The sequence below is a fragment of the Zootoca vivipara genome, chromosome 5 (assembly GCF_963506605.1).
Source record: "Zootoca vivipara chromosome 5, rZooViv1.1, whole genome shotgun sequence".
Classification (NCBI taxonomy): domain Eukaryota; kingdom Metazoa; phylum Chordata; class Lepidosauria; order Squamata; family Lacertidae; genus Zootoca; species Zootoca vivipara.
In genome coordinates, this window is record NC_083280.1 from 22,900,138 (window position 1) to 22,972,226 (window position 72,089).

At 43.1% G+C, this 72,089-nt stretch overlaps 1 long non-coding RNA gene across 1 annotated transcript; it reads left to right on the forward strand.

The window, feature by feature from the left end:
* Window positions 1-16,247: 16,247 nt before the first annotated feature.
* Window positions 16,248-25,572, forward strand: LOC118093930 (uncharacterized). The gene is made up of 3 exons (XR_004693707.2): window positions 16,248-16,393; window positions 19,888-19,998; window positions 24,813-25,572. It is a non-coding gene; the product is annotated as an uncharacterized LOC118093930 (long non-coding RNA).
* Window positions 25,573-72,089: the final 46,517 nt, after the last annotated feature.

The following is a 72,089-nucleotide window of genomic DNA, read 5'->3' on the forward strand; positions in this document are numbered from 1 at the left end:
GGTCTCTCTCTCTCTCTCTCTCTCTCTCTCTCTCTCTCTCTCTCTCTCTCTCTCTGTGTGTGTGTGTGTGTGTGTGTGTGTGTGTGTGTGTGATGATAGGTGATTACCAAATCAACGCAGGGTCAACCTCACCATTAGGAAGAGTTCCTTATATTCCAATTGTGAACACTTTATGTTTAAAAGCAAGTTTTTGGTCCTCATGATTTGCAAAACGACATTTAAAAGCATAACTGTTTCCTCAAAGACTGTCTTGCAGTGTAACCCAATACATATCTACTCAGAGGTAAGCTCCGCCAAGCTCAATGGAGCTTCATACAGGTAAACAGATATAGGAATGCATTTTGATTTGAACCCCTATGGTTTACAAAGAGATGTTTCTAAACATTTGAGATGCCAAGGTTGGCATTAACATAACTGAAGATACTTGGCCAGCAATGTTTGTGGGGGTGGGGACCTCTTTTTCATAATACAGCAGCTAAGTGGTACATGGCTCTTAGAATATAAAAAGAATATAAAGGTCAATTTTGTACCTTTTTGGTCTAACTTTATTTCATTTGTAAGCAAGGACAGACATGAATCAATGAATATGACTGATGAATGAATATACAGTGGAACCTCGGTTTATGAACACCTCGGTTTATGAATTTTCGGTTTATGAACGCCGCAGACCCATCTGGAACAGATTAATTCACTTTCCATTACTTTTAATGGGAAAGTTCGCTTCAGTTTATGAACGCTTCAGTTTATGAACAGACTTCCGGAACCAATTACACCCATGTTTCAGATTATGAACGCTTCAGTTTAAGTACTTCGCGGACCCGTCTGGAACGGATTAATCCACTTTCCATTACTTTCAATGGGAAAGTTCGCTTCAGTTTATGAACGGTTACTCCGCGGACCGTCTGGAACGGATTAATCCACTTTCCATTACTTTCAATGGGAAAGTTCGCTTCAGTTTATGAATGCTTCAGTTTATGAACAGACTTCCGGAACCAATTGTGTTCATAAACCGAGGTACCACTGTAGTGAATATAGTGACTCGGAGTATTTTAATACTTTAATTCAGGCATGTCCAAAGTCCATTTTGGGGGCCTAATCCTGCCCACCGGCTGGTTTAATCTGGCCCCTGTGGCAGTTTATTTCCTGGTGTAAAATCCTAAAAAACCTCAATAACTTCAATACTATAACAACTTTCATTGGCCCTTTGGTCGGCCCCCACAGCCCTTCACTTCATAAAATCTGGCCCTCTAAGAAAAAAGTTTGGACACCACTGCTTTAATTCATGGGTAGGCAAACTAAGGCCGAGGGGCCGGATCTGGCCCAATCACCTTCTAAATCCGGCCCGTGGATGGTCCAGGAATCAGTGTGTTTTTACCTGAGTAGAATGTATGCTTTTATTTAAAATGCATCTCTGGGTTATTTGTGGGGCATAGGAATTCATTCATTCCCCCCTCCCAAAAAATATATAGTCCCCCCCCCAGGGTCTGAGGAACAGTGGACCTGCCCCCTGCTGAAAAAGTTTGCTGACCCCTGCTAATTCCTTTCCTTTGGTATAATAGAGTTCATGTTTTGCAATGTTGTCTTGTTTAAATAGTTCTAGTCGCTACCTTCCATGCATTCACATACCTGTGGTTTATTTAGTTTGGTTTTTATTTGATGTCTGTATTTGTTCAACAGTGATGTATAATTGTATATGGACTATATCTATTGTTTGATAAAATTGCATTTTGCAGAATCCGGTTTAACCTTTATCTGACTAGTAATAAAGTTAAAATTAAGATTAATAAAATTAATATTCAGATAAAGGTTAAACCGGATTCTTAATAAAAATAAGAAGTAGACGAAATTAATGATCTACGCAGAATTGGACAAGATGACAAGAAGAATTTGAAACCGACAGGACCAGAAGTTCTTGAAAGATTGGACTAAATTTGAAAAATATTTGAAAGACAATTGTAAACATCAAATCATGCTAGTAGGCCTGCAGGAAGTTTTGTAAGGAGAATTATATGAAATATTACATAGAAAAATTAGGAGATTAATAATTGGTTATGTTAATTAAAAGTAATAGTGAATTAAGGAATACGAGAAGAAATTATGAAGATTGAAAATCTCTAGACGCTGTTGATGGAAGTCCAAAATATTGTATAAGATATGAATGTGAAATGATGTGTTTAAAAATATGCAACAAACCAATAAAAATATTTTAAAGAAGAAGAAGAAGAGGAGGAGGGGGAGAAGGAGGAGGAAGTAGAGATGAAAAGATGGAGAGAAGACACGTTCCCTGCCAGAGAAGAATGGCAAACCAAGCTGATGGACTATGCCAAAGCAGATGGAAATATGGGCAGGATTTTGATTTAGTTTAACAATTTGTAGTTTAACAATTACCATGGATAATATGGACTGATATAAAAGTTAGAGTATGGAAGAATATGCAGTTCCAAATGTTGAAAATGGGACCCCAAGGAGGGGGTGGGGGAAGTCCATATCTATATGGATAGATATTTGGATTTTTATAACTTTGTATTTGTAAAACCAAATAAAAAATATTTCTAAAAAATAAAAAATAAGAAAGGCTCTTGACCATTTGCAACAGGCTGAAAATTCCAGTGCTTTAACCAGATTAAAGCAGCTGCATGGCAGGACAGATAAGAACATAGGTAGCTGCCTTATCTTGAGTCAGACCATGGCTCCATCTAGCTCCCTACGGTTTATACTGACTGGCTGTTGCCCTCCCAGGATTTCTCCCAAGCTCAACCGGAGGAGATGGAGACTGAACCTGGGACCCCTCTGCACGCAAAGCGGATGCTCTGCCACTGGTCAAAACTATTAATGTATTAATTTTTCACTCTCCTTCCTTGGAGGCTTTTAAGAAGAGGTTGGCTGGCCACCTGTCATCGTTGCTTTAGTTAAGATTCCCGCATTGCAGGGGGTTGGACTAGATGACCCTCGGGGTCCCATCCAACTCTACAATTCTATGATTCCGTTTAAAGCACTCAGCAAATCAGCAAATAAGCCTTCTCCCTTCAGTTCACGGTTGGTTCCTAGCATGATCTTCCATCGGGAACAGGCTTCCAACCTCTGATTCACAAATGTGTGTGTATTCTTAGCAGCAAGCAGCAGGAAAAATCTTGAAGTAGACGTGAGGTTAATTGGGGGAATGCAATTAATGTTCATGTCTTTTAAAATGTAAAAGAGCAGCTGCAGAGATCCAAGCAGAAGCAGAGCTGCAGGGAATGTGAAGGGAACGTTTCCCTCCCACTCAACCACCTGGTCATGGTCCTGACAAAAATCAGGTCTCCTTGCCTATTCTATTATTATTATTATTATTATTATTATTATTATTATTATTATTATTATCATCATCATCTTCATCATCATCAAATTTGTTTACTGCCCTTCATCTGAAGATTATAAGGTGGTTCACAACATAAAAATACAAAATGAGAACACAAAACGAATAATAAAAACAAAAACAAACACATACCAATAACTCCCTTCCCACAATAATAATACTATTATAATATTTTATTATTTATATGCCTCCCAAATGGACATAGAATGTTAATCAACCAAAGCCTGGTTATAGAGAAATGTTTTCAACCGGTGCCTAAATATATGTAATGAAGGTACCAGGCGAGCCTTTCTGGGGAGAGCATTCCACAAATGGGGAACCACAACTGGCAAGGCCTGTTCTTGTGTTGCCATCCTCTGGACCTCTGGAGGAAAGCCTCAGATGATTATTGCAGCATCTGGGTTAGTTCATATGGGGAGAAGCAGTCCTTGAAGCATTGCAGTCCTGAGCCATTTAAGGCTTTACATGTCAAAACCAGCACTTTGAATGGAGCCCAGAAACTAATTGGCAGCCAGTGCTGGAATCCCTGCTTAATAAGTGTGGAACCTTATTTATTTAAGGGACGCGGGTGGTGCTGTGGGTTAAACCACAGAGCCTAGGGCTTGGCAGTCAGAAGGACGGTGGTTCAAATCCCCGTGACAGGATGAGCTCCCTTTGCTCAGTCCCTGCCATAGCTGTCAAGTTCTCCTTTTTTTAAAAGGAAATTCCCTTATGCTGAATAGGCTTCCTTGAAAAAAAGGGGGAAACTTGACAGCTATGGTTCCTGCTCCTGCCAACCTAGCAGTTCAAAAGCATGTCAAAGTGCAAGTAGATAAATAGGTACCGCTACAGTGGGAAGGTAAACAGTGTTTCCGTGTGCTGCTCTGGTTCGCCAGAAGCGGCTTAGTCATGCTGGCCACATGACCCGGAAGCTGTACGCCGGCTCCCTCGGCCAGTAAAGCTGCAACCCCAGAGTCATCCGCAACTGGACCTAACGGTCAGGGGTCCCTTTACCTTTACCTTTGTTGTTGTTTAGTCGTTTAGTCGTGTCCGACTCTTCGTGACCCCATGGACCATAGCACGCCAGGCACTCCTGTCTTGCACTGCCTCCCGCAGTTTGGTCAAACTCATGTTCGTAGCTTCGAGAACACTGTCCAACCATCTTGTCCTCTGTCGTCCCCTTCTCCTAGTGCCCTCAATCTTTCCCAACATCAGGGTCTTTTCCAAGGATTCTTCTCTTCTCATGAGGTGGCCAAAGTATTGGAGCCTCAGCTTCACGATCTGTCCTTCCAGGGAGCACTCAGGGCTGATTTCCTTAAGAATGGATAGGTTTGATCTTCTTGCAGTCCATGGGACTCTCAAGAGTCTCCTCCAGCACCTTTACCTTTACCCCACCATTTTCCTCCAGAGAGCTCAAAGTAGCATACATGGCTGTCCGTCTCTTTAGTTAATCCCTACAACAAACCTATGGGGGTAGGTTAGGTTGAGAGGCAGTGACTGGCCCAAGGTCACTCATTGAGCTTTATGGCCAAGTGTGGATTCGAAGAACCCTGGTCTTTAGGGTCTTAGTCCAACCAACAACTAAAGCACAAGAGCAGAGAGGCCAATAGGATCTGGAGAACACGAGGTTGGATACCCTTGCTATGTGCAAACACATGGCTAATTGCACGGTTGTCAGGACCTGGGACCTGGGTACAATCCCATTCACCCAGCTCCATTCATTCATTGAGCATTCATTGATCTTCAAATGAAAGATAGTATCTATATTTAATAAATAGTAACTATAGTAATAGTAAAAACATCATTATCAACAACCACAATAGATGCACCTATGTAGTAAATGCACTATCACCGAATGTTGCAATTGTTATGTGGCATTTAATAGAGTAGCTTACTGTAGCTAATCTTAGACCATTGTTAAACGTACAAGCCTCCCCACAAAAGAGCTCATCTCCTTGACAATAAAGACAACATTTAATTGTAAGGTTGGAACCTTACTAGTTATTAGAAAGCCTTTGAACAGGGCTTCGCACTTCACATCCCCAAGTCTTAAAAGGCTACACTCTTCTTAAACTGAAGGGTTAAAATGTTTCCCGCTGATATGGCTTAGAGCTCATGTTACAGCTTAATTGTATAATATGTAATAGGATTAAATATCATAAGCTAAGCTTTAGGTTAAGTAGCAAAATGTAATTGGAAAACAATAGGAAATAATAGGCCATGAAACTCAGCAGAGGAGACTCTTGCATCACAAGCATAAAGGGGTGTGTGTGTGTGTGTGTGTGTGTGTGTGTGTGTGTGTGTGTGTGTGTGTAATGAGGGCTCACATAAACATCTGTCTGAAAGAGACCAAACACCAATGGCTGCAGAGACACAGAAAAGCACAGCATTGTCAGATTGTTTATAGCAGGCAGAGGGCCTTCTCGGTAGTGGCACCCACCCTGTGGAATGCCCTCCCACTAGAGGTCAAAGAGAACAACAATTACCAGACCTTTAGAAGGCATCTCAAGGCAGCCCTGTTTAGGGAAGCTTTTAATGTCTGATGGATTTCTGTATTTTAGTGTTTTGTTGGAAGCCGCCCAGAGTGGCTGGGGGAACCCGGCCAGATGGGCGGGGTATAAATAATAAATTATTATTGTTATTATAGCAAGAAGTTCCTTGTTCCCCTACAGGTGTTAATGCAATCATCTCAGCAATATCGGGTAAATCCCCCCCTCCTCCTCCTCCTCCTCCATCTCCTCTTCCTTTTTTCTTCTTTCTCCCCCTTTTCTCCCTTTCCTTTGTTGTTTTACTCATCAAAATGACTCAAAGCAACTTACAAACAAATGCCTGTTTATGGACTTGTATCAAGATAATATCAATCTGAAATTTAGCCATTCTGCACAGATGATTCATTTCATTTGAGTATAATGTTCTTTCCTAGAAAATTGGATCATCTCTGCATCTCCAATAGCAATCATAGTTTCTCTTGGCTTACAACATCTAGTGCTCTTATTCCTTGTGTAATCAGGGAGTTATCACCAACCCACTACTGGAAAAGGTTAAAATTCTTCTCATTTATCATCCATTTAAGCTCTACTTCTCACTGGCTGTAATTTTTGCATCTTACTGCGATTCAACGCCCACCAAAAATTTTCTCCTTTATATACCCACCAACTAAGATTTTACTTTATGCTCCTGACAAAGAGGATTTAAGTCTATGAAAGCTTCGTGTAGGCAGGCTGATAACCAGCTGATCATTTTAATCCTTTTATACTGCTTTTATGGTGTTTTATATTTTCTTGTCATTGCTAGTGTACACAACCATGTTATGTTGTAAGGATATGAAGTAAAAAGGTAAGGTAAAGGACCCCTGGAAGGTTACGTCCAGTCACAGACAACTATGGGGTTGCGGCGCTCATCTCGCTTCAGGTCGAGGGAGCCGGCGTTTGTCCACAGACAGCTTTCCGGGTCATGTGGCCACCATGACTAAACCACTTCTGGCGCAACAGAACACCATGACGGAAACCAGAGTGCACAGAAACACCATTTACCTTCCCACCGCAACGGTACCTAGTTATTTACCTGCATTGGCATGCTTTTGAACTGCTAGGTTTACAGGAACTGGGACAAAGCAATGGGAGCTCACCCCATCACAGGGATTCAAACCGCCATCCTTCTGATTGGCAAGCCCAAGAGGCTCAGTGGTTTAGACCACAGCGCCACCTGCATCGCCTTGTAAGGATACAGAGACACAGCAGTAAAATAGTTTTTTAATCAAATAAAATCTTGCCAATCAATCAATCAATCAATCATTTTATTTGTTAGCCACCTTTCTAAAGTTTAAACCATACAACAAACTCAGTTGTTCTGAAACTTCAAAGAAATAGGCAGGGGGGCACTTTTAAAAGCTATCTTTATGAAGAAATGAATAAATAAAATTGTCAGGAGGCATCTGGGGCTGCGTAAAATAAAGATGGAGGCTTAGTGTGGATTCTGGGCCACACGTTGTTCATCTGCATCCCAACAAACTCTATCGGGAGACATCAACTTAATCGTAGAGAATATTATTCAACTGTGTGCCCGATCTAGGAATCAAGATGGGGAAGAAATTGCATTAAGTTCACATTTAAAGGCAAACCTTCCCAATTTGTGTCATATTAGGAGAAACTACTTTGCAAAAAAATGTGCATATTAGAGGATATTGCAACCAGACGTATATATTCAGAGAGATTTCTCACTTAATTTTTGATATATTTTCAGCAGGACTTTCAGATATAAATCAGGAACCGATGTGGATACACGGAGAACTAAATTTTAATACTGGGAAAACGAGAAGCTGAAATTGACAGGTTGTGCATCCCTAAAAAACAAATGGTCAGTCAGGTGGTATAAGTGTATTAAGTCTAAGATCTCAGTCAATACAAATATTGTGATATATAGTGGTACCTCTGGTTAAGAACTTAATTCATTCCAAAATAGGAGAGACTTTAAAGAAACGGAAGTCGGTCTCTCCCTAATGGAAAATTGGGAGGCGCTTTAAATAAACCTAAGCCGAACGACGAAAAAGTATTTGGGACTGTGGACCCGAGAGGAAAAAAGATCTTTTCGAACCATCTCAGCTCCCGAGTCCGGCACCCCTTGAGGTACAGCATTATTAAGGGGAAGAGCCCTTTGACACCTGTCAAAAGCTGTCAAACTGTTAAAAGACCGGGTGGATTTATTGCATTGCTGTGAACAGTAAAAATTTGATTGAAAACGTGGTAGAACTATTTAAATTGGAATTAAGAATGGATTTGTGATTGAGTTAAAGAACAAAGGAAAAGAACAGCCAAAATGGAGTCGATCGTCTGAGGAAGGAATTTTCCAGCACCCTTTGTTCCCTACCTCCTGTTTGTCTGCGGTTAAGAGAAGTATGAAAACAAAGTACTCTCGAGCCTTCCAGGAGGCTGTGCTGAACTATCTACAAACATGGGAGGACATTTACAAGGAACGGCAACATCCCAATTTACCATCAGTTGAAGTTGAAGTCCAAGTTCAGGATTTAGAGGATAATTTGGATTTGGAGACTACCGAGTTTGAGACTGTGTGTGAGGAGAAACAACTTGATGAAAGTATTAAAGAGGACTTGGACTATAACAAATATGTTGGGGATGAAGCAAAGCATGGATTTCAAAAGGAAGAAAAACTAGCAGAGCAAGAAATTGAGAAGCAAAGGAACTTAAAGATCAATGGAATTGAAGATCCTGGAGGGGTTAAAATGTGGGGTGGTGTTTTTGAGGGATGGGAAGGACAGGGACAGGGGGGGGGGGCAAAGGCCTGGAGATGGATTTGGGAAAGAATGGGTGTGGGGTGAAAATTTTAGTTAAAAGGTTTTGTCTTGGCTTTTGAAAGACGGTTTTCGAAATCTTGGCTTGTTAACGGAAATGCTGATCCAATTGGGGGGAAAGACTTAGGGAGAGGAGATGGAGTGTAAAAAAGAAAGAAAAAAAGCTGTGTTTTCCTGAGGGAGTTATAAGAATGGTCTAGGAAAGAATTTTTAGGTTGATGCAAATTTTTGTAAGTTAAGATAGGTGTTTAGGCAGAAAGCTGCCTACTCTCCTCTCCTTACTCTGAGACACTCAGTGGCAGGGGGTGCTCAGAGGGGTGAGGAGGGGATTTAATGGAACCTTGGAAATGCTGTGCCCTACAGGTTCCTCTTGTGGCAGGAGGGGGCCTGTGGGAGGGCAGCATGGAAAAGGAGGAGGATTGAGTTAATATTATAAGAAAAGGATTTTAATTTGGAATAGAAAACCCGCCATAAGCAATTAGAATTTGTTAGGAAAACCAGGAGGAAGAGTATCGAGGAAGTCACAATTACAATGTTAAGATAATAAGAATTGGGGAGTTAAAACTCTTCCCTATTGTTGTTATGTTTATATTTGTTTATGCATGTTTATGAAAGAGCTGGGGGAAACCAATCCTCAGAGCTCCTCCATTCCTGTCCTTTCAGTGGCAGGGGGGGGATGTGGGGGGAGGAGGGAGGGGGGAGGCCAAACCCAACTTATAAAGGACCCCTTTGATTCTTAAAGCTCACGGGTATCACTGGTGGCAGAGGTGGACCGGTGGGTGGAGGGAAAACGAAGGGACAGTTTTATACTGTATGTTTGTTTTGTTTGTTTTGTTTGTATAAAATCAATAAAAATTATTATATAAAAAAAGAAAAGAACTTAATTCATTCCGGAGGTCCGTTCTTAACCTGAAACTGTTCTTATCCTGAGACACCACTTTAGCTAATGGGGGCTCTTGCTGCCACTGCGCCACTGGAGCACGATTTCTGTTCTCATCCTGAAGCAAAGTTCTTAACCTGAGGTACTATTTCTGGGTTAGTGGAGTCTGTAACCTGAAGCGTTTGTAACCCGAGGTACCCCTGTATAGTCTGGTTTTCTTGGATTCACTGCAATCCTGAGTCATGCACGGAACCAGAGAGTGGAGACTTAAAGGGAGGAGAGGATCCACAATATTCCCTTTTACACACATGGAGTGGTTATAATCAGGGCCGGCCCCACACATTTTGGTGCCTGATGTTTATTAGAAATTGGGGCATTTGGTTCACAGCAGCTGTGTCTCCCACTCTAAGGGAAGAGGAAGATGCAGTGACAATAACGCGGTGCAAACACACTGGCAGAGCCAATATGTTGCTATGGCCCCAACCTCACTACCACCTCAGTACAGAGACGGAGCTAGCTGCTCTGGCACCCGGAGCGGCACACATGCTGTGCTCCCGGGGACGGGACAAGTGTCCCGGGGGCACCACCCAGGGGGGTGGCGCAGCGATGTCACCCCCCTCAGGGATGACACCCTGGGCGGACCGGACCCACCGCACCCCCTTCCTCTGCCAGTGTCTCAGTAAGTCACAGCAACAGTGACCAGAGGTCAGGTGAATAGTCCTTCCCTCCACCAACCATTCCTGCCAAAAAGAAGCCCCAAAGAGCATATGAGAAAACATGGAGAAAGAAGAAAACATGTCAGATGGAGTTGGGGTGAAGAACGTCTAAGCTTTCCTATTTGAACTATGTCAACAGATGGTTGTAATCCATGTTCCCAGAGGGCTGGGTGGGTGGAAATATAGCAAAACATATCGCAATCGCAACCTGTTACGCCACTTCATTCCAAGGCAGGTTTACAACATAGATGGCTTGATATATATTCCTGGCTTGATTGTGTGGCAGATCATTTACAATGGGCCCTGCTTTTCAGCATATATGTGCCATCTCTCATTTTGTGACTGCAACATGTTTTCTTGCTGCCTTCTGCAACGATACAAGAAGGCTCTGCAAAAAGTCAGTACAGGGAGCGAGGGGGCGGACATCTGGAAGCATCGCTCATCTCTGCAAGAGTTCCTGCCATTCCCTCCGGTGAGATGCACGTGCCAATTTTTATGTATACAAATGTTAAACTTTCCAATTTCCTAACGTTTAAGCCAAGTTTTAAAATAGCTAAGCAGAAAATAGGAAGAGGGGGTAGAGGTGTGTGGGGGATTGCACACAGCTTCTGGCCAAGAGAAATCTTATTTTAGGTTGCAACTGAGCCCCCCCCCCCAAAAAAATGAAGATTGCTTGTAATGTATGTGCAGGTAGAGAAAGAGAGAGCTGTCCTCAATTCCATGTGTTCGTGCCGATTTTAGAAAGCACACATACAAGCAGGAACGACTTACTTGTCTCATGTGACAGAAGAGGATTAATGGATCCAGAAGGACTTGCGAAGGCCTGTTCTGCCACCTGTGCTCATTCTGTTTGTGTATAAATAAAGTAAAAAAAATGGCATAATGCTTGCAAAGAAGCATCTTTATAAAACAAAAGAAGCCTGGGAAAGTGCTGCAATCCCTGGGAACTTCTCACCACCCATGAGTGGAGAGTGAGCATAACAATGTCTACACCGTTGGAGTCAGTATGCCTCTGAATACCTGTTTCTGGGAATCCCAGGTGGGCAGACTCCTGTTATGCTCATGTCCTTGCAGGCTTCCAAGAGGCATCTGGTTATCTCCTTTGAGAACAGGATGCTAGACTAGATGGGCCATTGGCCTGATCCAGCAGGCTCTTCTTACATCCCTGTGTGGCATGTGCAGTTGAGCGAGGTGGAAATGAAGATGAGCTTGCTGGATCAACTCCGTGACCCATCTAGTTCAGCATCCCTGCTCCTCACAGTGGCTGACTAGAAGCAGGCTAGAAGCAGGACATGAGCACAACAGCCCTGCCTCTGATGGTGGAGATGGAACCTACGTAGCTATTGTGGCTAGCAGCCATTGATAGACTTGTCCTCCCTTAATTATTGTTAGAACAGTGGTGGGGTTTTAACTTGGGTGGGTATGGGTGCTATTTTATTTGGAGGGTGGGGTTGTTTAAAATTGTGAAAAGAGGTTAATTTGGATTTTTGGATTTGCTTAGGAGCTTTTATTAGGCAATGTATTGTTTATGAGTGTCTATACCAGGCATCCCCAAACTTCGGCCCTCCAGATGTTTTGGACTACAATTCCCATCATCCCCGACCACTGGGCCTGTTAGCTAGGGATCATGGGAGCTGTAGGCCAAAACATCTGGAGGGCCACAGTTTGGGGATGCCTGGTCTAAACATTAGTATTGTTAATTGTTTTGATTATTTTTTATGTTTTGATTATTTTGATTATGTGTTTTATGCTTCATATGTTGTAACCGTGTGTTGTGAACTGCCCTGAGACCTACAGGCAGAGGACGGTATAAAAGTTTTAATAAAATAATATCACCATCTAATTCTCTTTTAAAGCCATCAGGAGGGTTCTGGGGCAGTCAGAATCTCCTTTCTTGTAATCTGAATCCATTGGTTCAGGTCCCACCCTCTGTAGCAGCAGAAAGCAAGCTTGATCCCTCTTCCACGTGACAGTCCTTAGGCGATCTGAAGATGATTTGAAGAATTAGAATATTAAGAGGATCTACTGCTAGTATATTCTGTGATTCTCCAAGTGAATGACAAGCTTAAACATAGCAGTATAAACTAATGAGTAAATTAAGATTTTGTTATTCTATTTTTGTAACATCAGAAGTGACATTTTGAAGGCATTTAAATGGCAGCAACAGTGTGTTCTGACTATAGAGCCCATTAGCTAAACCAAGAATGGCACCTCTTGGCAATCCACAGTGGCACCCCAAACAATAATCACACAATTAAAAGCTGATGAAGAAATCAAACTGTTTAGTGACAGTGCTTTTCAATGGGGGAGGCAGATACTTTTGACTGTATCACAGATTTCAACCCACCTGTTCTACTCAGAAATGCAGCTAATAAGAAAACTAGTTCGTGAACTGAAACACAGCTATCCTTCAAAATCCACACTTTCCTGAATTTTCTGATGCAGTTCTCCAACCAAATAATATGTAATAGATGCCTATATTGGGGAAAATGCATATTGTTGCATGCCATCCCAATTGCAGAGCAGAGAGATGTTCCAGGGGTTCCAAATGCTTACCCAAGATTTGGGTAAAGAGACTGTGGTGTCATAATATATAGTTTATTTACACATATATACAATCTGAGCCTACAATGGAGGGGCTCACAGCATTAACACCTCTGTAAGTTTTGCTTCTCCCATAATCACAACCTTGGCTTCAATCAGAAGTCAAGCTTGGCTCTTCCCTCTCAGGCTTCTGGCTGCTCCTAGGCCAGCTCTCTCACCCCACTAGCTATTGTCCTTCTCACTACCAGCTGGGTGAGGGAGGGAGGGGAGGGAGGGGAGGGGAGGGGGCCGGTGTGGTGTAGTGGTTAAGAGCGGTAGACTCGTAATCTGGGGAACCGGGCTTGTGTCTCCGCTCCTCCACATGCCACTGCTGGGTGACCTTGGGCTAGTCACACTTCTTTGAAGTCTCTCAGCCTCACCCACCTCACAGGGTGTTTGTTGTGGGGGAGGAAGGGAAAGGAGAATGTTAGCCACTTTGAGACTCCTTCGGGTAGTGATAAAGCGGGATATCAAATCCAAACTCCTCCTCCTCTTCTTTTCTTTCTTTCTTTCTTTCTTTCTTTCTTTCTTTCTTTCTTTCTTTCTTTCTTTCTTTCTTTCTTTCTTCTTCTTCTTCTTCTTCTTCTTCTTCTTCTTCTTCTTCTTCTTCTTCTTCTTCTTCTTCTATTTGTCCTCTGGCATGCAACAGCTTCCCTAAGAGGCATTACGGTCCTTGCCTGGCTAATTTAACAATGGGCTCCTCCATTATATTTTAACTCTTACTGGATCCCGGAATTAGAAGGGACTTGGACCTCATACACCCTAACCTCCCCACGAAACTCACAACAATTTATAAGGGAAAAGAATAGTGGAATCGCCATCCTGATATGATGGTATTTACAGGAGGCCCTCAGCTGTAGAGCACAGCAATCAGTCGGGTGAGAATGTAAGGGGTGAGATTATCTTTCAGTTATCCTGGTCAGTGCCGGATTTACATATAAACTAAAGAAGCTATAGCTTAGGGGCCCACTCTCTTGGGGGGCCCAAAAAAATCAAAGGAAAAAAACTGGTTGTACATTTCTAAAATATAAGATAAAAACAAATAAAATAAAACCTACATACAGCAACAGTGTTTTGTGTTGTGTATTAGGGCCTCATCAAACCTAAATCTGGCCCTGATCCTGGTGCCAAGCTGTTTGGGGCTCTATACACCAAAAATAGCACCTTGAACCTAGTCCAGTATTTCACTCTCAAAGTCTTATGCGACCAAGTACCTCAAGCTTTTGGATTGCGTCCATCTACATTCTCTCTCCAAAGCCTAACCTTGGGCTAACAAAGCTACAAGGTTTCCCTTTCATGAACTTGCAGCGTTCAAACAAAAATTATAAGTGACTCTCACCGATGGAACTATGCAGAGGGAAAGGAATAAGAGGGAAAGTTAAGAGTGGAATGCATGGCATCTCAAATAGATGCATCTGTCACATGATGTTTGCCCAGAGTGACTGACACGAGGCTCTCATCAAGGGTCAGCAGGGGATGGCCAGGCATCTGGTGACAGTCCACATTCGAGCAGGGGGCCCACCGAAAAGAGACTCCTGGACCTGCTTCTCCTCTTCACAATTGCAACTTGTCTGCTTGCTCACCAGCCTCTCTCCGGCCTTGACAACAATGGGGTTCAGAAGGAGGGGAGGTGTGGGTGCAAATTAGTCAGCTGTACAAAGATAAAAATTACATTAGTTCCGCTACCTCCTTTTGCCTCCGGCCCTTGGAATGGTATCCGGAAGGAAACGTAGCGGGCTGAAAAAGTTTTCCTGCTTCTTCTCTACTAGCAGATCTCCTAGAGCCAGTGTGATATAGTGGTTAAGAGCGTTAGACTCGTAATCTGGGGAATTGGGTTCGCATCTCCGCTCCTCCACATGCAGCTGCTGGGTGACCTTGGGCTAGTCACACTTCTTTTGAAGTCTCTCAGCCCCACTCACCTCACAGAGTGTTTGTTGTGGGGGAAGAAGGGAAAGGAGAATGTTAGCCGCTTTGAGACTTCTTAGGGTAGTGATAAAGCGGGATATCAAATCCAAACTCCTCCTCCTCCTCCTCCTCCTCCTCCTCCTCCTTCTCCATCATCCTTGCAAGGTACATTGCTCTGATGGTGTTATTATTGGGGTACAATTTGTGTGTGTTCAAAGGAGCCACTGAGATTTTTCTAAGAACTGTATAGGAGCAGAAAACCACTTCCTGGCACCAATCACTAGGCCTATGTTTTAGGTGGATTTTTACATACTTTAGCTGGATTTTATTTTATTTTTTTTACATATTATAGATATTTTAAAACGTGTTTGTTGGTTGTCCTGTCATGTCCTGTGTCTGTGTGATATTCCTTCCCCTCAGTCACACTTCCCAAAGAACATGCCACCAACTGAGGCAAAGAAATGTGTTTTGTCGCTTTTAAAGGTTGATGCGTTTGAGTAAAACTATTGCATGAAGATGTATTATCTCAGCGGAGCAGAAGGCTGCCTTCTAGTCAGCTTTCCAGGCAGCAAATTGCATGCAATAAATTTTACACGGCAGTGTACTGTACTCCATAATGGAATAAAATAAAATAAAAATACAATCACTTTCACTTTCACTGTTTCATTTTACAACAGAGTTTAGCTTCATTTTATGCACATGAGTTAGCTTATATGGAAAAAAAAGGTTCCATATTTCATGCTGTGGCTCTCTGCTTACCCTTTACAGCTGTTTAAAAGGAGAGGTGTGTCTGCAGCACTGTTTAGTTTATCATCAAAATCCTGAGTGGATACATCCAGTGATGAACAATCAAGTGATGCGCATGCACACATATGAGCCAGCCCATGCTCTAATGCAGGGGTGGTCAACTTTTCTACAACCAGTAACCCATCCCTCACCATGAATCTCGAAGCTGTCCTCTTTCCTGAAGGGCAGCCATAAGTCTGACCCAAATCCCACAGACCATCTCCCCATCCAAGAGATCAGAGTCTATAAAATACATTCCACCCTGCTATAAACACTCCCAGGCTCTGGATACTGCAGGGTAATGCAGACTTCTACAATTAGGTCTGCAACTGACTGGAAGTCTGGCCACAGCTTTGAATCAATGACGCATCACTAGTGAAAGCTGTGCTTTTGTCATTCAGCACAAAAGTCTGGCAGCCACCTGTGTGCCCAGGGATGGCATGAGCTTCCAGGGTGAAAGCCCAAAATTTGAGTGCATGTCCTTTGTGGATTAGAATTTCAGCAGAGATGCCACTATCCCTGGAGATGACTGTTATAATATACATACATTTACTGACTCACACTTACATGCATGAAAGGGTTAACTGGAGCCCTGAGTGCAAGTAACCAATGAGTACGCAGCAGGCTCTCCCCCCCCCCCCCGCCTCTGCTTCCTGGAACAAGCAAGGAGCTGCACCATGACTCCCAGCTGAAAGAGAAACCAAATGAACTGAATCTCCTGAAAAGGATATTTTTACAACCTGCATCTTTGCTAAGCCAAAGATTGCATGATCATTTTTGTAAGGAAACCAAGTTCTTTTCTTTTTAAGTGGTTTGGAGCCATTTTTCTTTGTTTTACTGCTAACATATGGAGACTTCTTTGCTGTAACTTCAGAAACACTGTGAGTAAAATCTTATTTGCAAAGCTAAATGTCTGTGATTTATTCTAGCCTAAGTATTTCTGTAGGACGCGGGTGGCACTGTGGTCTACACCACAGAGCCTAGGGCTTGCCAATCTAAAGATTGGTGGTTCGAATCCCCGTGATGAAGTGAGCTCCCATTGCTCAGTCCCTGCTCCTGCCAACCTAGCAGTTCGAAAGCATGTCAAAGTGCAAGTAGATAAATAGGTACCGCTCTGACGGGAAGTTAAACAGCATTTCCGTGTGCTGCTCTGGTTCGCCAGAAGTGCCTTAGTCATGCTGGCCACATGAGCTGGAAGCTGTCTGCAAACAAATGCCAGCTTCCTCGGCTTATAGAGCGAGATGAGTGCCGCAACCTCAGAGTTGTCCGCGACTGGACCTAACGGTCAGGGGTACCTTTACCTTTAAGTATTTCTGTGGGGAACGTTTGATTAAAGGCAGATGAGGGTAGATGTATATTTAACCAAGTTTAAACATGCTTGGAGCAATCACCATTGTGTTAAGAAATCACAATGGGAGAGTAAGAATCTCTCTCCCAAACCTATCTCTCCAACAGCTTAGTAAGAGCTTCTCCTGCAGTTTGGTGCCTATTATGTGACCAGCATGGCAGTGAAGTTGATTGCATAAAGCAAGTCAAGACCTAGTTGCTTTATTAGTTGATTAACATTAAATAGGTTTTAAAAGACCAGCTAAGTTGGTACTTCAGAAGTCTGTTTCATTCCCAAGAAGGACTGAGGCTAAATGGTAAAAATGATGAGGCTATATGAACACAGTCCCTGTCAAAGCATTTAATTGCAGTTTTCAGAGAACAAGCTCTGCTATTTGAACTAGTAACATTCACAACACAGAGATAAGATATTAACTTCCCCACTAGGCAAACCTATGACAATCTGAGACATTTGCCAACCCAAGTATTCATATGAAGATTGTGTTTGGAAGTCAATAACCCCGTATTTCATCTCTTTGTGCTTTAATGGACATGTTTCACTCCACTGTGAAAGCATATGCACAATATATGCCACAAAAAATGGATGGAAATGACAAATAGGTGAGCTGCATAATGGGCTAAGGAGACAAATGTGTCAATATGACACGCAATGAATAAACATGTGCCAAAGACAAGACATACCCATGTTTTATTGCAATACTCAGTGCTATTATTTACACATTTTGTGTTTGGGACACTGTCTTAGGGAAACACTAACAAAGTGTTTTAACATTAGCCTTCTGTAAAACTACAGTGGTGTAGAGTAAAGATTTAGCTCTCAAAAAACCAGTGCAATGCAACAATGAAAGAGAGTTGTCAAAAGAAATTCACCGCAAAAACAGAGAATAGCAAACTGAAACTGACACATTTTCCCCCGAGGATGCAGAAAAGGGCCTGAGTATTTCCTCCCGAAGCAAAATTTATTCAAGGAAAGAGCAGCAGTGTAGACAACTTGGAGGTTAGAAACGACAACTTCTAAACTTTATCTGCCAGCCAGTTAAAACGGTCACCGTTGTGGGTTTCAGATAAATCAAATGCACAAATGAGGAAGCAATCACTTAAGAGACATGGGGTCTTCTAGTCTTCTGCAATCTTTCAGGTGGGATTCCATCACATCCTGGCAAATTCCAGTTGCACAATTCCAGTTGATTGGGAGGGCTTGCGCAAAAAACTCCCTTCCCCCCAAAATTAGACGCCTTACAATAAGAAAAGTGACACAAAAATGCACTGGAAAGTGTGGTTTGTTTGTTTTTCCATAATAGAGGATTCTGTGATATGGTCCAGGACACACATAGTTTGAGGTGGTCACTGGCTGGCCATCATAGCTGCCAAGTTATCCCTTTTTTACAGGGATTTTCCCTTATGCTGAATAGGCTTCCTCGCGAGAAAAGGGAAAACTTGGCAGCTATGCTGGCCATGCCCAGTAGAGATCAGTATCACCCAATGTAGCACACACCATGTGTTTTCATTTTTCAGGGAATCATGGAGCTGGTGGGAGGCCTTGTTAATGCCATTGAGCCCAACCTCCTGCTTGATGCAGGAAATTCGCATCTACAACATATCTAGCTGATGGCTGTTCATCCTTTGTTTGACACCTTTTGGTGTCATAAGATCATAAGAAAAGCCTACTAGATCATGTCAATGACCAGTCTAGTCCAGAATCATGTTCTCACAGTGGCAAACCAGATGCCCATCAGAAATCCACAAAGCAGAACCTAAACACAATAGCTCTCTCCCAACTTGTGATTCCCAGCAACTAGTTTTCAGAAGGATATCGCCGCTGACGGGAAAGGTAGAATAGACATCATGAATAGTAACCATTGATGGCCTTATCCTCCAGAAATTTGTGAAATCCTCTTTTGAAGCTATACAAGTTGCTGGCCATTACTACATCTTGTGGAAGAAAATTATGTAGTTTAGGCACTGTAGATACCTCTACACCAGTGTGGCATAGTGGTTAAGAGTGGTAGTAATCTGGTGAACCGGGTTCACGTCTCCGCTCCTCCACATGCAGCTGCTGGGTGACCTTGGGCTAGACACACTTCTTTGAAGTCTCTCAGCCCCACTCACCTCACAGAGTGTTTGTTGTGGGGGAGGAAGGGAAAGGAGAATGTTAGCCACTTTGAGACTCCTTCGGGTAGTGATAAAGCAGGATATCAAATCCAAACTCCTCCTCCTCCTTCTCCTCCTCTCCTTTTTTCTAAACCTGGGTTTCCCAAATTTGGGTCTCCAGCTGTTTTGGACTACAGTTTCCATCATCCCTGACCACTGGTCCTGCTAGCTAGGGATGATGGGAGTTGTAGTCCAAAAACCATTGAAGACCCAAGTTTGGGAAACCCTGCCTTAAACTTTAAAGCTCCAACTGTTGTAACCTTTTCCTGTTAGAAGAGTTTCTCCACCCCCTTGATCATTTTGGAGATTCAAACCACGAGGTGATTTATAAACATCTCAGTCCACATAATGCCCCTTTTCTTCAAGGACTCCCTGATATTGCCCTGAAAATGGACCCCCAAACTGAAATCTCAGGGTAAAGCCTGAGACTTGGCAATGCAGATCACGAGTCCTTGGTTATGTGGCTGGAACATGAACCTTGTTGCTATGCTTTTATTCTATCAAAACAGTGACATCACCACATTTTAAATAGGCTGACAACTCAGGCAGCTTGGCAGCAGTCTGTGAATGAGCCTGTACATCAAAGGGGGTTCCGAACATCCTATTTGAGGAAGGAAGTTTGGCTTTAACTGGGAAGCAATGACAATACCTACTGGTTTTCCTCACACACTGTGGCAGAAAGCATGCAAGCAAGAGCACAACCCTTTTGTTTTGTGTGCATATTAAGAGTTTAAATATTCTGCACAGTATTGGTTGATTTTGATAGCCTTTGCTTATGAGTACACTTACTTGAGAATCATGTGCTTTTGATCTGCAAACTCTTGATTCGCAATAACCCTGCAATGACCTTCCTGTCACTCATTTCTCCCTTTCACAGGATTTCCTTTAATTTCTGCAGGATGTTCAGTGCTAATGGAGGAAGATTGCCACATTTCCCTCTGACTGCACAACACCACAAGCAACTTAAAATAGTGCTGAGGCTTCCGTGGTATGGCTTTCAAATGTTGTGGGTGGCATTTTTTCATGAGCTGCATGTATTTCAGTTACTCAGATATCCCTCCCTCCTATTTCAAATGAAAAGAAAAGTATCAAAGTATACTCGCTTCATCATACTCAAGAACGTCATCTAATGGCAGTTCTTTTATGTATGACTCTCTTTTTATATTCATTTTTAAAGAAAATGTACCGCTTTGTTCTTACCATTGTTGTTTGAGGCTTGCTGTTGTTTTTCTTTGAAGTTGCAGCTCTAAAATACTTAATAAAAAGATAAGGCAATATCATCGCTAGTCATGAGATAGGAATGCAAGAAGGCAGCAATCTCCATTGTGATCTGTATTTGTCACAATCAGAGGCGTTTCCATTCTACTGCAGTTCAGCTTTTGTCAAAAATAACGTTATTCTTCTTGTCCACTATGGTTGAATTCAACATAATTAATTACATACTTAATGATAAAAAATTTCCTTCAGTAGCACCATAAAAACAACTAAGTTTTTATTTTGGTATGAGCTTTCGTGTGCATGCACACTTCTTCAGATACACTTGAAACAGAAGTCAGACCCTTATGTATATACAGAGGGCGGTGGTGGTGGGGGGAATGGGTGATGGGCTGATGGGAGTGGTAAACCTGTAGATGGCTGTTAACGACTGCTGATGACTGCAATTGGTCCTGCGGGGGGAAAGCAAGGGCTGAGGCACTAAAGAAAGCTTGATCATGCATAATGAGATAAGAATCCAATGTCTTTGTTCATCCCAGGTGGTTCCATGGTTTTAAGCTTGGTAATGAGTTCCAATTCAGCAACTTCTCTTTCCAGTCTGTTCCTGAAATTTTTCTGTAATAAAACAGCTGCTTTGAGATCTTGTATAGAATGTCCTGGGAGATTGAAGTGTTCTCCTACTGGTTTCTCTGTCTTGTGGTTCCTGATGTCAGATTTATGTCCATTTATCCTTTGGCGTAGGGTTCGTCCTGTTTGTCCAATATAGAGAGCTGAAGGGCACTGTTGGCGTTTCAAGTGTATCTGAAGAAGTGTGCATGCACATGAAAGCTCATACCAAAATAAAAACTTAGTTGGTCTTTAAGGTGCTACTGAAGGAATTTTTTTATTTTGCTTCGACTCAGACCAACACGGCTACCTACCTGATACTTAATGATGTCATTAATGATGTAATTCCATATAATTCATTTAAATGCAAAGGAAACATCCAAAAAATGCCCGTGCCCGTGGGTGTGTGTGTGTGTCATTAGTTACTTATCATTTGTGGACTAAAAATCAACAATAGAAAATACCGATTGCCTGATTTCTATTCCTCACCATAGAACACGTGAACTGCAGCAATTTTCACTCCCGTGTCTGCTTAGAGTAGAATTCTCTGCCATCTCTACTCACAGCAAACCCCTTGAAATCAATGGACTTAAACAAGAAGAGGACTTCTCAGAGCAACCGGGCATCTGCCAGAGATTGAACTTGGGATCTTCTGCATGCCAGGCATCTTGCTCTACCACTGATGCCAAATCTAAACCTGGAAGAAAAGTGAGGGAAACATCTTAGGATGGAAACAGCTAAATCCACTGCTAGCAGTGCATCTTTAAATATTGACTAGCTCCCACCCACCCCCTTCCAGTACTAATTTAAAAGGAGGTCATTTAAATTTTTTATGCAGGTGACATTTAACACCTGCAACATTGAAGCTGTTGTATGTTCCTTCCTTTTATTAAAATTTATCTCAGCTCTACTTCACCGAGCTCAGTGTAGCAAGTATGGAATTCCCAGGTGGTGCCCATTTCAGGGACTGGCCATGCACACATATCTGCTTAAGCTATATAGAAGCACACCAGGTGTCTCCAGACACACTAGAAGATGCAGGAAACCTGAGTTATAGCATGCAGATTTTACCTATTGGTGGATTTGTCTGAGGCAGGCAGGTAAGCTGACGCACAGGTCTTCATTTAATCAGAAGCAATTCGTCTAGGACTGTAGGGTATTGCATGCTCAGAACAACAAGGTAGCAGAAATGCCTTAAGGAAGGTCATACAAATTTGTAATAGGTCGTGCATTACTGTAATTTGGCTGTTTGATCTCTGGCAGCTCTGAAAAGACAATCTGTCAGTGGGACAGGATTGCCGTTAAATAAAATGATGATCATTTATGTTTTTTAATCTTGTTTATATGTTAGGTCTAAATTAGACGTGACATTAAATGTGCGACTGAATCAATGTGTCTTTTTTCTAAATTGCAGCTGTCAAGGGAGGGCAATCAGGACAGTGGAGGTTAGCCACAGTCTCTGTGGAAAATCATCTCACTTTGGGAAAGGAGAGTCTGTTGCTACGGTACTAATGGCAACTCACCTTTTACACTGCTAAGAGTAGCTTGAGGAACTCTGATTTTCATCAGGACTTGGGTAGAGCAGGGATTAAACTCTCCTCTCTTCATGCCATGGTCCCTTATTGCTGTCACTAGAAGAACAAAGAACAGAGACATTGGGTGAGAGTCAGCTGAGGACTACTTACAGAAGACCCATCGAAGTCAATGGGCTTAAGTAATTATTTCTACTATTGTTTGCAATAAACAAAATGGACTCCTAACTCCTCTTGTCTCTGAGTTTTATTGGCCTAACTCAGAAGATAAGCCATTTTTGGCTTGTAACAATACCTGCCATCACCAATGTTGCTGGGAGAAAGAGGGGAAGATGCAAGATGGCAGTGAGGCCAGTGCGGAGCAAATGCACCCGTGTAACTCATTGGGTGTTCCCTCCAGTGTGTTTGCACTGTGTCAGGCTTGCTCCGTCTACCTAGCTGCCATGCTGCCAGTGACAACTACTGCGGCCTACTTGGAGTGCAACTAACATTGCATGTTGTTGTTTAGTCATTTAGTCATGTCTGACTCTTCATGACCCCATGGACCAGAGCACACCAGGCACTCCTGTCTTCCACTGCCTCCCGCAGTTTGGTCAAACTCATGTTTGTAGCTTCAAGAACACTGTCCAACCATCTTGTCCTCTGTCGTCCCCTTCTCCTTGTGCCCTCCATCTTTCCCAGCATCAGGGTCTTTTCCAGGGAGTCTTCTCTTCTCATAAGGTGGCCAAAGTATTGGAGCCTCAGCTTCAGGATCTGTCCTTCCAGTGAGCACTCGGGGCTGATTTCCTTCAGAATGGATAGGTCTGATCTTCTTGCAGTCCATGGGACTCTCAAGAGTCTCCTCCAGCACCATTAAAAGCAACAAAGCATTCAGCAACACATCTGATTTCCCCTCTCGTTTGATTCCTTCTGTAAGAGCCTGCACACTTGCTAGGTCTAACAAGTGTTTTATTGTGTCCTGCCTGTGTTGAAAGTGTGCTTTCTTGAGACAAGAGAAAAGTTCTTGACGGTGGCTGTATTCAGATGATCACATAGCTTGCCTTTGTAAGGTTTGTTTGGCTTAGCCATTTTCCACTGAGGTGGTGAAAAGGTTCCTATTCCGACAAGCCTAGTTGTAGATTTTACGGTGGCTGAACCCATGGCAGGGAATTAATATTACTCCATTAATGAGTGAAAGTCTAAGATGGGAAATAGAAAAGCAGATGAGGAGTTTTGTTTAATTTTTTTGAAAACCATTTTAAGTGAGTTTGCACAATTTTCTGACCTTCTGTCTTCTGCAGACCTCAAAGGGGGAAGCAAATGAGTGGTGAGGATGTGTTCCAAAACACTTCTTTTAGGCAACAGGTCAGTGTGGTGTAGTGGTTAAGAGCGGTAGACTCGTAATCTGGGGAACCAGATTCGCGTCTCCGCTCTCCACATGCAGCTGCTGGGTGACCTTGGGCTAGTCACACTTCTCTGAAGTCTCTCAGCCCCACTCACCTCACAGGGTGTCTGTTGTGGGGGAGGAGGGGAAAGGAGATTGTTAGCCGTTTTGAGACTCCTTCGGGTAGTGATAAAGTGGGATATCAAATCCCACTTTATCTTCTTCTTCTTCTTCTTCTTCTTCTTCTTCTTCTTCTTCTTCTTCTTCTTCTTCTTCTTCTTCCTCCTCCTCCTCCTCCTCCTCCTCCTCCTCCTCCTCCTCCTCCTCCTCCTAAAATGATTTCAGTTACAGGTAGGTAGCCGTGTTGGTCTGCCGTAGTCGAAACAAAATAAAACAATTCCTTCCAGTAGCAGCTTAGAGACCAACTAAGTTTGCCATTGGTATGAGCTTTCGTGTGCATGCACACTTCTTCAGATTTCAGTCAGGTTATACAACATATTGATACTGGAATTATAGAGGTGGAATGTAAATGGCCACTTTTCCGATCACCAGTGGCAAGCAGGATCGTATTCACAAGACCAGGAAGGGAAATTTTGCCACGGAAAATTCTTTTTTCCCAGGCCATGAAGAAAAAGAAGAAGATGAAGAGGAGGAGGAGGAGGATATACAAGCGGACCGGCTTGTATTTTCTCTCTTGAGCTAGTAACTTCAGTGTGCTAAGTTTGAAGTCTGGTTTATTTAAATTTTAAATTCATAGGATGCTAATGTTTACAGCACAGCCAATTCAATCAGGGAGGTGAGAATCCCCATGAAATAATCTTATGACTTACATCAGCGGGGTGTTTCTTTTCTTTTTTTAAAGTATTCTGACAACTTAGTTGCCGATGTACGAAGGCAGCATAATTCCACAGGGAGAAGCAATATTAGCTCTGCATCATGCTCGCTGTGCTAACATCTTGGTCTGCAAGCAGTGGGGGGTGGGCGGCGGGAGGGGTTGCGGAACACACAGTTATACTACAGAGACGCACAGCAAGCTGATGCGCTGCTGAGATTAGGTGCCATTTTAATATATTCTGCTTTCCGTAGGTGGCATTATCACACTGAGCCTTCCGTCAATCAAGCTGTAACTAGCACCAACCACGGCATGAGATTTCACCCTTTTGTGAGTACTGAAAATATTGCTGCTTAGAAAGCGCCAGAGTCAAAACAACTTGCACAGCTGGAATTTCTGCCACAATTGCGACGGACAGCTGGGTCCCGGCATCGGCTGTCGATGTGACCAGGGCATGTGTATCGAGGCTTCATGTTATTTGTATACAAAACAAGAGTTCGCTTCTCTGCTGGCCTCCCCTTGGCTATGAGACACCAACTGTGAATGCGGGGAGCGCCGATTTCTCAGCCGTCGTGGCTACTTTTCAAAAAGGTAAATGTTCCACATGTCCATTTCCCCCCAGCAGAGATGTCGTGGCGGGGAATGCTTTCATCTGCCGAGTTTCTGCACACCATGGAGGTGTTCGTACACATGCTATTCAAATTGTACATTAAAAACAACAACAACAACCCATTTTCAAAGGGTTCAAAGGGAACCCCAGGTCCAGAGCTCAAATGTGGCCTTCCAAATGTGGCTCTCGGGACTCTCCCCAAGCCACACTCCCTTCCTGGCCTTGCTCCTTGTATTTCTTAAGTGGTTTTGCCTGGCTGGAATGTGCTCTTGGACTGTAATCATTTATCTCGCTTGTTTGAATGGGGGCTGTAGAGAGCATAGAACAGCATAGAAGCCTCTGGCTTCGGCATGGGAGGAATGTAGCCTATTGTACAAAGGACAATTGCTCTGCCCAATTTTGCTTCTGACCTCCCACCTAGTCATGGAATTCCACCCGGTAGGTGCATGAAATAAGCAGAAGTCTACACAATTCTATGTTGCCCTTTGCATGTGGTTAACTTCGAACAGTAACCAGAGATACTGAGCACAAACATAGTTCCTTAAACGCTAGTATTTGGTGGGCAGATACTTTTGTATGTATCCAGTGGGTTTTTTTTCTGGGGGGTCGCGGAAAAACATTTTGTGGATCTTTGTACTTTCGTCCATTTAAAAAGGGACCCCTGACCATTAGGTCCAGTCGTGACCGACTCTGGGGTTGCGCGCTCATCTCGTATTATTGGCCGAGGGAGCCGGCGTATAGCTTCCAGGTCATGTGGCCAGCATGACAAAGCCACTTCTGGCGAACCAGAGCAGCACACGGAAACGCCATTTACCTTACCTTCTACTTGCATTTTGACGTGCTTTCGAACTGCTAGGTTGGCAGGAGCTGGGACCGAGCAACAGGAGCTCACCCCGTCACAGGGATTCGAACCGCTGACCTTCTGATCAGCAAGCCCTAGGCTCAGTGGTTTAACCCACAGCGCCACCATTGACTATATGTATTTTTCATGATTTGAACTATAATATGGTGATTTTCTTGAGTCCTAAACATTTTTAAAGGAAAAAAAGCACTGTATGTTTCGGTATACATTTCCCTGTGTATGCAGCCATCCTAGTAATAAAGGTTAGGACCATTTTTGACCATATGCTTACAAAATTTCATAGGGGAGTCTCTCACCTTGATCCATAGCCACCCGCAAGCTACACTGGATGCTCAGTGGTCCATGGATTGGCATGGATACAGGAAAACATGAAAACATGGTCGCTGCTGGCAACATTGATCACCTGCTGGAGGTAGTATAAGGGGAGGAGAGGCCTGAATTCAGCCCTCACGCTGACCAAAGATGGGAGCATAGACGTGGGATTTTAGGAAATCATTACAGCTTACTCACATAGTCCAAAATAAAAGTTACAAGAACAAAAGTTTAAAGTTGCCCTCACACTTCTTTGCCACGGTTGTTGTTTATGTTGTTGCTTTCTGTGTCTTGGCCATTTCTTGACCCGAGTCACTGCTTTGTGAGATTGTTTGTGCATTTGGGGGGTGGGGGTAAAATGGAATTCAGAGTAAAATGGGCAAATTGTCCGTTCATTCTGGAACTAGCTGGTGAGTACAAACCCTCGATTATTTTCCAAAAGGAAGCTGAGCACATCCTGTGTGGCGACTTATTATCCCATGACTGACTTGGTTACGGAGGGCATAGGGAGAAGGGAGTCTCTTTCTTCCTACATGCACTGAGGGTTATGATAAATTGCAGGGATCAGCATGCTGACTGGGTGACACAGTATAGCAGAGGTTGCCAACATATTACAGGGAAGTTTTTAATCTTCGGTGTTTTACTGTGGTTTTATAATTTGTTGGAAGCTGCCCAGAGTGGCTGGGGCCATCAGCCCTTGCAGTATGGCCAAAGGTCAGGTATTATGGGAGTTGCAGTCCAACAATAGCTGTGAGCCACATTAGCTACCTATAGACACTCTGTATTCTCAGCGTCTATACCAGGGGTTCCCAACAAAATTTTCTCGAGGACTCCTCATCGAGCCGCTATTGTGACAAGGACCCCCATTAATTCCTAATCCTAAAATTAAAAAGTGAGAGCCAAATTAAGAGTATTTTTATAAGAGTCCAGGGAGGAGGGAGGGGAATGGAGAAGACAGGGTACCTGCGCAGTAGCGCACAAATGAAGCCGACGCGCGCAAAGCATCTTGGGGAGGTGAGCGTTAGTAGAATGCGCGCGCTGCCTCTTTGCAAAACAGTAGTGTTTGTAAAGCGCCACCTAACGGCATACAGCAGAACTACTGCCTCATCTAATTCTAGTTTTGTGCTAGACTCTGCTCATGCAGGAAGCGGCCAAAACCAAAAATCTGTTATCATACGAAATATATTTAATATATTTTTTATTCTAATAGCATCTTGCGGACCCCTCTGGCATAGCTCGCGGACCCCTGGGGGTCCGCAGACCTCCTGTTGGGAACCACTGGTCTATACAGTGGTGCCTCGACTTACGAATTTAATCCGTTCCGAAGGCACCTTCGAAGGTCGAAAAATTCGCAAGTCGAAAAACGCCATTGGAAATGCGATTTCCCATAGGAATGCATTGGAAATGGAAAAATTCGTAAGTCGAAGCAACCCTATCTAAAAATTCGTAAGTCGAAAAATCCCTATCTAAAACCACTGCGGTTTTCTTTCGGATGTCGAGACATTCGTAAGCGCACGGCCATTACCCCCATTCATAAGTTGAAAAATTCGGTTGTTGAGTCGTTCATAAGTAGAGGTACCACTGTACTCTGGAACTCCCTGCCTCATGTTATTCACTCTACTGTTTCAGCAAGCCTATCCAGACATGTAATTTTATAATACCCATTTGTTTCTAAAACTGTTGGTTTTATCTATACGGTATTCAAATCGTTTTATTATGTCTTTGCTTTTTTAAAAAACTTATTGATTTTATTTTATTAGGAATATTTTGCATTGCATTATGTAACACGGCTTCTTTATTTTAAATTAAGCGGTATAGAAATCTTGTGCAATAAAATACAATAAATATAGAAGCCACCGGCCTGCCACTTCTCACAACCTCCCTGCCATGCCAAGCCTTACAGTTTTCTTTTTCTTTGCCCTCACAAGCGAATGAAAACACCCATCCACATACACAACGCGCATAAACTGCCCTGAGACCTCTGGGTATAAGGCGATATATAGATTCAATAAATAAATTAATAGTAAATAAATAGTCAACCTGTAAGTGCCTTAGGAACAATTCCTTTAACCTTAGAATCATAGAGTTGGAAGAGACCACAAGGGCCATCCAGTCCAACCCCCTGCCAAACAGGAAACACCATCAAAGCATTCCTGACATATGCCTGTCAAGCTTCTGCTTAAAGACCTCCAAAGAAGGAGACTCCACCACACTTCTTGGCAGCAAATTCCACTGTCAAACAGCTCTTACTGTCAGGAAGTTCTTCCTAATGTTTAGGTGGAATCTCCTTTCTTGTAGTTTGAATCCATTGCTCTGTGTCCGCTTCTCTGGAGCAGCAGAAAACAACCTTTCACCCTCCTCTATATGGCATCCTTTAATATATTTGAACATGGCTTAGCCTTCGGAGCACTTGCTAATGTTGCCACAGAAAGTTTAATTTTGCTTTATACAGACATAGAGAGTACATTTTGTTCTGGGTAATTTATATATCAGCTCAAGCCAATCAGAGTTAAGGTGATGTCTTTGCCTCTCAACTGTGGCCTGTCAGAAGTTTTAATTACAGCAAATGCTTCGGGGGTACTCCTGTAATTCTAATGGACTGGAACAGTCCACAGGCAAGACATGTCAGGTCAGGAGGGAGAATGAAGTGTTGTAAAACACTGATGAAGAAGTAGATGTGTGAAAGAATAAAGGATTCTGACAACAAGGGGGAATAAATGCTGTATTGTGCTGCAGTGGAGTAAACTAAACTCCCAGTATTGTACTGACTTTTCTGGGCATGGTTTTTGCTGTTTTTGCAGTCGCTCCTGCACTGGTCTGATAATATGCGTGCATGTTTCACTCAGTTAAATTGCAGGATAGGCCAGAATCTGTCCTGGGGTGTTTCTTATGTCTCATACCCCTGATGCTTGTGGTGTGAGAGTTTGCCACCAAACATACTTTGGCATGATCATTGCATGTGCACATGCAAGGTCATGGGGAAAGTGCAACAGCAGGGCTCATTCAGTTTGCAGCTCAAGGGTTAATTTTGTTAATGTCAAACTCAACTAGCCAATAGTTGCTTGCGGTGGAGGTGTTGCTTACCAATCAGGCAGAGCAGCATTCTTTCCATCGAGGCAGCAGTTGAGCTACTTGGCTAGATCAAGGTGGTCCAATGCACAGCCTAAGAACTGTATCTAGCCCTTGGTGCATTTTTTGGGTGGCCCTCAGCAACATCTGAACCTTCACAGCCCAGTTCCCATGCTGCCTTCCCAAAGTCAGGTAAGCAAAGTCCTGAGCTTTGGGAAGGAGGCATGAGAACTCTGAACTAGAGTCCACCTTCATCCTTCCCAAAACCTTCCCAAAACCAAGTTAGAACTTTCCCAGCTTTGGGAAGGAGGTAGAAGGGCTCTAGGATCCCGCCAGAGCTTTGCACCTCCATTCCAAAGCCCAGTGCCTCACTTACCCAACTTGGGAAGCAGCATGAGGGCTGGGATGGGGAAGGTGTAATTTTCTGCCTTGCATGTCAAGGCAGTGTGCGTCCCACAGGTTCCATGTCGAAGTAGCCTTGCGGCCCACTTGGCATGAAAAATTAAACCACCCTGGGTAGTACTGAGGGAGATTTCCCTCTGTACATTTGCTTGTATGTCTCCCTACTATGTACAAGAAAGGAAGTAAGGAAGTCAAACCTCTTTCTTTCTCCTCAAATTATACACTGTCTTTGTTCGGTTTCCTCAACAAAGTATTATCAGGATTTATTTCCTGTTTGGACTCTGTCTGCCTTATTTAAGTGGTTTTGCTAGCAATCCCTACCCAGTTCTCCTGCCAAAGAACAAAGATTTACAACAAAAAGAGAGTCAAGCATAACCGGACAATAGTTAGACCAAAGGCCTGCTGCTGCAATGTTGAAGTGGTGAGAGAGGGTATAAGGAAATTCCACGAGTAGTGTGTCATTGGCAACTGTTTTCTTTCAGTTTGTAGCTTCTGTTTAGGTCCTTTCACTGACAAGCAAGAGTTGCCAATTTTTGCATGCTGCGGTTAAGCGATATCTTATACAGATACATTTTCCCCATTCTAAGGTGTTAGTGAAGTTTTCACGGAGTGCGAAAGCAGTAACGTATTCGCTTGAAGTTTCACTGCGGTTGTACCTGCCCCCTAAACAAGCAAAGCACCCATGCTGCAAACTTTGGCATGCCACCACTGCAGGCTAGTTCGCTTGTCCTGCTGCACACAGGTGCAACCTGTCCTGCGCATGTAACAAGTGTTTGCGTGAAGGTGTGTACATTTAATTATTTGTGCACCTCGTATGTTATTAGTATGATCGTCATCATACGTGTTACATATATTGCTAAACATATTACAGTTTTTATCAGGTTCAGTCCATCAAACAGCACATTACATGAAAATAAAGCAAGGGTCTTCCTATACAAATTCCCCTTACTGGTATCTCATTTAGAATCAGTAATAAGCTAATATTTCTGTATATGATCAGACTAGTTTTGATATTTGAGTGATTCATTGTTAAAACATTGGAAACCCTTAACTTAGATTTGGCAGCAGCGCTGTTTGTGTGTGTGTGTAGTGTGTGTAGTGTGTGTGTGTGTGTGTGTGTGTGTGTGTGTGTGTGTGTGTGTAGTAAATTTGCACCACCTAGAGTTGCCATATGTCCGGATTTTTCCAGACATGTCCAAGATTTAATTGGCGAAATTAGCATGGGGTTTTTTTAAAAAAAAATGGCAAAATGTCTGGGGCTTTTTGCCAACAGAACCAGGAAGTGTGTGTTTGAGTATCACCCTTTACCACTTGGGGGCAAATAATCCGCCCCAAAAAACTCAACAGCTTTTGTGTCCGGATTTTTACTTCTTGAAACATGGCAGCCCTGGGACCAACTTATTGTATAGTTGTTGTCGTGTCTTCTGTCCCCAAACCTGAAATCTGAAAAAATGTGCAAACTTAAGCCATTACAACGGAGTCCCATATTTTATCCACTCAGCTATTTGTGTACACAGGTGTACAGATTTTACAGCTATTGAATTATATTAGGGTATAGTACAACTATGGGACCCAGGTGGCGCTGTGGTTAAACCACTGAGCCTAGGGCTTGCTGATCAGAAGGTCGGCGGTTCGAATCCCTGTGACGGGGTGAGCTCCCGTTGCTTGGTCCCAGCTCCTGCCAACCTAGCAGTTTGAAAGCACCTCAGAGTGCAAGTAGATAAATAGGTACTGCTACAGCGGGAAGGTAAACGGCGTTTCCATGTGCTGCTCTGGTTTGCCAGAAGCGGCTTTGTCATGCTGGCCACATGACCTGGAAGCTATACGCCGGCTCCCTCGGCCAATAATGCGAGATGAGCGCAAAACCCCAGAGTCGGTCACGACTAGACCTAATGGTCAGGGGTCCCTTTACCTTTATAGTACAACTATTTCTGTACACTGCCGCACAAATTGTACACACTTTGATATAGCATGTGAACATTTAGAGGGGTTGTTGCTGTTTTTTTACAATCAGGCGGTGTATAAATTTTATGAAAAACTCTAGTTTTTAACAACCACTTTATGGTTTAATGCGTAGAGGTCTGCCCCGGCCATATCATGCATTCATTTTAAATGGGCTACTGATGTGCAAAGGTGATTAAGCAGTGCAACAGTTCCTGATTAAAATCAGCTGCCAGGGAAGGCAATTGGGAGCGTCATTCCCGTAAATTATAATGGAGCGGTTGCATATGTAATCCAATTTGCTCATTTGTGTCAAGCAATACTTGCAGGCAAAGTAAGAAGCCAAGATTATGTCGCACAAACAATCGGCTTCAAATATAATGGGCAGATTCACAGAACTGGAGGCAGTACAATGCCACGTAATTAGATGGGATACGACGTGAAGGCCCTATTTGCATATGGAATAATTTGAAAAGGGAATGGAAACGATCCAGGGAGGGCTAGCAAACAAATGGTGCAGCATGTTCAGGAGGCAGCTGGGAAGGCAACATTTCATACCTGTGCATAGCTGCAGGTGTTTTCTGAAGCGTTTGGATACCCCCAAAGGCAAGGAAATGCAAAACCAAGCAGTTCCTGTCCTCAGGAACCAGAACAATATCCTAAACTTTGTGCTGTGACATGTGGTAGGTAAAACAACAACAACAACAACCCAGAAGTTTGGGACTCATAGATCACCGATAGATCACATGTCTCGCATGCCAAAGATCACATATTTAGTCGCCAACGTGGACAGCTCAAGGATACCAGAGAAGAGCATATACCCTAGATCTTTGACGTCTGCTGCCAATGAGAGCAGAAAATACTTAGGCTTGCCACACATCAAGAAAGTTGCTGACCTGTCCTGGTTTTCAGGTGTAAAAATGGCGTCAGGGGGGGAATTTTGCCAAATCGGCAAAATGACAGGAGAAAACCAGACGTGTGGTTGGAAAAAGCAGCGAAAACAGCTCTGAAAGCTTAAAATCACTATTTTTGAATCAGGTTTCCCCCAGAAAAGCTTAACAATTTTGGTGGTTTCCTAAGAAAAAGAAAGCTGAACCACTTTGTGGGTGTCAGGAATTTTACTTTTTGAAATATGGCAACTGCAAAAAAAAAAAAAAACTGGACTAAATATACCAATATATTTAGTATAAGGCAGTATAAGTATAAGACTCAGTATAAGGCAGTTTCATCTTTCCATATCTTTCTATTCAAGCTCTCTGTAACCCAAGAGTGGGGCACTGGGGCACCTGTAGCCCTCTGGGTGTTGCTGGACTTCAGCACCCATCATTCCTGACTATTGGCTTTGCTGGTTCCAAGTTGGAATCCAAGAAGATCAGGAGGGCCCCACAAGTTCCCTCTCCTGACAGAGGCAGACCTAGAAACCATTAATTTGACACCAGAATTTAAATTTATTTATTTATTTTAAAAAAGCGTTATTCTGTCTCGAGAGATGCTAAAGTGCTCCTCCAGGGATGAAGCCAAACAGCTGGAGAATCGCAGCACCTGCTGTGGCTGCAGAGATTGGTAACTTGCAACAGCTGCCTCCTATGCTGTTTCAGCTGCGTTAGCAGGACTGAAGTGACCTCCCTGGGGCGCAAGTCTGGGCAGCGTGTATGGAGGTCCTGTGCTGCCCCGCCGACAAGACACACATACACACACACACACACACACACACACACACACACACACACGATCTCACTGATGTAGTTCAAAGGAAAGGAAAGCAATACATTTGATGCCAGCTTGGCTACAGGAGTTTGTGCAAAGAGGCGCCATCCAAGCGTCTTCGGGACTGTACTCCAGATTTGTATGGGGTTTACTCCTTAGCCTTTTTTTCTCCCAAAGATGTTCCACAAGGCAGCGGGTAGCATTATACAAAGTTTAACAAAAATAATTCTTCTCCTTGGCCTCCCTGCCTTTGGTATCATGCCTGTTTGCTGGTGAGCTGGTAATCCCTTTATTAGGAGGAACCAGAATGCCACAAAGTCCTGAGCAAGGCTCTCCAGAACTCTTCATCAATCTGGATGGTCAGCAAACCAGGGGGCAGGGGGAGACCAGAGAAAGTTGGGCATTGCATAGGTGCCAAGTTCTGGATTGAAAAAGTGAGAAGAAGCGACTTCCGGCACCACTCTGCCCATTTCCAAAATGTCCGCAGTGCCAGAAGTTGCTTCTACGCATGTCCAGAAGTGTGTAGAAGCAACTTCCGGTGCTGGCGCGGCATCAGAAGAACATGGCCGCCGGCAGGAGCTCCATAATCCGGGGGAATACGGGGTATTTTGCCATTAGGAATACCTGCGGGAAACGGTAAGAAAATATGGGGGTTTCCCGGGGAAAACGGGGTACTTGGCAGCTATGGGGCATGGTGCGGTCCAAAAAGCCTTCCAAACACATGAAGGCCTTGCCATGCAGGTCTGAAGGGTGCTTAAAGGTCTCCCTGGACCAGGGCCGGCCCTACGGCCAGGCTGGGTGGCGCAGGGCGCCAGGGCACCCGCCCGCCGTGCTGGGAAACGGGGTGGGGCAGGGTGGGGGCGCCGGAGGGATCCGTCACACCACGGTGCCAGGGCACCAAATATACTTAAGAAGGCCCTGCCCTGGACTCAGCAACCTTGTGTCATCCGGGTTCCCGACTACAAGGAGGTTTCTAAGTGCATTGGTGTGAATGCCCTTAAAAGCCCATTTCAGACCTTCTCTCTCAATCCCTGAAGGCCAGACCTTCTGCATGCAGCATTGCGACAGTGTGGGGAGGACTGGTGCATGCAGCCCCAGCTCGCTAAACATGTTTTGCTGCACACTTGTGTGCCAAGAGTGGATGACTGAAGAGGACTGAGTCTCTCTAAATCTACAAGCTTCAGCAGTTTAAAAGTGGTGTGCAGGAGGAGTTATGCAGACATCATTAGATTCGTTTACTAGGTGTCAGACAGATTTCAGTGCTCCCAGACATAGTGTGGGATATAAACGTTGCAATAAATAAATCATCCTTTGGCCGTGAAATTCATAGTTTAACTACTCACTGTGTGAAGAAGTACTTGCTTTTTCTGTGAATCTTCCAGCATTCGGCTTCATTGGACTGCCTCAGGTTATAGAATTAGGACAGAGAAAGGAAAACTTCTTTCTGCTCATTTCCCCTACACCAGGGACAATTTTAGACTCCCCTATCATGCCCATCCTACTCACCATTTTGCTAAGCTAAATTATCCTAAATGTTGTATCCTCTCCTCATGCTAAAGTTGTCCCAGCTCCACAATCATTTCAGTCACCCTTTTCCTGAGATTTTCCAGCTCTACAATATCCTTGTTGAGGTGAATGTGCAGGTGAATGTGAGTTGTGCAGCCAGAATGGTGCACAACTTTCTAAGTTCAGTCACACCGTTGACTTCTGGTGGTTCCCTCACTGCGAGAAGTGAAGCTCCAGGGAACCAGGCAGAGGGCCTTCTCGGTAGTGGCACCCGCCCTGTGGAATGCCCTCCCATCAGATGTCGAGTAACTATACAGTATAACCTTTAGAAGACATCTGAAGGCAACCCTGTATACGGAAGCCTTTCAATGTGTAATGTTTTGTTATTATTTTTTATATGTTGGAAGCCACCCAGAATGGCTGGGGCAGCCCAGCCAGATGGGTGGGTTATAAATGTTGTTGTTGTCCTGGTTCCACAGTGGTCCGCCGGATATCTCCAGCAAGCCCAAAAGGTAGGCATGAAGACATCAGTTCTCCCTTCTTCTTGCTCTCAGCAGTTGATATTTGATGGCCATTCAGTGTATCTGGGTGTTTCATAATGCCATTGTGACATTGATAGACATATCCACCATAAATGTGCTTATGATAGATGTGTAGGAGTTCTTCAGCAGATGAATGGAAAGTGACAGTAAAATAATAATAAAACGATTTGATGAAGAAACACTGGTTGAGTAAACTTGTGGTTGAACCCTAAAACCAAATTCTCCTGTAGTCACTAACATAATCCTAATTCTGGCAAAGCCCCAAGCATTTTGATCAAAACTATTTATGGAGTTGTGTTAGCTAATCGATTTAGACTGTTGGCAACATACAGTATATGCATCAAGACTTCCACAATTAGCCCAAGTAAACCAACCAACCAATTGGCCATACCCATTTCACAGGATGGGGAAGGGCTTTGGGGTTTTTTGTTTTGCAAGGGCAGAAAATGTATAAATAAAACAAAATCCACTGAGTTTCATCAAATTCAAAATAAAGTTCAGCGAAAAGGTTATATAAATCTTCTGGGAATTAAGCGAGAATGAGTCCTACTGTCAGCTAAATATAAACTTGGCAGATTGGCTCAGCCTTTTTTTTTCTTGTCTTCTTTCTTTTCCTAAAAAGAAGGTTATTTTTCTCCCTTTTTCACATGCTTTATATTTGGGAACAAGGAGAAAATTATTTTTAATCTTCTCCAGTTTTCTTATTAGCTTTCATAACAGCCAATATTTAAAGGAAGTCTCTTATCCCACGCCTACATAGTGAAATGTGCATGCATGCAATAAAATATATTTACTCCTCTTCCCACGTGTATGCTGTTCTGGGGCACTAGCTGCAATGGGCAGAGTTATGGAGGAGGTGTCAAATAAAAACACAGAAGCAGAATTGCCAAGAGTAGTTTTGCCAAAGAACTAGAAAAAAGGAAGGAAGGAAGGAAGGAAGGAAGGAAGGAAGGAAGGAAGGAAGGAAGGAAGGAAGGAAGGAAGGGACAAATTCTGAAGTAAACAGAGGCTGGCAGTTAGGAGTTCATCTGCAAATGTTCCTTAGCTGCTGTATGACTTGCACTGATTTCACAGAAACTCAGATACCAGAAATTCCAGAGACCTGGCTTCAGTTTCTTGAAATAATCACGTGTGGGATCTATAGAAGTCCTCTTGAAACAAACATGAAGGGGATCAAGGAGAATGAGTGCAATGGAATGCTTCCTTTGAGTGCTTACTTGAAGTGGAAAGTGCAGGATTCACATTCTTAAATACATGAATAGACCATCTTGACTGTGAGCCCTGGAAGACCTGCCACCTGCCTTGCAGGCCTTCCCCCCCCCCACCTGACTTGGGAGGGCAGGGCCCGGACTGACTCCACCTGCAAAAGCTGAGGCTGTTGAATAACCTCTTGGGCTGGAATATTGTTTAGGGGGTTTGTTGGGTGGGCTTGTGGTTGTTGTTATTGATATATATTTTTTTGTATCTTAATTTTAGATCATATTATGATTTATGTGGAAATGGTTGTAATTACGTATTTTTTCATGCTGTAAGCCACCTTCAGCATGGTTTGAACTATGGAAAGGTGGCATACGAATAAATTCATACCCTCCAACGCGACGCAGGGGGAAACTGGGACACCATCTTCCAGGGCCACACTCCTGCACAAGTCACATGACCAGAGCAAGATTGCGGCCTCCCAAAAGTGCTTTTTCGGGGTGAGATCACACCCCAAATTGTGAGAGAGTATGGTGCCCAAAATGGCCACTGTGCTCTTGTGGTGGGAAATGGGACATCCCAGTTTTTCCGAGACAGTTGTTGGATATGTTATGTATTATGTATGTAAATACAAATTAATACCAATGTTTGAAAGGGGCAGGGAAGAGACTGGCTGCCTCTAGCTATGATCAAATGAGAGTAATGCATGAGAGAAATCCTGAGAAAGAAGAGAGACCTCAAACAAGTATCTGGGAAGAGGGACACTATTCTTCTTGGGCTATTGCTCAGCACCCATCCCTACAAGACAGGTGACTGAAATGAACAGAAGACTACACCAGCCCAGCTGGGAGCTTTAGGGACTCAGGTTAGTGAGTGGTGTGGCCAGGGGACAGGTGTGGGCCAGACAGAGAAGCATGGAGGGTTACATTTGCCCTCAGGCCTGAGGTTCCTTGCTTTTCCTTTTCATTGACTGGCACGCATCTGTGAAACCTTGCCTTTCTCCTCACAGAATGGCTACTGGAATATGACATGGCAGATTTAGATTTTCTCCTCAGTTCTAGTGTTGTTATGATGGCATAGCTGCCAAGTCTCCCGTTTTCCCTGGGAAAACCCCGTTTTTCCAGCTGTCCCCAGCCGAAAAAACGGATTTTTTTTGTTTTTTCCCGGTTTATTCTGGCGTGGCGGCTATTTTGGAACTGGGCGGAGCATGCTCAGAAGCGACTTTTGATGCTGCTTTGCCCAGTTCCAAAATGGCTGCAGCGCGACTTCTGGTGTGGCAGAATGGCTGCCACGCTACTTCCGGTATGCTACTTCCGGTCCGGTCCCTTATTTTTCAGAGAGGAACTTGGCAGGTATGTTATGATGGAAAGAACCCAGCATTGGAGGAGGAGGAGGTGGAGGAGGAGGAGGAGGAGGAGGAGGAGGAGGAGGAGGAGGAGGATTTTTTTCTTCCTGGACAAAACGGCATAGGCTGTGACCTTCTCCATGTGGTTCCTTCTAAGTCCTGGAGACAAGCGTTGATTTCCTCTCAGGAGTGGCCTGAACGTTTAGAACCTAAATGTTTACAGTAGCACAGCCCTTCAATCTCTGTGCAAGCAGGATTCCTCTGCCCCCCACCATCTATTTTACTGGGATATTCACTAATGCAGCCTCCTATGGATTCATTAGCTATCTGTTATAACTTCCATGTACATATATAGACCTCAGGAGACATGTTTATAAGGTGGATCTCGCTGTCACCCACGGCACTTCACACCTCGTGGGAGTTAAAAGAAATACATACACACAGCACAGAGATCTTGGAGAATTATCGACTTGCATTTGAGAAAGTAAATAATCGGAACCTGATGCTTCCCACAAATTCTTTCGCCGGCTGCCTCTTTGGCAGCATCCTTCCATTATCCATGGATCTATCACCGTTTTTATTTAAGCACATCAAGGGACACCATCTTTATTCTTCCTAGCAAAACACTTCTAACATTCAAAATTAAATTCATATTTTATTCATGTTTGAAAAGACCTTCCAAAGGAAAAAGTCACTGGAAGCCTTCCAGCCTGCTAATAATGCCGTCTGAGAAAAATCAAACACAGATTTTTCTTTTTCTTTATCTGTGTGAATAAATGCATCAAACTCCTATGGTTAGGCAAACTTCTTGTTAAGCAAAGGGACCAGACCTACTGAGAAATCAGCATTTCAACAGTCTTCTAGAAGAGAATTGGCTCTGATGACCACACAAAGAGTATGGTTCCCTCCCTCCCATACCCAAAAAAGCATTGCCAAAAGGGCAATTTAATGAGAGGCATTCTTTTCCCCCTTAACTTTATTCCTGGCCATGAGTATTTTTTTAATGCAATTGACCAATGTATTCTGAATAACTCTCTCTCTCTCTGTGTGTGTGTGTGTGTGTGTGTGTGTGTGTGAGAGAGAGAGAGAGAGAGAGAGAGAGAGAGAACAGGATTTTTCATTATTTTCCAGAAAAATAATAACTTCTAAATAACAACAGCAATCAATGTGACCAGATGTGTCTGAGGCCTCGGAGGTGTGTAAGATTTGGCCACTTGTATGTGAGAATCCACCAACAGGTAGCACAGAATCATGTTACTGGTTTTTAAAGAAGGTGATTGGTTTGGGGATGTTGGGGATAAAGAAAATGAAGCATCACATAGACACACACTCTACTAGGTTTCCAAAATCTTGATATATTTAGCCATATGGTGATGCTAACATACTGTAATTGCACAATTCCCTTGGCAGGTTTGGACTAGAACCTGGGATGCCAGACTCCAGTGGAAGATGGAGGATTGGGAGAGGGAAGCTGGAAAAGATGACAGTTCTTCCCTCTGCCTTCCCCATGACCCCTTCTGCCTCTCCTTGAGGCAGGGAGAGCATTGTTGGAATCTGAGGTGGGCTCTAAGCTGCAGCCTGGGGTGGCAAAGCAGGATTCTGACAGAATGCATGTGGTGGGTTCATCCGTTTTGACTTTAAAGTTGCATGAATGAAAGGCACAAATACAGGATGGGTGACACCTGGCTTGAGAGCAGTACATGTGAAAAGGATCTAGGAGTCTTGGTAGACCACAAACTTGACATGAGTCAACAGTGTGATGCAGCAGCTAAAAAAGCCAATGCAATTCTGGGCTGCATCAATAGGAGTATAGCATCTAGATCAAGGGAAGTAATAGTACCACTGAATTCTGCCCTGGTCAGACCTCACCTGGAGTACTGTGTCCAGTTCTGGGCACCACAGTTCAAGAAGGATACTGACAAGCTGGAACGTGTCCAGAGGAGGGCAACCAAAATGGTCAAAGGCCTGGAAACAATGCCTTATGAGGAACGGCTTAGGGAGCTGGGTATGTTTAGCCTGAAGAAGAGAAGGTTAAGGGGTGATATGATAGCCATGTTCAAATACTGTATATAAAAGGATGTCATATAGAAGAGGGTGAAAGGTTGTTTTCTGCTGCTCCAGAGAAGTGGACACGGAGCAATGGATTCAAGCTACAAGAAAGAAGATTCCACCTAAACATTAGGAAGAACTTCCTGACAGTAAGAGCTGTTCGGCAGTGGAATTTGCTGCCAAGGAGTGTGGTGGAGTCTCCTTCTTTGGAGGTCTTTAAGCGGAGGCTTGACAGCCATCTGTCAGGAATGCTTTGATGGTGTTTCCTGCTTGGCAGGGGGTTGGACTGGGTGGCCCTTGTGGTCTCTTCCAACTCTATGATTCTATGAGTTGATGTGGAAAACTGGTTGGACTAGCTTCTCAGCTCTCATGCAGTCTTGAACTTATTGTAACTGACCCCGAACCCATGCAACATGGTCATTGTTCCAAGACTAGGCACATCCTAGTCAACCCTTTGCCTCGTGAGAGCTCTGGAACAGATCTTTGCTTGCTGCTGAGTCTCTCCCATTCCTCTGGCTCAATAAATATGCTTTCCTCGCTCACACACATTTACTCTTGTGGTTTTGGGATGGGAGCCAGGACAGGTGATCGCATATGTATTACCTTTCTAAATCTCAAGCAAATACTGATACCTCCTGCTCTCATATCCTCGATACTAAATGCAGATTGCTTCCATTTCCTCCCAAAGGCAAGCTTTCACTATTGGCCAGTTTTCCCTGCTTCTCCATTCAAAATAAGAGATGAACACTGAGACAAGGAGGAGAAGCACAGAGAACGAGAAAGAAACTGATTAGATTCTGCCAACATATTACACCTGAAAGAGCTCCACTGGCTGCCAATTTGTTACCTGGCCAAGTCCTGGGCTTTCCTATAGGTATGTATATAAAGCCCATAATGGCTTGGGACCAGTTTACTTAAGAGCCTAAGATAAAGACAAAAGAGGAGCTTGCTGGATCAGACTATTGGCCCATCTAGTCCAGCATCCTGTTCTCACAGTGGCCAACCAAATGCATGTGGGGAGCCTCTAAACTGGACATGAGCTCAACAGCACTCTGTCCACCTAGGGGTTACATATGTGTATGGTGTTTCCTGCTTGGCAGCGGGTTGGACTGGATGGCCCTTGTGGTCTCTTCCAACTCTATGATTCTATGATTCATCATACGTTCATCAAATATTTCATGGGGCAACAAAAAATTGTGCTGATGGTGCAACTGAATTGTGCAACTTGAGCTGATTTGATCTATCTGATGTGATCATTGGCTTCGGGCTTCTCCAGGCCCTCAAATATGCTGACTTCAATGGGTCTCTCAAAATGCTCCGAGGACATTGCACAAAAGCTGAGGCCGTCATCCCACCTACATGCTGATTAACAAGAAGGAGCATCTGAGTCAGGTTATCTGGAGTTCTGCCACCTCCCAGAAATGTTTATAAAATGACTCTTCTGCAAAAACGTATCTAAAAAATGTCAGCTGCTTTTGTTCTGAAATTTCCAAACACCACTCTGGGGTAAGGGGTAAAATGTGGGAAAGACAGTTAAATCTTTACAAAAGCAGAGGTACTGAAAACATTTATTAGGGTTTTTGCCATATGCCAGATATGACATGTCTCTATTTTTGGCTTCTGCACACATTTTTTTTTCTAGCACTTTTTACAGAAGCATGCAGAACACCTGGTTTGCATGCAGAAGGCACCAGATTCAGTCTGGGCTGAGAATGACTCCTAGCTAGGTGGTCTGACTTGGAATAAGACAGCTGACTTAAAGGTCTGCTTGTATCTTCTCATTTACAGTATATACTTATTGGCTCAAATGTCTTAGGCCAAATGCTTTTAGTGTGTGCATAACTACTACGGTAGCGATTTCAAAGGATGTTAATTGATTTTCCATTAAGGACATTGTGGTGCTCAATTTGCAGAGGAAGCCTGAGGATGATCTGAAATGACTGGCTCTTTTTTTTATTTTTATTAATTTAAATAAATTAATATGTTGCTTTGGGGGAGGCTTTTAACATTCTTTCTTTCTTGCATTTTCCATCAGGAGCCCAAAACTGTGAGAGATGTCAGCACCTGCGCAGGTGTGGAAGCCATTCCATGTGAGAGACAAACTTCAGTTTGCTATAGCAGTCATAGCCGGGGCTATTTCCTCTGTGACCCGAGATCCAGAGTGTAAACAGGACGACTGGGGGAGGCTTGCAGACACTGTTCTTCTCCAACACTTCTTGTGACTGCTAGCAGGAGCCCAAATTGCAAGAGACATCATCATCAACATTGTGGGATGTGAAACACATAGCAGTCAAGTACAACATTCCTACAATGGACATGCTAGGGGATGGCCTGTTTCCTCCTGAGCTGGGACAAACTTCCTCTGCATGTGGGCATGGCCTAATCTGGGCAAGGGGAGCACACCTCCTTCTTTTGTTCTTCTCCATTTTTGTTTTTCTATGTGTGAGCAGGAGTGACTAATTCCCTTATGGGATAGTTCCATATGTATATATACTTTTGTAACAAGTCTGCCTTTAGGAATCCTAACTGTGAACTGAATGAATGTGAGCAAATTACTTTAATATTGACTTTAAGAAGATTGTCCTGTCTATTCTTTTTAAGAGGGACATGAAGGGATCTTACCAGAAATCTTATAGAGAGAGGCTCAGACGAGCCTGCAACAAGGAAACTGCTATGCGTTTAAAGGGGAATGTTTAAACTCTGCTAAGACATGGAACTTGCTAACGCAAGTTAGGAAGGATACCATTAAACAATATATCCTCTCCTGCCTCCCTGAACATTCCCACCAACACCACCATGGGAAAGGAAGTCCTGCCCAGTCACTTCCTCTGAGATCTGTCATAACCCCGAGACAGAGAAGCAGAACAACATCTGGAACATCTGAGAGAATGAAGCTGAACATTGGACGATTCAGGGCAGATGGGTGTAGGGCTGCCAGTATGTTAAAATAAAAACAAAAATAAAAACCAGCACTTTTCTGGAATGCAAGACCATTCATCAACACTGAAGTCTTTATAACTTAGCTGAACATAAGAGTTTGCAGTAGTTGTGCAAGTGTCATCATCTTGCCCAATTTTTTGTGTGTGTGCGTGTGTGTGTGACCTGGTAAATGGGAAGGAAGTGGGATTTGCTGGAGGAGAAACAGAAGATAAGGGGAACAGTGTGAGAATCTATGCTCCAAATTGTCTTTTTGACATACAGTACCTTGCTTTAAAAATGGGGGCCAGAATGATTGGCAGAATTAGATTCTTACCAGAACAAAAACCCTCCCTCATTACAGGGGGAAAAGAGAGAGAGAAATGTTCATGCTGAAATGATACAAAGTAGATGCTTAATGGTATCCATGGAAACTCCCACCTGTCTGAGGTTCTAGTGTGCCCGTCCAAGGTTGCTCGATATTTTAAAAGCAAAGGAAAATGAAAAGAAAAGCATGAACAGAATCAGAATACTAGAATATCAGCTCCATTAACTTGGCTGATTTCCATTCAGCTCTAAAAAAAAAAACAACTTCGAAAGGAGGTTAAAATCTCTGCATCAGTCTTTCGTTCAGATGCGGCACCAAAACTAAATCTATCCTCTCACTCCTGTTTTGCAGCCCACCTGCATGTTCAGAAGTATAACATGGTACAGCCCTCCTGGGACTATTAGGCGTAAGTTTAAAGGCAGGGAGTTCTATGACAGAATGTTCTCCAAAGCCACAGTGGCCCCATCACATAGTATGCTAGCATATTAGGAAGACAGGGTGAGCAAGTAACTTGTACTTTCTGTTTTTAACATACAACACATTCAGTTTCAGGATCATCTTCTATAAAAACAACAAACTTTTATTTATATCCCTCCCTCCCCGGCCGATGTCAGGCTCAGGGCGGCTAACATCATATATATAGCATTAGTATAAAATCACAATACAGTGGTGCCTCGACTTACGAATTTAATCCATTCCAAAGGCACCTTCGTAAGTCGAAAATTTCGTAAGTCGAAAAACGCCATTGGAAATGCGATTTCCCATAGGAATACATGGAAAACAGGAAAATTCATAAGTCGAAGCAACCCTATCTAAAAATTCATGAGTCGAAAAATCCCTATCTAAAACCGCCGCGGTTCCCCCCCCCCAGATGTCGAGACATTCGTAAGCATGCGGCCATTACCCCCATTCGTAAGTCGAAAAATTCAGTTGTTGAGTTGTTCGTAAGTCGAGGTACCACTGTAATTAAATTACCTCCTTAAAAAAAGGTCAAAGTCAAATTAAAGTCTAATTAGATGGCTTTCCGCAGGGTTAGGGTTGGGAATTCCAGCTTGGGAGAGAGATGGGATATAAATGCATTAAATAATTCCTAAATAATAGTAAATAAATTTGCTAAATAGCAGCTATGGATAGGATCAGGTCCAGGTCCATGGTACTGCAGGTGGGGAGAGGGAATTTAACCCATTGGGCTTGCCCTGGAGATTCTTCCCTGATGGAGTGGCATATAAAATTAGTGAAATTCATCCTCCCAAATGCAGAAGGCGTCAAGTTCAGTCTGCAGCATCTCAGGTAGGGCTGGGAGAGATTCCTGCCTGAATCCCTGGAGAGCCACAGCCTGCCAGGGCAAACAATCCTGAGCTAGATGGACCAAAAATCTGTCTCAGTATACGTCAGTTTCCTCTGTTTCATCCATTCTACCAACAGCACTAAGAACCAGGCGCTATAAAGCAGTGGAGTAAATTAAGAAGATGTTGGAATTCAGTAAGAAAAAGGAGAATGGAGAAACCATGCTGCAATATCAGTGTCGGCACAAATTCACAGATTGTCAGATTGGTTTTTATTGCAATTAATGCAGGGCAAGCCCAGCAAAAAGCAAAACAAAATACACATCGGGAACATTCATCCTCCCTGAATCCTGACAGCCTTTCAGCCAGCATAGAGTTAGTTATTGAGCTCCAGCAGGTAGTGAATATTTTATGTTGTTTACTCTGAATACGGGAGGGAGGAAAGATGCTGTTAAAGGGCTGGGATGGAGAGGAAGTTGAAGAGAAACAGGCCTCCATGGCTGGGTCCATTTTGGCAATGACCACAGTCACCTTTTGAGAGCTTGGGGTCTTTCTGTTCTCTTAGTATAGGGGTGGACAGAAGTAAGGCTGAGACCTCTCTGTGATTTGCAGCCATTTGTAAGGACTCCTGACTCCAAATGGTTTAATCTGTTCTGGGTGTTCCCCCAGCCCCAATGTGAGGCACACATGGAGGAAGAGGTGAGAAAGTCCCATTGTGCAAGCACAGATAGCACTGCTTTGGATGGGCCGTATGGGGTGTTAGGGGAGGCGTAGTGGGGACATGTTTGCACACCTTTGGTCCCCACCCTGCACTCAGTTCTCATCTTACCTGTGGCTCCTAGGAGCTGTCAGCATGCAACAGTGACCACATACCGGGAAATGGCTTTGACTGGCCAGCTAAACCAGGTGAGGGCAGCCAATGGGCCTCAATGAGTTAGGGACTGTGCTTGTATGCAAAAACAGGCTTGATGTAGATTGAGCAGATGAGACCAGTAATAGGTCTAGTGCAGGCATCCCCAAACTGCAGCCCTCCAGATGTTTTGGCCTACAACTCCCATGATCCCTAGCTAACAGGACCAGTGGTCAGGGATGATGGGAATTGTGGTCCAAAACATCTGGAGGGCCGAATTTTGGGGATGCCTGGTCTAGTGCATATTTTGCTGCTTGTTGGGAGTGCTTAAGCTGTGTTTCTGCCTGTGCTCATCTTACATACGACCAGGGGTGTAGGAAGGGGGGGGTGTACCACCCTGGGTGCCATCACTGAGGGGGGTGACATTCAGCCCGTCGCCTGCCCGTGACTCCAAAGCCTACCTTGAGCCGTCAGGGTAAGGGGGGAGCTGTGCTGCTTTGCCGGTGGCATTCCCACCGCTTCCTCCTTCGCTTTGACAGCTTGGGGGAGGCTTGGGAGTCGTGGGCAGGCGGCGTGCCGAATGTCTGCCTTGGGTGGCTTGCTCCATCCCAGCTGCAGGGCGTGCGTGACACTCCGGACACCCGAGCAGCTATCCCGTGCCTGGGAGGGTACCTTCCATGCCATGCCCCCTCCCCTCAGGAGCACGCCGACCCTGGGCAGTGAGGGCATATGCTCTGCCGCTGCATACAACTGCCAATTAGCTACCAGGCTAAGTTCAAGCTGCTGGTACTGGTGAATAAGGTCCTATGGAGCTTGGGACCAGGATCCCTAAAAGATCATATCATCTCTTATCTATCCAACCATTCACAGTGCTCTGCTGAATGAATCCTGCTGGTACTATGTTATCAGGAAGTCCTGTCTAGACTGCGTCAAAATGAATCTTTTTGGGTGGTAATGCCTAGCATTTCAACTCTTCCCAGTTGCATGTGAGACAGATGCCATCTCTATTATCTTTTTGCTATCGGTTGAAGCCTTCTAATACCAGGCAGTAACCGTATTGGATTTCAAATTGTGTGTGATTGTTTTATATGTGTTTTTTTTAATTGTACTGTGAAGTTGCTTTAAGATACTTTATAAGAAGCGAAATAAATTATGAATGAAATAAATAAATAAAATATTTGTAAATGAACACCATAAGCTTCCAGTGACAATCCTTCTAGAGGGTACTGGTTCTGGATAAGAGTTGTGTCCCACTTGGAGTATTAAGAGTGTGTGTAATAGGAATAAAATAGACAGGCTAAATAAAAACTTCTCCCGTGCAATAAATGTTAAAATTCACTGTCTGGAGTGATTGGAGAGGGGTAAGGTCCTATGTAGCAGGTTTGCCGCCCATTTAGCAAACAGTAATTTAATGATTTAAGAGATCCTCTCGGAAACTTTCTCCAGCTTCTCAAACTGACAGAATGATAAATTGGAGAATCAGTACATAATCAATGGGAGTCAATCTCCCGCCAGAAGTAATTTTAAAGAAGGAAATGAAGGTTCGAGGTAAGAGCGAGACATCACTGTTAAACAAGCTTTGGTTTCTTGCCTTGTGTTGTGATGGTGGTGAATTAATTTATACCCCACTTTTTCCCTGACAGGGACTCAAGGCAGATTTTTGTGATATTCTTTAAGATAGTGACGTGTTAAAGGTTGCTTAATCTTGTCTATTGGAATGTTTCAAAGTTTTAAACGCTTGCTAGATTAATTTTTTAATATCTAAATAACCTAGAAATATGGCTATGATTTCCAATCCAGCCAGGTCATAGTGGAACTCATTCCATTTTTATCCATTTATTTGTGCTATGGTACATCTGAGCTACAAAATAGGCAGAATTGTTTTCTTGAAAGCATTTGAGAGAGGACAAGACCTGAGGACTTGTGCCCTGGTTGTGAGCCCCTGTTTGGTGTACAAGTCAGAAGGCTGCTTCATTGATGCAGTTGTCTCAAGGCTGACTCCTGTTCATGTGTACGCATCACTTCCTTACTTGATGCCTTGCAGTTGGCTGACTCCATTGGAAAACAGTGTGTCTATAAAATAATATTTATGATGGCTTCTTCATACATACAGTACACTTGATGCTGAAGGCAAATGGTGGACATGTATACACATGAGCCAACCAATGTCTGGCTTCTTCACAGGTGATGTGAGGAATAATGGATAACTACAAAAGCTGGACCATAAAGAAGGCTGATCGCCGAAGAATTGATGCTTTTGAATTATGGTGCTGGAGGAGACTCTTGAGAGTCCCATGGACTGCAAGAAGATCAAACCTATCCATTCTGAAGGAAATCAGCCCTGAGTGCTCACTGGAAGGACAGATCCTGAAGCTGAGGCTCCAATACTTTGGCCACCTCATGAGAAGAGAAGAATCCTTGGAAAAGACCCTGATGTTGGGAAAGATTGAGGTCACTAGGAGAAGGGGACGACAGAGGACAAGATGGTTGGACAGTGTTCTCGAAGCTACGAACATGAGTTTGACCAAACTGCGGGAGGCAGTGCAAGACAGGAGTGCCTGGCGTGCTATGGTCCATGGGGTCACGAAGAGTCGGACACGACTAAACGACTAAACAACAACAACAAAAGCAATGGCAAACAGTTACTATGATTAGCTGGAAATGGCAATTGCTTGCAAAATGACATAGAATTAGGTATGTCGGTAGGAAAAATGGGGAAAGGCCATAAGTTGGTGGAATAGCACATTACTTTGCATGCAAGAAGTCTCAAGTTCAGTCCTAGCATCCTCCAGGCACAACAGTACATGGCTCACACAAGTCACCTGATCATGCAAGAAGTTTGCCTCACCCCTGCTGCCACAAGCGAGCTGCTGGCTGGTAAACATTTCAGTGAAATGGGAACTTGCATGCCTGTGATAAGACCAAAGGGTGCTTTGCATGCTATCCTGTAAGAATGAAGCATTTTAAAGACCAATCTATTTCGGTGGGAGAATCAAGTGTGCATTTAAATATCTCTCCCCAATATCAATGGAACCAAATGGTACTTAAATTTGCAGCTACGTGTCCCTCCCCACCCCACTTTTTTGGCATCCTAATTATGGTATGTGAACTCCTTGATAATACTTTGATTCCAGTGGCTTTCACGCTTGTGAAATTGTCATCGTGGCTAACATTATGCACCATTAGTCTATTCATTCACTTGGCCTAGGGCCTAGGCAGACAGATGCTGCAGTAACCTGAGCAAAATTTCCATGATCAGTGGGATTGAACCACCACCACCGCAGCAATCCTTTCTGTCCCTTCCAATGGCACAGCTAGGTGACACTGTGCAAATATTTACACAGCTTGCTAGTATGCTATAGCCTTCCGTGGAATTTCATTCCTTCCAATGGCAGAGGCCTGGGACTAAAATTGTTCCCTACGTATTGCTTCCTGTTTCCTGCCTGTTGTTAAAACCACAAGCCGGCATCTGATCTCTTTCTTTTGTCCTTTATTTTCAGATCAGATTCAGAAGGAAATCTTGTCATTCATTCCATCAGCCTGTTCTGTACTAGGCCCGAAATAGTTAATCAAAAGCAGGACTTGGCCTTTCTGCAGGAGATGAGATTTCATTCATATTCCTTTGTAAACAAGTTAACAATGAAGTACTACTCTGCTCTCATTCCCATAAAATCACCTTAGCAACACCTATAGCAAAACAGCTTGAGCTGTCTCTCAGAGCTAACCGGCACATGGAGACCAGGAAAGCTTCCAAGGTTAGAAGGAAAGAAAGGAAAAGAGTAATGCTGCTTGCTTTTGTTTTTTTAATTCATCACCAAACCTTGCACATTTATATTTTTATATAAGATTTTTATAATGTCTTCCAATCTTTACAAGGTCCCCCAATGTAGTTTTCATGCATAGAAAATAACCCCCTAAATGTTGAATTTAAACAATAACATAATTCCAATAAAATATTAAAACTCATAAAAAAGAAGATCTATTACTATCAACCCTAGAGTAAAAGCCCAATGGAATAAAAATGTTTTTGTTGCCTGCTTGAAAACCAACAATGATGAGGCCAGTAAAATCTCCCTAGCACTCCATATGGGGTTGGTCTGGGCTCCATAAGCTGCAAGCTACCACCAGCATGCAACATATTGTTGGCAGAATTTGCAATGGTTACCAATCTCCTACCTGACCACCATATCCCTAATATGCCAGTAAGTCACTGCATTGTGCAGGACAGTTTCTCCTTAATGTGCCATAATTATAGGAAGTCTGCTCCACAATAATTTGGAGCACGGCTCTCAGTTTGGTTTCCTTGTTCTATGGAATAGTATCCCTTTTAAGATATGGCAGGTGCATGTATTATGAGGCAGCCTGTTTGTGTTGGTTAAAAGAACAGATTGTATTGGGCAATGCAGACATCTTAGATTTAGAGGGCCATGAACTGAAATTTGGCTGACATGCATGCTTCTGGTATGGGAAGGTTAAAATCTACAAGAGTTTTAGGAACCACATTCTTAGGAAGAATCTGTATAGAGTTTGGGATATATATATATATATATATATATATATATATATATATATATATATATACCTGCTGGGGGAAAAAAACACCTTTATGGCTATCTCCCATTGAAGCAATTACAATTAAGAGAGTTAATATGGACAGATAATGGTCGACTTACATGTTTTGTTAGCCCCAAAATGGAAAGTGAGTGAGGTCCCAACTAAAGAGGATTGGCAAATTAAGTTGATAGAATATGCAAAACTTGCAGATTTAACACATAGAATATTGGAGCAAGAAGAACATACATTTAAGGAAGAGTCCTAAGCGCAGCCAAAAACCAAGGATTTCCTTTCTTTTTTCCATTGCAAAGCTAAGCATGGTCTGGTATGGTTTCAATTTGGATGGGTGTGTGGGTGTGGGTGTTGAGATTCTGGCACTGCAGGGAGTTGGACTCCCAACTCTAACCTTCCACGATAATCCATCTTCTCAATATGCTAAAATAAGTCCCTTTCTAAAGGCAAGGACTCTACTATCCCAATTCCATCAAGAATTCACTCTTTTCTCAGTGAGAAAACAACAGGTTATTAACAGGCCTTCAGTGTCCCTTTACTGAGCTACACAGACCAGTACCAGTACTTTGGCTTGGTGTAAGCCTGTTTCCTTGAAGTAAATTTGTGGGATGCCAGTCAACCTCACAGCTACCTGCATGGGGTATTTTTATCAGCATCACTCAGTTGTCGCTAACTAGGGAGTAGTTCTGGACCTGCTCCACCCCTGGATGCTCAGGTGACCGTAGTGGCCAGGGGTGCCTTTTCTCAATCGAGGTTGATGCAGCGATACCCATGGTTAAACACTGCAGTTCTAGCATTGATAACACATATTTTGGTTAAATAAAACTGGGCGGCTGCAGCATGCTTGGGCCTTCCTGCTGAAAAGTGTCCACAAACACAAATGGATCCAGAATGGGGCAGCTTAGATAATTAAACTGGAGTTGCATATTGGGAACATGCCTGCACACACCTTGAAACATTTACGCTCCCTGCTGATTCGTTTCTGAACTGAGTTCAAAGCAATAGTGATCACCTTTAAAGCCCTTGGTGCTTTGAAACCAGGTTAATTGGAGGAGCCTCTTATCCCACTGGAATGTACCCTTTTGCTGTAGTTCTCAGCAGAGGTTCTTATATGTGTGGGAGACAGAGGATCTTCTACTGTATGGCAAATACCAAATGTCTTAGTTTTTGTTTTGCTTTGAAGTAAGTGTGTGTGTGTGTGTGTGTGTGTGTGTGTGTGTGTGAGAGAGAGAGAGAGAGAGAGAGAGATTCTATGTGAGCATAACAGGGTCAACCATATATATTAAACACAAATATTCGAGATGACATTTCATACCTTTCACAAATTAAGCTCTTCAAAAAGAAATTTCCCAGCTTGAGTTTGAGTGTTATCATCCTAGATCAAGAAAACCTCACATTCCAGAAGGCAGTGTGGAAGAAGGATGAACTAGGATGAATTTGGTGAACTAGATCCATGATTCCCCTTTTAAATATAGGATCTCTGGAGGGGAAAAATGGGGGCCGCATTCCTAGGAAGTGATCCTGTCCAATGACATCTCATGTAAACCAGATCTAATGAACTTGTGTGTGTGTGTTTTCTGCTAGAACTATTTGTCAAATTCTGGCAAACCAACCTTGAACTGGAGAGCTATTTGTGGTTTTCCAGTGCTTGACCATTTCCATTCTGAACACTGTAACGAGGAACCGCAGATTTGTGCCTGGAAAGAGTGGGGCAACAGATAAGTGTGGATAAGCCCTATGATAGCCAAGTGCTTGAGTTTTGGTTTCATTCTAGAATACTGAACCCATCTTGGTTGATACCCCCAATACCAGCAAAGGTTGGCATCAAGACATTTTTCACACAAATATTTTTTTCCTCTGACACACAAAAAGGGATCTTTATTTTCAGAGGATTCGATCAGTATCCATTCCTACTGCAGCAGCACTAAGCATTTCTCAAGTGTGAAGGCTTAATGTGAAGGCTTCTTAGCACAACATCATCTGTGGAGACTTAGAACAGTGTACAGCCTCCTCAGTTTTATATTTATAATGTTTCAAAGGAATAGCCTTTCAGAAGGAACAATGCACAGAGGAATATTAAAATACGTGCTTCACAATCCTTCCTCTTCATCAAATACTATATAATGAGAAAGCATAAAAATTAGTGAAAAAAGAAAAGAAAAAAATAGGCCAAGAACAAGGACTTTGTGGACTTGACAAACAAAGGCTTGCTCCACTGAAAATTCAGCAGAGAACAGAAGAAGTCTTAGAAGATCTGAATCTGTAGCAAATTAATAGTGGCCAGGGTCCAAGGGAGCATGAGATCACTTCTGTGAGGCCTTGTTTTTTCTCTGGCAACCACCATTCATTGCCACATAGCAATCTGCTTTTGAAACAAAGGAGAGTTTCAAAAGCTGCTTTTGCTATACAGTCAAACCTCGGTTGTCGAACGTAATCCGTTCAGCTTCCGAAATGTTCAACAACTGAGGTGCGGCTTCCGATTGGCTGCAGGAGCTTCCTGCACTCAAGCGGAAGCCACGTTGGACATTCGGCTTCCGAAAGTCATTCGAAAACTGGAACACCTACTTTTGGGTTTTTGGCATTCGGGAGCCAAAATGTTCCAATATGGAGGCTTTTGGGAACCAAGGTTTGATTCTATCTAGAGAGTCAGCTGTTCACAAGGGAAACAATAATAGAAAATTCAGATTATCAGAAGTCCTTTGCATGCTATAGAGCTTTTTTGGATCCCACCAGTCTGTCTTTTGAGCAGTCTCTCAAGCAGTAGCTTCCCCCTTGTCAATATGATCTGTTATGATCTGTAGTTACAAATCCCTATTTTCATATAATTACTAGGGGGGGGGGGGGCAGACCTTGAGCAAACTGGCCTCCCTGTAAATTAAATATATAGCATAAACTTGCATCTCTTTGCATGTTTGCATGTTTTCTTGGATAAATAAGCCACTAAGCTTCTTCACTACTAACTATCACCTTCCCCTTAAGTGCATGCTAACTGCTTTCTAGCAGATTTGCATAAGCCTCAAGCTGCAAATGCAAGCAATGGCCACTAACTGGATTCTTTCATGGCCAACTGCCTACAAGGCTAGGAACTAGATCCATGATTCCCAAACTCCCCCTCCCTCAATGGACCATTTGAAAATTGCTGAGGGTCTTGGGAAATCCCTTAATTATATTTTCTGCCTGTTGTAGCAATTGTAAGGCACTGTGCTAGATTGAATTCCACATAATTCAAATTTAAAAATTCCTTCCAGTAGCACTTTAGAGACCAACTAAGTTTGTCATTGGTATGAGCTTTCGTGTCCATGCACACTCCTTCAGATACACTGAAACAAACTTAAAACCGTGGAGAGACCTGGTCTGAATTGGATTCTTATCTCATTATACATGATAAACTTGATATACTTGCTTTTTCCTGTAAGACCAATTGCAGTCGTTAACAGTCGTCAACAGGGTCTGGTGACTTCTGTTTCAGTGTATCTGAAGAAGTGTGCATGCACACGAAAGCTCATACCAATGACAAACTTAGTTGGTCTCTAAGGTGCTACTGGAAGGAATTTTTTAATTTTTGTTTCGACTACGGCAGACCAACACGGCTTCCTACCTGTAACTATAATTCAAATTCTAAGTGTTCTTCACAGGCACACCATGGACCACTTGATTGAAGCTCATTGATCCACTCCCCCATTTTCCCTTTCTTTTCCCCTTTTGTATGGGGCTGCATTTTTAATTTTTAATTTTAATTTTAACGTATTTAGTTTTGTTATTTAATTGTATTTTAACTAGTTGTTTTATATTTGGTGTTAGCCGCTCTGAGCCCAGCCTTGGTTAGGGAGGGCGGGGTATAAATAAAAAGTTATTATTATTATTATTATTATTAACCACTGGTGGTCTACAGACCACAGTTTGGGGACCCTTGGAGGTAGATGCTTGGTATTGTGGAGGCACAGTGATGGTTACGTTGCCCACTGAAAACATTACATAGGTCTTTAGTTGTTGTTTTTCTTCATTTAATGAGCAAGACTGCACTCCCAATGAATTCAGGAAGGTTTGCTTTGTCCTTTAACTTCTTCTTTTTTAAAAAAAAGCTTCTACAGATCTTCAGTGTGCCTGAAGCATACTGTGCTTCCTTATATTCCCTGGTCCCTTGGGAAGAGTAGGGCTGTTCATCACAGGGCTGCCTGTGGAATGCCTGAGCAGTTGAGACAGCCGGGGGGAAATACACCCTGCTTTCTCAGGGAGCAAATGAGGCGGGGTTGGACATAATGCACATAATATTTCAAAGCTTTTAATTGAGACTGCCCTTTACTGAAACTATCTAGGACGTGTACAGTCCAGGTGAATTAAGCCAGTCAGATTTTTATTTTGTTAAGTTCTATAACAATTTGGCGAATAAAAGAATTAAACTGAATAAATATGAGATCCATATGAAATCACAACTTCTGTGCAAACAGAAAAGAAAATATTGAGTTGACTTTTGCTAGCTTCAGAGATTTTAGCATACCGTAGGTTAAATTCTCCCATTGAAATCACTGGGACACTAAGTTAGGACTCATCTTATACAGCTGCAGATGAAACATTTTAAGTGTGTTTTAAGTGTCATATACAATGAGACATTAGGTGGTGGTGGTGGTGAGCCTTATGGAAAATTCAATGCATTTTTTAAAACGCTTTGTTTAAAAAAAAGCATTTGCAGAAGGGTTTTTATATGTGTGTAGATTCCACCTATATCTGGGTCATGCCCTTTAATGTTCCGTCTCTGGGATATTAAGAAGTAAGCCTTTCATTCAGTTGTGCTGCAGAATAAAACTTAATTCGGACACAGATGCAAAGTACAGCAAGTCAGATATTGCAGGGTATCTGCTGTAATAAAATAATAATAATAATAATAATAATAATAATAATAATAATAATATATTTATTATTTATTATTTATACCCCGCCCATCTGGCTGGGTTTCCCCAGCCACTCTGGGCGGCTTCCAACAGAAATATTAGAATACACTAATTTCTTAAAGATTAAAAAGCTTCCCTAAACAGGGCTGCCTTCAGATGTAATTAATGTATTACACATGCTTTTCACAGCCTGCACTGGCCCCTAGATTTTTTTTTTCTAGATGTCAAATAAATCCAAGCACCAGAAGCATGTGCAATGCATGAATTGCAAAGCAGAAATATGTTTCTCCTGGCTCTATAATGTCATTGCCAATATCCCTTGCGATAGCATCAGCCACACTTTTGACCTAACAACCCTCCACCATGGCACATGGTATTGTACAGTCACTGAATGCTCCCTGTGACTCACGGATGCTCAAATGCAAGCATATTGCATGGGAGTCAGCAAGCTCCTCAGTGGTGGCCGAGCTTTCATTTCTGCCACTTTTTTCTTTGACTTTGGAATGTAGGAGGAGGAAACAACTCCAGTGATGAGGCCATGTGCGCAGGCAGAATAATGTATCATGTGCTCGATTCATGAGATCATGATCCAATGCACAAAGGGGGCTTGTTGTCACAGAAGCCCAACTGTGTTCATTTTGTGACCTCCCCCCCACCAAACATATCCAGAACACAGATTTTTGAATGGCATTAATTTTGCATTAAGAGAACTAGTTCTTTGCTCTAAGATTCTTATTTGCTTCCTAATCTTCATTTTATTGGAGAAGTAATTTTACATCTGAAGAAGGGTGATCTACAGAGGAATCCTAACCATATCTAGTCAGAAGTAAGTCCTGTTGAATTCAATAGGTGTTACTCCCTATTCCCTCCACAGAACTACAATTCCCAGAGTTCCCTGGGAAGAGGGATTGACTGTTGAACCATTCTGAGAACTGTAGCTCTGGGAGGAGAGTAGGGCTTTCCTGAACAACTTTCAGCACCCTTAACAAGCTGGATTCTTTGGGAGGAAGCCATGGCTGTTTAAAGTGGTATGATACTACCTTAAATGTGTAATGCAGATGGGGCCAAAGTGTGTGTGTGTGCCTCCACATTAACCAAATAGCCCTCATTTATTCTCATGATGAACCCATGGGGTGAGTTCTAGTGGAGATATCCCTAATATTTATCAGGGATCATATTTATCTGGTTGAGGTATAGCTGCTGAATGAAAAATGTCTGTGGCTTAGGAAATGGTCTTGCCTCCCATGTTAGAAAAAGAGGGAATAGATTAACTAGAATAAGGAAATAGAGGAGAGAAAACGATACGGCTTGCCTTTAGTGTACGACTCTTGATAGTGTCAAGCTTCTTCTGTAAATATGTATATAGTTTTCACCAAGGAAGCCAAGTAAACTAACTTATTTGACTTTCTAATTTGTGGTGATGTTGAGTTCAGCATAACTGCAGGCCATCCACCATGCTGGGTTGCAAGCATGAGGGATAAATTATTAGCTATAAATAATTTGTCTTGCTCTTGTTTCAAATAACGTTGCAACCATGGAAAAGAATATTTCAGATGCAAAGGAAGTGATCTGTGTGGTTCTACTTCCAGCTTTACAGAACTGAGGTGCAGGGAGGAAGGGAGTCAAAGAGAGGAGAGAAGGACGCATTAGCCTTCCTTCCTTGTTAGAAAACTAGGATTTCAACTGTGAGCCTAGTGTGCTATCACTGCACATAACTCAAATCTTGGGCTGTGTGCAGCATCAAGTCTTCTAACTGCCAGGTGGTATGTACGAATGTGCTAAGTCCCTAACAGGTACCTGCAAATCAGTCTAGTGATTCAAGCACCATGGAAAGCTCCAAGTGAACCACTTACTCTAATGAAGGGTGAAGGTATTTTGAGTCCTTGTTGAGAGCTTCTATCCAGTCCATCCCTCCTAAGCTCAACCTGCTCTGCCTGAAGAGTGTGACTCCTTAAAGACTGACCTCCTAACCTGAAGATAAAGTGCTCCTCCTCTCTTCTTGCCCACTTGCATTCCATATGCAGTTGTGTTCCTTTTCAGACTTCAATGATGTGTTCCAATCCTTGTGAGTTTTTTGTTTGTTCATCCCTGGTAGGGCAGGACCTGTCTTGTGGGATGTTTCCTTCCTTCCTTCATAGAATCATAGAATCATAGAGTTGGAAGAGACCACAAGGGCCATCCAGTCCAACCCCCTGCCAAGCAGGAAACACCATCAAAGCATTCTTGACATATGCCTGTCAAGCCTCTGCTTAAAGACCTCCCCCACACTTCTTGGCAGCAAATTCCACTGCCAAACAGCTCTTACTGACAGGAAGTTCTTCCTAATGTTTAGGTGGAATCTTCTTTCTTGTAGTTTGAATCCATTGCTCCATGTCCGCTTCTCTGGAGCAGCAGAAAACAACCTTTCACCCTCCTCTATATGGCATTCTTTTATATATTTGAACATGGCTATCATATCACCCCTTAACCTTCTCTTCTCCAGGCTAAACATACCCAGCTCCCTAAGCCGTTCCTCATAAGGCATTGTTTCCAGGCCTTTGACCATTTTGGTTGCCCTCCTCTGGACACGTTCCAGCTTGTCAGTATCCTTCTTGAACTGTGGTGCCCAGAACTGGACACAGTACTCCAGGTGAGGTCTGACCAGAGCAGAATACAGTGGTACTATTACTTCCCTTGATCTAGACGCTATACTCCTATTGACGCTATACTCCTTCCTTCCTTCCTTCCTTCCTTCCTTCCTTCCTTCCTTCCTTCCTTCCTTCCTTCCTTCCTTCCTTCCTTCCTTCCTTCCTTCCTTCTCCTGTGAGCTATTGCCTGTCTTCTATAAACTTCTGCCCTGCAGAAACTGGGGACTTGGTCATCCCTTATCAGTAGCTGACGGGGAGGGTGGTGAAACTGAGTTCATTGCATTGCCTGAAAGTTCCAAGCCTTCTGCAGGACAAAAGTGAGTGAATTGCATTAGGACTCCTTGTTGATAGCTCCAGTGAATAATGAAGTTCGTCCATTAAGCTATAAGACACAGGTTTTTAATGTCAAGTAGTTAGGACAACATGTGAAACAAAACATGTCCCAAACTACCTTCATTGTCAGAGGCATTATGTTTTTAATTATCAGTTGCTGGGAATCACAGGTAGAGCAGAGTGCTGTTGCTTTCATGTTCAGCTTGCAGGCTTCCCACAGGTATCTGGTCAGCCACTGTGAGAACAGGATGCTGGGTAAGATGGGCCATTGGCCTGATCCAGCAGGCTTGTCTCATGTTCTTATGAAGAAGTGCTTAGGTTTGATAACACCTGAGAAGTTCACATTTTTAACTATGTGTGACTCTATCGTGTTTTATAGTATCATCCTTCAACACTCTAATTAAGAGTTTTCCATCTATTTTATCCAGAGATTTTTCCTGCTAAAAGACTGATTAGACCAGAGATTTGAAAGGACAGGGGTAAGAGCAAGGAGGATATGAATGAAGGATGCTGAGGATTTTTACATCTGGGTGTAGTTTGACCAATTTCTATGTTGCATGAATTTTTTATTATGTCACAGAGGGGGGTATAGTTTTAGATGCATTTTCAATAAATCAAAATAAAATACATATGGAGATCTGGAAAACATTGCCTGCAAATATGCATGGCTTCCAGTGGGCACTTTATAGAAAAAAGCAAAAAGAAAGCTTACCAACGCTCCAGCAAGTCTATTGTGTTTGAGCATTTCTGCAAAATGGTTGGCTTTTCAGTTCTGCAAATTGCTAAATTGCTCTGAGAGCTATTAGCAGGTACAGAAAAGAAAAAAGAAGGGAGGTAAGCAGCAGCAGCAGCTTAACTTTCTGTTTCTTCTTGATTTGATTGTCAAGATTGGCTGGAATTTTGAATAAAATGTACAAGATGAACAATAGGGTGCTAATTGCAAGTGATTAGCCACTGTTCCAAAATGCTGATACTCACCCTGAGCTAGCACCACACAGGATTTTCCTCTGGTGCCACAGAGGTGGCCATATAACTCCGAAAGAGAGAGAAAATATGCACTCAATACAGTCAGCTACTTTATTCATCCATTTGCCTTGAATTATTATTCCCACGCACCCAACACACTTACTCTTTGCTCATTATTTTTGCAAATCAGTCCATGAGGAAAGATTTTTCATAAATAACTTTTGTTCCAATTTTCAGAACAGAAGGAAAAAGATACCGGTAACTTCGATGTGGTCGAATACATGGGCTCATTTAGAAACCAAAAGAGATGACACTAATGCTTTGTTCCAGAGCTGCTGCTTCTTGTTTTATTTTTAATTTTTAAATCCAGTAAATACTGAATTTTATACTGAACAATATTAACATATTTTAGAATGTGCAAATAATTAAGCACACAAACAAATAATTATAAATCAAACTCCTTACCATCTTTATTTATCTCATGCACCATCACAATAACCTTGCAAATGACATAGAAAAAAATTCCTTCAGTAGCACCTTAAAGACCAACTAAGTTTTTATTTTGGTATGAGCTTTCGTGTGCATGCACACTTCTTCAGATACACACAATGAAAACATCTGTTTTCATTTTACAGATGTATTAGAGCTTTTTCATACATTGTGTGAAATGGGGAGAGCAGGGGAACAGCTGAGTCATATCTCTGCTTTCCTCAATGTTGATGCATATTGTGAACTATGGACTATGATGGCTGATACCCCTGTGGGTCAGGGGTCCCACTGAAAAGTGCTTCTATTTTATGAGTCACACGTAGTCATAGGCTGCAGTCCTAACCCTGCTTATCTAAGCATAAGCCCCATTGGACTTCCTTCTGAGTAGACATGTTTAGGATTGCACTGATAGCCTGTGTGTTTCAATAACACATTTTCCACAAAAAAACATTGGGCTCAAAGCATTTCACAAAAACCAGACACCTGAAATGCAATATAAATACAATAGCCAACACACACACCACTGCAATATAACGTTGAAAGTTCAACAATTTACAGTTCGCTGAAAATGTATCTAAAGTGTAAATGAGCAGGAAAAATAACAATAGGTCAATGAACAAGTCATTATTATGCACACATAAAACAATGCACTTCATATTCTATGGCTTTTATTGTAATTCAGAGTTCTTTTTCATGATTTTACGTTATGCTTTATGATATTAACATTTTGTAAGTTGCTCCTTATGTGGCAAAGTAATACATTGAAATAATAATTATAATTGTTGTTGTTGGGCCCTATCCGTTCTACTCAAGAGTAGATCCACTGACATCAATGAACCTAAGTTAGTTGTGTCTACTAGCGTTGATGAGTTTGCTCTGAGTAGGACTAACTATGGATACAGTTTATTATGATGGTGGTGATTATAATAAGGATGATGATTGGCTTGGAAGCTGCAGGTATTGCAAAATATGACAGCTTAGCAACACACTGGGTGTTTCAACGCAGAAACCAAAGGTGCTTTTCCATCTTGGAGGTCCTGCCAATATCACTGCACCAGACCAAAGAGCAAAATAGCTTGAACAAATCCTGGTTTGGAAATCTAACAAAATCTAGGAAGCCCACAGACCCCCCCACCCCCACCCCCATTTCTTGTTTAGAGGACAATTCCACTCCTTCCTGAGCTAAAGAATAGGGACCCGTCATTTTTAGACATTTCCAAAATAGTTCTCACTCTCATATTTCCTGTTTTCTGTCCCTCCCCACACTTTTCTGCCTTAAAGGATAAGCAGGCCATCACTATCAAATGAAACGGTTTGTAAAGTTATGTTGATAAAGCTCCACCGAATCTCCGCAAGGCACAAACTAGTGCGGTGTGTCAATTTCTTTTAATTATCAGCTTCTTCAAACCACTTCCCTCCAGCGCTACATTGCAGTTCACTTTTCAGTAATTAATGTCCATGAGCTGAATTTAATAGGACATGATTACAGGGCAGAGGATAACGGCATTTTGCTCACTTTAACATGAGATGATGACAGCGAGGCACTGAGGAACGAAACCAATGTTCTGCCTGGAACTTTGACCCGACATCTGAGACATCTGACAAAGCTCATTCACCTGACGTGGTCTTCAGAGTAAAGACACATCCACACCACGCTTGGAACTTGCTGCCCATTTCTCCAGTTCAGACTAAAACTGCCCTTTCGGACTAAAACTGTCATTTCAGCAGTGTAGCAGCTAAAACTAGAGACTCCATCCCTTCCTAGCTCTTAGCCAGATCCCAATCTATATAGGTAATTCCATATACTTTCCCTTTCTCCCAAGTGCAGATAAGCAGGCATTTCAACAGTGGCCCTAAAGTTCTTACCTAGCTTGCTCCCTTCTCTCCTCCTGTGGCTCTGAGGGAGGTGGGGAAGTCAGATAACCAGCCAGGAACCCAGGTACTGTAGTTGTTTTAGTGCCCTCCAGTCCTGGAGCAGGAATCTCCACAACCAATGGTTCGTCAAGGCCAGTGTCAGTGTGGAGATATGCTGGTGGAGGTGTTGTGCTTTCTATGATTCTCCTCCAAGGAGACCTAAGGTTCTCAGACTTGATCCCCAGCACTTATGGCAGCAACAGGCTCTTCTTCCAGGTCATTGCTCAGTGGTAGAGCATCTGCATTGCATTTGGAAGATCCAGGTTCAATCTCCAGGTAAGGCTCAGAATGTCCTCTCTCTCAAACTCTGGAGGGCAGTTGCCCATCAATGTGAACAATACTGAGCTGGATGGACAAATGGTCTGAATATGAGTTCTACCACTCCATGTTGACCTTCGGCCATGCTGCCCACAGACTTAGGCAACTAGGGATCTGTCAGCGGCATGTGCTGAACTCAGTATGATGGTGTTGGTGATGGTGATAATTACAGATTTACAGGAAAAAATACTGCCTTTTAAGATCTAATAAAGCAGTGGCTTTCAACCAGTGTGTGGGGGCACCCTGGGGCATCTTGAATGATGGTCAGGGGTGCCGCAGGCAACACTGGCCTCTGTCCCTCTTTCTTTCCCTCCCTCCTCTGATGCCCTCTCATGTCTCTACCTCCCAAAGGTTTGCATGGCTGTTTGTTGCAGCAGCCCTGGCTACAAGCTCGGCAGGCAACTGGTTCCTCTGGGACTGGCCAGGGGGCAGCTCAGACATCAGGGGTGGCAGCAGCGGCTCGCAAGGATGAGGGGAGAAGGGGCTGAGGGAACACACCACAAGGGAGGGTGTTCAAAAATGGCTGAGAGGCTGCCAGCTCCGCAGGCAAAGGGTGACAAAACTGGGCTCCTGAGCCCCACAGGGGTGCAGCAGAAAGAAAGTAGTTGGGTAAGGAAGCCATGGACTCAAAAAGGTTGAAAACTTCTGTAATAGAGAGCCCCTAAAATGGTTTGTGTAATTGAAAAAACACACACGATCATATAACAATTGTTAAAATTAAAACTTTAAACTCATAAAGGCTTCTAATGTGTATTAAAAGCCATTCAAAGCTAGTTGGAATGTTTGCACTGCCTGGCATGTGGGAGGCAGTTCCACAACCAGGGTGCTGCCACAGAAAAGACCCTGTCTCACATTCCTGCTAACCAAACAACTTTTGCTGGTGAGACGTAGCATAGGGCCACACACGACAGCTTTTTGCACATGAGTCAATTTTTCAGACTTACCGGGCTGTGTCCCAGTTCATACAATACATTATCTTTCAGTATCGGTGGTCATGAATGTCTTTCCTGTCAACACAACAAATAGCTGTATTTGCAGCAATGTAAGGCTGCCACATTGCACCACCCCCTGCTCCCCCATAGAGGTGGCTTCTGGCATACCCAGTTCTCTACTGAATCATGAGCCAGGAAGCATCCCCAAGTGAATACACCCTAATTAAGCACATATTTGTGTGGCTGAATTATGAGTGCTCTCATTTGTTAATGACATCGGTCTCATAGGGGAAAAGTTGATAGAATAATGAGCCAAGCTGCTGCTGATCTTTCACAAAGTATGCAAATGCCCCTATTGTTTGCTGTCCAAAATAATTTCAGCTCAGTAATTGTTTTATGACACAAGAGGCAATAGAAATCCATTTAGTTAACGGAGATCCTTGAGTTTTGATTAAATTTGACTGTGGCTTATCAGTGCACTCTGTGAATAGAAATGAAAACGTCCTTCATGTTTGATCCTTTTGGTCTCTTCTCCTAAGGATGCTGCTAAATCTGCAGTGCCGCAGTTGGACTGAATATTATTATTTTTTATGTTGTGTTATTTTCACAATGTCCTGTTCTTAAGGGTCCTGTGACCTGCTGCAGTAGCAAGTCTACAGTTATGGTTGTCGCACAAGGTACTACCAGCACAATTTGTGTTGAGCTGACATTGTGAACTAACCTGGGGCACCATGCAAGAGCACCTTTTAGGAAGGGCAGAGAAGGGCAATATCTCTCTCCCTCCACAGCCCCATTTCCATCCAGATTGATTATTCATTGGGAGCACCAGTGCTATTTTTGTTAAATGAAATATAATGGATTAACCAGGAAAAAACCTCTTTAAACCTACTGCTCTTTTGCAATTAAATGTTCAATAAATCAATATAAATAAATGCAAATGCAGCACTTTGAATCATGTTGCGAATCCTGCCCTCCACCTTAAAGAAAAACCATTTCAAATGACACCTGAGGGGCATCATGTTGGCAAACTGTGAAAAACTGATACTGCTAAATATAAATGGATGGATCAGTCATACCATGTCGCTTAGCTATGCTGATGAAGTGTGCATGCACACGAAAGCTCATACCAAAATTAAAACTTAGTTGGTCTTTAAGGTGCTACTGAAGGAATTTTTTTATTTTGTTTCGACTCAGACCAACATGGCTACCTACCTGTAACTCATAAGTCTGTAAGTCATATTTCTTAATTAACCTGCATCTTTATAATAAAAAAATTTGCAACTAAGTATGGGATTTATTAATAATGTGTTTTCTCTATACATTTGTATTTCTAAACACGTTTCTAAATGCACAACAACATAAGGCAAATCTGCCAAATAAAAGCAATGGCCCATCTCGTTTAGCATCCTTCTCTCACAGCTAGCAACCTGGTGCTTATGGGAAGCCATATTGGAATACATATTTCTATGCAGTTTGGAAAGATGTGAAATCTGTTGGATTGCTATGTTCCAAATCTGCACATCAGTACAGATTTGTTGCAGATCAGGACAGTCTGCACTGGAATTTGCAAATACAGGTATCTAATTTCTCAAGCATCCTCACATTCACATATGTGGGTGTAGATGACTAAATCTTGGTAATATTGACTTCAGTGCTGCTGCTTGCTGTATGGTCATCTATAATGTGTCATGTTCTTCTCTTAATGCCACAATTTTGAAAATTAAAAAAGGAAGTGAAAATTGAGAAGAAGAAGAAGAAGAAGAAGAAGAAGAAGAAGAAGAAGAAGAAGAAGAAGAAGAAGTTGTATAGTTTAATTGAACCTTGAGCTAAATATTAAAAAGACCAACAGTCATGTGGCTTGTCAATAGCTTTCAACTGAGGCATCATCTGATATGGATTATTTGATGCATCCTTACAGTGGCTAATGGAAATGACTTTCATGTCTTAGCCCTACAAGTTTCATTTATTATAAATACACTTGTTTAATAAGTGGGTCTCTGGAATATTAATTTAGAGAAGAGAGGTCACAGGTCAGCCGCCACCACCACCACCACCCCAATTTATGAGTATGACTCATACTTTGGTTTCATTGTGGAACATCATTGCTCTCCCTGTCATCAACCAACAGTAACTATGATGTAAATTAGTCCTGGATGTACACTAGGGTTGGGATTGTAAAACCAACCAAATAAAAGGCAGACTGTTCTGCTCTGTCACAGCTCCATGAATATCAAACATAAATTCCTGGGGGTCAGGTTGATCTGCCTCTGTGGAGTCTGAAGACTGGAGCAGAATGACAGCCACAACAAAAACTCTCTTAAAAACTCAACAAATGGATATCCCTCCCAAGTTGCACACATACCTCCCAAATAAGGAAGCTCAAGGACAGGGATGCATGACCTTGTTGGCTCAGTGGGTAGGATCACATTGAGTCAGGTCATTGATCCATCTGGCTCAGTGTTGCCTACAACGCAGCAGCTCTTCTGGGTTTCAGGCAAGGGTCATTCCCTGTCCTTTCTGGACATCCTGGGGATTGAAGCTGAGAAGCTCTGCATGCAAAGTAGGTGATCTACCACTGAGCTATGACTCATCCCATAACAGACAACATTGGGATGGGGGATAGCCTGGTAACCTCAATCATGGAAAGCAAAGCATGATCTAATCTACGAATTGTCTATAGCACCCCATTCTCTGTTACATTTGTTGGTTCTTCTAGAAGTCATTTTCAATCTTTTTGAGACCTGGGACTCACCTTTAACCCAAACATGCATTTGGGTACCCAGTTCTTATTTATTTTTTACCATAGATTTGTATGGCAGTAGTTCTGCTGCTGTGACAACATCATAGATCAGGGGCATAGGACCAATATTGGTCCCAACTCACTAGCTGTAAACCAATATTCTAGAGCAAGCTAAGACGAAATGCTGTAGACAGGCTTTTATACATGGATGTATACCATGAAGTATTGACACTCATTATCCATAGGATACGTTATCATCTACCTAATGACTTTTTTTTAAAAATTAAATTTGTATATCGCCCTTCCTCTGTAGATCTCATGGCAGTTCACAACCTAAATGACAATATAAAAACAGGAAAATACCGTACATAATAAAACTTGCATAATAAAGGCACCAGGTGAGCCTCCCTGGGGAGAAGCCACTGCAGAAAAGGCGCGTTCTCATCTTCCCTCACTCTGGACTTCTCATGGAGGAGGCATACGAAAAAGGGCCTCAGAGGATGATCTCAGGGTCTGGGGTAGGTTCATATGGAGAAAGGCAGCCTGTATTGCAGTCCTGAGCCATTTCAGATTTTAAAGGTCGAACCAAGCACTTTGAACTGGACCCTATTGTTGAGGCAATAATATTTTAGCTGAATAAACTACGATACAAATGATAATTTTGCCATACCTTCACCTACCTTGCTCCTTCCTTTATGAAAAGCAGCAAAACATGATAGTCCGAAGCGGCTCACTGTACAGGGCCGGCTCTAGGGGTAGGCTGGGTGGCTCTGACATGGAGGCAGAGCACAGCGGCAGACTTTGGGTTCTCAAATTTCAGTGGTGCATTGTGTGGCACCAAAATTTTGAGAGCCCCTGCCTCTTGCTTTCTATTCTACACACCACAGTTGCAACACGCCCTGCAGCACCCCTGAAGCTCCATGCCCAGTCAGCGGTGGAGGGAGCCTCTCGGGCACCTGGTGCGGTGCGTCCTGGGGCAGGGCAAACCACCACACAGCGCCCATAGGGAGGGATGGGATGGTGTATGTGGTGCCCATAGGGATGGGGCACACTGCAAGGCCTCATCTGCCCTACAGCTAGGGGGAAAGCAGCGGGCAGACAGCGTGGAGCTTGCAGGCACAGGAGATGCATGGCTCGGACACGCTGCAGGCCCCACGGTGAGTACTGCCCACCATTTTGTCACCCCCTCCTTCAGGGTGACACCCGGGGCAGGTTGCACCCCTGCACCCCCCCTTCCTACGCCCCTGTGCCCAGTGCAATCAAACGAGTCGTGCTCCCCTAAATCTGCCTGGGCAGAGTATGCCCATTATGACTATTCATCCTTCAGAATTTGTCCAGTCCTCTTTTAAAGCCATCCACATTTGTGGCCATTACTGCCTCTTATGGAAGTGAGTTCCATACTCTAACCATGTAAAAAAATACTTCCTTTTGTCTGTCCTAAATCTTCCAACTTTCAGCTGCATTGGATATCAAATAATTGTGTGTGTTAGCTGGAGAAGAGACAATTGGCAGCATCTTTAAATATCTTAAGGGCTGTCATTCAGAAGATGAAGACTTGTTCTCAGTTGTTCCAGACGGCAGGTTCAAAGCCAGTGAGTGGAAATGGCAGGGAAGCAGATTTTGCCTTGGGAGAAACTTCCTGGGACAAACTTGACAGTGGGACAAGCTTCCTTACAAACTGGTGGACTCTTCTTTTCTGGAGCTATTAAAGCCCAGGCTGGGTGGCAATCCCTTGAGTAGGAGGGTTGGACTAGATGGTCAAGAAAGTCCCTTCCAACTCTATGATTCTAGGAACTGGGCCATGAAGAAGAGCACCTGATATTTGTGGCACAGCAGAACAAAATGGTGGAGCCAGAGAAAGAAGCATTATTGGTCTGCAGTTAGTGAGGGTATGTGAAACATTCAAAATGACATTCAAAATGTGGAAATTTGGGAGGTGGCGTATTATTATCTTTGCTCATCATTCTAGCTTCACTCATATGCAGCAAACAAGGTGATGTTGCCAGAATCTGTTTATCTCCTCTGACTTTTAATGCAATACAGGAACTAGTTGCTGATTGAAGAAGCTTTTTGGCTGCATATTTATTAGGCAGCCTTGGAGAGAATTTAATTAGGTAATCAAGGCAGAACATCCCTATATATTGTGCTGATTCACTTATATACTTAAAGCATCCAACAGTTGTTTTCCAAAATGCAAACCACCTTCATTTTAGTATCTTTCATGTTTCAGCCCTCTCTTATCAGTTATTTTCTGTTCTCCTCAAATTTACTGTGTTTTTGATATGAAACCACTCTGGAACGTTGTGACTGCCTCCCAGCCACCCTGGGTCTTGTGCCACAATGGGGAAGGAGATCTAGCCACAACAGAGTGTGGGCCTCAGTCTGCATACCCTCCCTGCTGAAGGACTTCATACATTTCATGTTGATGCCCAAAACTGGGATGCGCATGTTGCCGGTGGATCTCCTGGGGGAAGTCACGTACCCCATGCAAGTTCACAGTGGCCGAAAATGGGATGTCCTGATTTAATTGGGGCAGTTGAGGAGAGAAAAGAGGAATATTTCTATAAGGCTGCTGTTTTCCTAATCAGCCTAAAAATAATAATAATTTCTCCCCAAGAACAACTCAGGTAGCAAAGAATTTGACTTAAGGCCCTGCCTGGTAAAGGACAGGTAGTAGTAGTAATAATAATAATAATAATAATAATAATAATAATAATAATAATAATAATAATATTGTAACCCACCATGTGAGCTTCAAATGAAGAGTGGTATGAAAATTGTAATAAGAAGAAGAAGAAGAAGAAGAAGAAGAAGAAGAAGAAGAAGAAGAAGAAGAAGAAGAAGAAGAAGAAGAAGAAGAAGAAGAAGAAGAAGAGACCTCGGGGTATAGGGTGAAATATGAATTCAATCAATCAATAATAGCAAATTTCATTACCTTCACAGACTGTAAACACAGGTAGGTAGCTGTGTTGGTCTGAGTCGAAGCAAAATAAAAAAAATTCCTTCAGTAGCACCTTAAAGACCAACTAAGTTTTTATTTTGGTATGAGCTTTCGTGTGCATGCACACTTCTTCAGATACACTACAGACTGTAAACAGACACTTTGGTTTTGGCAGAATTCCTGGGAGTATATAAAAGCCTGAAAGAGTGTTCCCATGAAAATGTGGACCTTCTGCTAAGGATAGTCATCCATCTTCTTTCTTTATCTTTTTAAGAAAGCTGTTCTCCAGTAGCAGGTACATTGCTGCAACTTTGCACGACTCACAATTTTTTTACGTTTGTAATAAGAACCATTTTTGTCTCATATATACCGGTCCATGTTTACAAAAGCAGTTTTCCTGTTTTAACACATTTTTGCATGTTACTTTCATCGATATATGCAGACTTCACCCTCATACATCCACATTTGTACATATTACGTGGCTGGAGAACTGCACTGCAAAATTAGGAGAAGAGCAAATTTTGAACTATGGCTGGGGTTTGGTTCACATACGGTGTAATGGTTCAAGTGTTGGCCTAGGACTTGGGAGACCAGGGTTCAAATCACCATTTGCCTATGAAGCTCACTGGGTCACTCACTCTCCGCTTGGCCTACCTCACAAGGTTGTTGTGGGGATTGAATGATGAGGGGAGAACCCGTATACCACTTTGAGCTCCTTGGGATGAAAGGTGGAATATAAATGTGGAGATGATAAAGAAGACAAAATAATAAGAGCCAACTGAATCAAATTTCTCCCTGATCCCCACTTCAGAGAAAACATTACTTGACATGCTCAGAGGAATTGCAGAGCAAAGTGACAGGTAAGAGGGAGAGTGCTGATGCAATGGCCCAGGCAGACATTGTCAGCCACCATGGCAGAGGAGCTGACATACAGCCCACCAATAATATCTTGTCCTGGGCTCCCTCACACATAACACCCTCACTGTTTTGTTTGTAGGCACATTCTTAGGTAAGCTTTCCAGATGGGTCACGATAAAATGCTGAAAACAACAGTAGAAACAACCTTTAAAATAAGGCATGTTATGATCAATAAATATAATATGACAAAAACATGAGTCAGGAATTGTTCAAATCTCCAGTAGTAATGTTCTTTGTTAGGCGGGTGCTTTCTGAAATAGGACCAGCTTTCTGAATTCCATTGGCTGATAAAAGCTTGGAGGAAAGTAGGTAACCTCACCTCCTTGAGCAGGGAGTTCCATAGATTGTAGAGTCTGCCGGGACGTGGGTGGTGCTGCGGTCTAAACCACTGAGCCTCTTCGGCTTGCCGATCAGAAGGTTGGCAGTTCGAATCCCTGCGACGAGGTGAGCTCCTGTTGCTTTGTCCCAGCTCCTGCCAAACTAGCAGTTTGAAAGCATGCCAGTGCAAGTAGATAAATGGGTACCGCTGCAGCGGGAAGGTAAACGGTGTTTCCATGCACTCCTGGTTTCCGTCACACTGTTCTGTTGCACCAGAAGCGGTTTAGTCATGCTGGCTACATAACCGAAAAAAGCTGCCTGTGGACAAACACCGGCTCCCTTGGCGTGAAAGCGAGATGAACACTGCAGCCCCATATTCACCTTTGACTGGACTTAACCATCCAGAGGTCCTTTACCTAGAGTCTCCTGCCATATCTCAAGTAGAAGAGGTTGTTGTAAGAATACCCCGCCTTCCCAATGAACAAAAATCTCCATACATGGCAAAGGCATGAGGCAATAGGTTTTCCTATTAGTAGAAAAGAGAGGCTGCAGTGGGCTTCACATCTTTTGCAGGTAGAAGAGAATCAGTGATACCGTCTGTATGTTTTTCACATAAACAGGAAAAGTTATTTCCTGGTTTGGCAAGCACGTTTCCCAATACAGAGGGCTTCTTCCTCATCTGTCTCCCCACCTCCCTCCTGGGCCAATGAGTGCAGCAATATTTCAGCACATACTTATTACTGAATCTTTTAAAAATGATTGTTTGGTCACTGGGGAGAAAGGGGGGGGTCATGGCATTTGTCCACATCCTGCTTCCACCACAGGTGAGGAATCAGGCGAAGCATGGCTAAGCTGACACAAATTAAATGACTCTAAAGCAAACTCAGGTGTCTTGTGGCATGCCTAGCAATGGCCATAGTAGTGAATTGCTACCTGTCTCCTAATTTTCTCTTCCAGAAACCTACACACACATACACGCTTGTGCTTGAGGATGCAGCTGCAAAAGGAAGGGGACATGTTGATTGCCCTAGCACTAGGCTACACAGTGGTGCAGTTAGGCCAAGGCTGGGGAGCCTGCAACCTTCCAAACGTTGTTGGACTCCAACTCCTATAAGCCCTCGCCAATGTGGCCAATAGTCAGGGGATTAGAGTTGTAGTCTAGCAATATCTGAGGGGCCATAGGTTCCCACTCCTGAATTAGATAATTTTAGGCTCTCTGGCTGGTGTTGGTGTTTTTGTTTTTCTACAAAACCTCACAGTGTGTGTCAATTCATTTGTTTCAAAATTTAGTACACCCCCTACTGTATTTGGGGACCCCTCTACTCATTCTGTTGAGAGGGACCCTAGATATCTGCCCCCATAACCTGCCCTGGTGGCAGTTTCATGCAGCATCCGCCATGCTATGAGAAGGACATCGTTCTTTTATGCATTAGCATAAGTTGTAGAACATATGCTTTGTATGCAGAAGGTCTCAGGTTTAATCCCTAGCATCTCCAGGCAGGGCTTGGCTAGACCCCTGTCTGAAACCCTGGAGAGCTGCTGCCAGCCAGTGTAGACAGTACTGAGCTAGAGGGACCAACAGTCAGACTCACTTTAGGGCAGTTTCCTATGTTCTTTCCAGGGCAAGGCCTGAACACAGCCTGAAGCACTTGATTTGAAAGTGGGGGTCTTGCTTTGTCCAAATGCTTGACAGTTAAACACCTGGTTTAGGGTACTCATTTGCATACTGAACTATTGCTGGCTACAACACTTCTCCTTTCCTGTGCTTTTAATGTGATTATTTGCATTGATTGGCGGCTATGTGCCATATATCACTACTTGAATTGATCCACTCTGGTAGTTTGGTTCAGATCATATTGACTCCAGGGACTCAGTGATGGATTAGCAGTTGCAAACAAGCAATCAAACTCAAACTTATCCATATTAGGTCCAGGCTATATTGAATAAGCCACCAGTCTATCTTAGCATGATTAGCCTTGTCTAAATAGTTTGTAGGTTAATAAAAAAAAACAATAATTGCAAGTTTCCTGCAATTCCAGGAAACCATGGGGCATGGTGCCCCTGATTTGTTGCTCAAACATGGAGAGACTTATTCACTGACATCCTACCGCACTGTTTCTGTTGGTGCTTCTCCAGTTCCCAAATCAGCATTGGAATGAAGGGCCATTTCTTTCGCATGTAAAAGCTGCTATTGTAAGATGATAAAGGCACATGAGCGATGGCAACAATGCTTCAGGCACTCACTCCATCCCTACTCTTTGCTGTTAACCCATTGTTAAGTGCTCCTGACTATGCACTCTGGCTAATGCTCCAAGGGTCCTGTTTTAAGCATCCCAGATTGACAAAAGCCACTCCACTTTCCAATTCCAATCCTGGATGTCCCATTTTGGCTCCTGTGCTCTGGCCATGCCAGAACATGGAACCAAAAGGCAGGCATTTTTCTATCCCGCCCTGTGGCGTGAGTCAGTTGGCTCACACCAGAGTGTGGGACCAGAACACAGAATTTAAAGACACATCAATTTACCTTGACCCCAGGCATCACCATTCTTCTTCCTCCTTCTGTTGCGGCACTTCTGGAAGCTGGATTCCAGAAGTACGTCTGTGGTCCCGGCGGAGGAGGAGGTGCCCTGATTTGCCCTTCTTAAATGTTTATTGGGG